Genomic DNA, 72089 nt, shown 5'->3' on the forward strand with positions numbered 1-72089 from the left:
TATTTTTGCTAGAGAGCAAACTTTGTATAAAACATGCATGTGATAATTTTTGTATAGTGATTGTATGCTATGAAGATCATAGGAAAAATACTAACTCTATTGTTTGACACTTTTCACAGTACAAAGTATTTTCATGTTCATAATCATGCCATAGCTTGTTATTTTTGTGTAGGCTAATCCACTCATTCAAATACCACGAAAATCTGATAGTAGACTACTTAGGGTAGCACTGTGCTATGGTAATTTTCTAAGATTTTTCTAAGCAATAAAAATAGATGTTACTATTCAAACCTATTATTAATTAGGGTTTAATTAAGTGTGGCTTTATGTGTGATTAAGAAATTAGTGAAGCTTTGGTGTATCTTTGAAGCATTTAATAAGATGTGTTGACTTAGCATATTAGTAGTAGAAGAGAATGCAGTAGATGACATGTGCTTGTAGTATGTTCTTGGATGATGTTGACTACCTTGCATTCAAACATATCAATTGTATTCATCTCATTCGATGCACCGATTGCATAAGCACTTACGCACATTGCATCATACAGGATCGCAAACCGAGAACCCAGTCGTCATACCCGAGGAGCCCGAGGAGCAGCTCGAGGTGCAGCCACAGGAAGTGCCCGAAGCCGACGAGGAGGACGTTGAGGAACTTCCGGAGTGCCCCGATCACCGCCCGAGCTCCTTCGAGAGAGGCAAGCCCCAGAGCATTTTCTCCCGGTTTATAATTATTAATTAAATGCTTACTTTAATTGATGCATTACGTTCAGGAGTTGTTTGCAACCGTTGCTGCATTATACCTTGTCTACCTTTGTTATACTATATCCTTGTTACCCTTGTATCCACAGTCGAGTCAATGCTTAGCTGGCTTAGACTGGTAGAAGTCGGGTGATTTCCTGTCACCTATGAGTTATAGGTGGTTTCCTGGATCTGCTTGGATAACTATGTAGTCATGGTATAACTAAGTGTTAAATGAAGTTGAGACCGGATGGAGACTTATAGAGTTTTGAACTGTAGTGTTTTCCGTCTGTGTCGATTAAGGACCGACCGTTGTTGGGCCTCGAGTCATGTTGAACGCATGCCTTACATTTAGCTGGCCGGATAAAGTACCTTCCGACCGCGAAGCTGGGAGATTATTCGGGCCGAGTAGATTGCCCGCAGCGCACTGTGCCGGAGCAGGTGTGATAGGACATGGGGGCGAGATGATAAGACTAAAGTGCAGTCGGTCGGCCCCCGGGTACATGTGGTTCCTAGCAAAACTCGAGATACCTGGATAGTTGACTCGGTGAGCAATACCTCACTTTAGCGGGTGAGTGAGGTTTGTGTAAGGAATAAATCACCAGCTGGTTAGGAATCGATTCGAATCGCCATCGCTCCTGGATAGTGAGCACTTGACTTGAGTGACTTCATCGTAGTAATGTTGATGGAACACTTGGACAGTTATAATGAATATGACATTATGGAAGTTGTTTAATGATCATTGGTTATCATTATCTGCTTAATCATATGCTTGATCTAGTATAGGTGCAAATCTAGTCGACAGGTTAATAATAATTAACTTGATAATAATGCTTTTGGAAAGGTTCTTGAAATGCTAAAAATGCTTCTTTTTGCAAATGAGTCAGCTACCCTACTATAAAGCCCTTCATAATTCTTGGTGTCATTTATTTTTGGTTATGTCGGGTAAGTCTAGCTGAATACCTTCTCGTACTTAGGGTTTTATTCCCACTTGTTGCAGATGGGCAGATGTATTACGGCTACTGTATCAACTGCCTTTATCCTGCGATGGGTGATGCTTAGGACCATGGGCATGGTCATTCCTTATGTCTCGTCTGATGCTTTTGTTGGAGATGATCATTAGCTGGCACTGTATTTGAACTCCGTGTGAGTGTGTGTGGTTTTGAACAAATGGCTTCCGCTACTTTTATTCGAACTCGTTTTGTAATAACTATGTTTAAACTCTGATGTATCTGAGATGCGAACTTTTATGTAATATGTGATGGTGACCGCTAAACTTATTACGATCTTGGCTGGAATGGAAGTTGGTTTGAAATCCTTCGTGATTTCACGGACTACCGGGTTATACGGGCTTAAGTTTGCTAAATCGTCTGCTCTGGCGGATGATTTTCTTACTTAATTTCGTATAATTGGTCGGTTCTGTTACAGCTGGCATCAGAGCATGGTTTAGCGTGTTACTGTTCACAAGTGTATTTAAAACAAAAAGACATTTGAAAAACGTGATTTCCAAACTAAAAAGTGTGCCAGTGGTCATATCCTTTATGCCTAGTTAAGGACTTTAGGTGGCTTAATTAAGTACTGACTTGGGGTTCTTGCATCATATTTCTCTTTCGTCGCTCATACGGCGTGCTATTGTATGAGTGCCACTTGTTTAAGTGATAATATATGGATCAATTACCTCTACGCCTCGGTAAGTGTGAGTTGTGAGAGCATGGAAAGGTGACCCTATAGACCTCGATCCACGTCACTATTGACTTCGTATTCGGCTACGCCAAGGCTGTCTTCCAGGGATGCTGGCTTCTTGTCCATAACAACTCCGGCACTGACGCTCACAACGTGATCACCGCCCAAGGGTGCACCAACCCAGCGAACAAACTCGGGCTTCTCGTTCCAGAACTGCTCCGTTACTGCCGACGAGGGCGCCAACCTGACGGTGATAGAGACGTTCCTCAGCCACCCTTGAAAGTCGTGCACTCGCATGTGGTCTTCGTGGAGAGCCTCCTCGACTCCATCTCGTCAACTGCAAAAGGGATTGTTTGGAGTGGAACCGGAGCCACGGGCACATGCGGAACACCGTGGTGCAGTGGTGAAGCCAAGGGGCGCCCGGCAGCGGCCATGCCACCCCACCCCACACACACCCATACCACAACAAATTTTTTACTAGTATAATTTTATAATCTTTATTTATATTAAAAGGAAGTATTAAAAATTTATTGTCATATATACCTATTAATATCTTATTTTCCTTCCATTCAGTAAAAAGTCATTCTCACTTCTCAAGAAGTTAAACGTTTTCAACTTATTTGACCACGAATATGTAAGGAACTATTAGGGTTTATAGTACATAATAAATATCATTAGATAGGTCGTTGAATATATTTTTGTAATAAACTTTGAAGATATAAATGTTACCAACATTTTTTTTACAAACCTAGTCAAATTATGATAGTTTGACCAGCATAAATCTCATAGCGACACTTTTCACGAGACAAGGGAGTAGATAATAAAATCATACAAAGCACAACTAGATAATAAAATCGTCCCTATGAACACCTCCGAAAGACTAAACCACTAGATCTCAATATTTATAGAGTTACCACACAACCTGGCATTCAACGGGCATGCCTCCTACCACTGAAAGAATAGCGCCTTAGATCTTAGAATACATATAAGAAAATACGAGCAACCGTGTCAAGTCTATGAATTAACTTAGACGATCATCATGAGAAACCTAACTAGTTGAGCTGCCCTCAGTTTTTCCAGGTTGACTCTTTTCGCTCAGCCCTGCTATGTATAATTCCTAGCTTCACGTTATACTCCGCCTCGCCACAGCTGTGGCCCGCTGCCATGTATTAGGCTAGTGTTTGGTTCATACGCAATCTTAGACGGCCACAGCACCAGCACACTTGTTTGTCGCCACATGGTGTGGCGTTAAATTTTGCCGCCACACTTAGGGTGCCACCACAACTCGTCGCAGCTGGACGTGGCAAAACTTGACATGGAACCAAACAGCACCTTAGTCCTAGCTCCTCGTCGGTCCAACCACCAGTAGTTGCCGAGCACCCTCAAGACTATGGGGAAGTCGTACCGCTTGCAGGATGCCTACAGTGTTGTAGCGTTGCTCCCTGCCGACGAGGACTTTCATGGGAGTATGATCTAGAGGACCAAAGTACCAAACAAGCTAGGTTCAGCACAAGGACCAACCCGCGTCAAAAGAACATTTTGGATGGCGATGGCTCTCAACGACAACAATGCAAATGTTGCTTTTTTTTTTTGCACAAGAATGCAATGCTAATTCTGAAGACCTCCGCCATGTATTTTCCAAATGCACCCTCAGCAATGCTGTGTGCCTGTGTCGGGGCGACTTGGGATGCAGTCCCTTGGTGCGATGGCCGATGAGGAGATTTGGGTCTGCTCCTGCACCTTCTCAGCTCAACCAGGGCATGTGGTCGTCGGTTCCCATTACCATACTCTGGCGGCTTTGCCCTTTTGGTGTGCGCAATGACACAACCTTTCGCATTCGCAATGAACAACCCTCAGCCCGTGGGGTGGTGAAATCACTCTTTGACGACTTTGTCAGCTGGAGCAAATGTTTTTCTCCCTATATAAGCCTCACTAGTAGAGAAACAAGCTGTACTCCCGGTTCTCAACCCCCTTCAGTCCCGGTTTTGGAACCGGGAGCACGAATCCGGGACTAAAGGTCCCTCCTTTAGTCCCGGTTTCGCGCCCGGGACTAAAGGTGATGATTAGTTAATTTTATCTCAAACGATGCAGAAGTACTTGCCGTGAACTGCCGCGAACAAGCAAGTATTCGATGAATAACTGCTGCCACAGCTCAAGTATGCTCGTGATATCAACCAAGAGTAAGTTATGCACGATCATACAAAGCTAGGAAGCGATTGTCGAGATATATTAAAAAGTGAATCATATATCACTTGTTCTGCGAGGAAAAAAAACACAAACACACCAATCCACAAGAGTATAAGACAAAAAATAAAGGGAGCTCACAACACGACAGTCTTCTTCAGTTCATATGGTAGGACACGGAGCTTGTAGTATGACTTGATAGCCTCTGCTAGGCACTGCTTCTCAAGGTTCTCAGACTTGACAACAAAACTCCGTAACGTGTCTCGGTGAGAAACTCGTTCAACCTGCAGCATAGGAAAAAAAACAAGAGAGAAAAACTAAATCTCCAACCGCCAACTAGAAATAGGCAAGATTAAAAGCATCATGTTTTAGTATAACTTCACATCTTTTGGTATTACCAGCCGGAACGGCGTCGGTGTCGGTGACGGAGGCGACGGATGCGGCGGATGGGGTCGGCGGCGAAGGTTCTTGGCAGCCGGACGGGGCTGGGCGACACGCGCGCGTGAGGAAGACGAAGCGGAGGAGGCTAGAGAGGTGTTTCGGGAGGAGGAGGCGGACCGCCGAAGAGCACCAACGCGGCGTCGAAGAGGCGCATGGAGCCATCCCCGGGCGACGGTGACGAGGGCGGCGGCGGCAATGGCGATGGGCGACGAAGACGAAGAGTGAGGAGGAAGAAAAAACAACCGCCTTATATAGGGGAGGGATCTTTAGTCCCGGCTCCTATAAACGCCCGGGACTAAAAGACATTTAGTCCCGTCTGGTAATACCAGCCGAGACTAAAGATATTACCTTTAGTCCCAGCTCGTAATACCGGCCGTGACTAAAGGAATACGAGCCGGGACTAAAGTACCAAACAAGCTAGGTTCAGCACAAGGACCAACCTGCGTCAAAAGAACATTTTGGATGGCGATGGCTGTAAACGACTACAATGTAAATGTTGCTTTTTTTTGCTCAAGAATGCAATGCTAATTCTGAAGAACGCCGCCATGTATTTTCCAAATGCACCCTCAGCAATGTTGTGTGCCTGTGTCGGGGCGACTTGGGATGCAGTCCCTTGGTGCGATGGCCGATGAGGAGATTTGGGTCTGCTCCTGCACCTTCTCAGCTCAACCAGGGCATGTGGTCGTCGGTTCCCATTACCATACTCTGGCGGCTTTGCCCTTTTGGTGTGCGCAATGACACAACCTTTCGCATTCGCAATGAACAACCCTCAGCCCGTGGGGTGGTGAAATCACTCTTTGACGACTTTGTCAGCTGGAGCAAACGTTTTTCTCCCTATATAAGCCTCACTAGTAGATAAACGAGCTGTAATCCCGGTTCTCAACCCCCTTCAGTCCCGGTTTTAGAACCGGGAGCACGAATCCGGGACTAAAGGTCCCTCCTTTAGTCCCGGTTTCGCGCCCGGGACTAAAGGTGATGATTAGTTAATTTTATCTCAAACGATGCAGAAGTACTTGCCGTGAACTGCCGCGAACAAGCAAGTATTCGATGAATAACTGCTGCCACAGCTCAAGTATGCTCGTGATATCAACCAAGAGTAAATTATGCACGATCATACAAAGCTAGGAAGCGATTGTCGAGATATATTAAAAAGTGAATCATCTATCACTTGTTCTGCGAGGAAAAAAAACACAAACACACCAATCCACAAGAGTATAAGACAAAAAATAAAGGGAGCTCACAACACGACAGTCTTCTTCAGTTCATATGGTAGGACAGGGAGCTCGTAGTATGACTTGATAGCCTCTGCTAGGCACTGCTTCTCAAGGTTCTCAGACTTGACAACAAAACTCCATAACGTGTCTCGGTGAGAAACTCGTTCAACCAGCAGCACAGGAAAAAAAACAAGAGAGAAAAACTAAATCTCCAACCGCCAACTAGAAATAGGCAAGATTAAAAGCATCATGTTTTAGTATAACTTCACATCTTTTGGTATTACTAGCCGGAACGGCGTCGGTGTCGGCGACGGAGGCGACGGATGCGGCGGATGGGGTCGGCGGCAAAGGTTCTTGGCAGCCGGACGGGGCTGGGCGACACGCGCGCGTGAGGAAGACGAAGCGGAGGAGGCTAGCGAGGTGTTTCGGGAGGAGGAGGCGGACCGCCGAAACGCGGCGTCAAAGAGGCGCATGGAGCCGTCCTCGGACGACGGTGACGAGGGCGGCGGCGGCAATGGCGATGGGCGACGAAGACGAAGAGTGAGGAGGAAGAAAAAACGACCGCCTTATATAGGGAGGGATCTTTAGTCCCGGCTCCTGTAAACGCCCGGGACTAAAAGACATTTAGTCCCGTCTGGTAATACCAGCCGAGACTAAAGATATTACCTTTAGTCCCAGCTCGTAATACCGGCCAGGACTAAAGGAATACGAGCCGGGACTAAAGTACCAAACAAGCTAGGTTCAGCACAAGGACCAACCCGCGTCAAAAGAACATTTTGGATGGCGATGGCTGTCAACGACAACAATGTAAATGTTGCTTTTTTTTGCTCAAGAATGCAATGCTAATTCTGAAGAACGCCGCCATGTATTTTCCAAATGCACCCTCAGCAATGTTGTGTGCCTGTGTCGGGGCGACTTGGGATGCAGTCCCTTGGTGCGATGGCCGATGAGGAGATTTGGGTCTGCTCCTGCACCTTCTCAGCTCAACCAGGGCATGTGGTCGTCGGTTCCCATTACCATACTCTAGCGGCTTTGCCCTTTTGGTGTGCGCAATGACACAACCTTTCGCATTCGCAATGAACAACCCTCAGCCCGTGGGGTGGTGAAATCACTCTTTGACGACTTTGTCAGCTGGAGCAAACGTTTTTCTCCCTATATAAGCCTCACTAGTAGAGAAACGAGCTGTAATCCCGGTTCTCAACCCCCTTCAGTCCCGATTTTAGAACCGGGAGCACGAATCCGGGACTAAAGGAGGGTCCTTTAGTCCCGGTTTCGCGCCCGGGACTAAAGGTGATGATTAGTTAATTTTATCTCAAACAATGCAGAAGTACTTGCCGTGAACTGCCGCGAACAAGCAAGTATTCGATGAATAACTGCTGCCACAGCTCAAGTATGCTCGTGATATCAACCAAGAGTAAATTATGCACGATCATACAAAGCTAGGAAGCGATTGTCGAGATATATTAAAAAGTGAATCATCTATCACTTGTTCTGCGAGGAAAAAAAAACACAAACACACCAATCCACAAGAGTATAAGACAAAAAATAAAGGGAGCTCACAACACGACAGTCTTCTTCAGTTCATATGGTAGGACACGGAGCTTGTAGTATGATTTGATAGCCTCTGCTAGGCACTGCTTCTCCAGGTTCTCAGACTTGACAACAAAACTCCGTAACGTGTCTCGGTGAGAAACTCGTTCAACCTGCAGCACAGGAAAAAAAACAAGAGAGAAAAACTAAATCTCCAACCGCCAACTAGAAATAGGCAAGATTAAAAGCATCATGTTTTAGTATAACTTCACATCTTTTGGTATTACCAGCCGGAACGGCGTCGGTGTCGGCGACGGAGGCGACGGATGCGGCGGATGGGGTCGGCGGCGAAGGTTCTTGGCAGCCGGACGGGGCTGGGCGACACGCGCGCGTGAGGAAGACGAAGCGGAGGAGGCTAGCGAGGTGTTTCGGGAGGAGGAGGCGGACCGCCGAAGAGCACCAACACGGCGTCGAAGTGGCGCATGGAGCCGTCCCCGGGCGACGGTGACGAGGGCGGCGGCGGCAATGGCGATGGGCGACGAAGACGAAGAGTGAGGAGGAAGAAAAAACGACCGCCTTATATAGGGGAGGGATCTTTAGTCCCGGCTCCTATAAACGCCCGGGACTAAAAGACATTTAGTCCCGTCTGGTAATACCAGCCGAGACTAAAGATATTACCTTTAGTCCCAGCTCGTAATACCGGACAGGACTAAAGGAATACGAGCCGGGACTAAAGTACCAAACAAGCTAGGTTCAGCACAAGGACCAACCCGTGTCAAAAGAACATTTTGGATGGCGATGGCTCTCAACGACAACAATGTAAATGTTGCTTTTTTTTTGCTCAAGAATGCAATGCTAATTCTGAAGAACGCCGCCATGTATTTTCCAAATGCACCCTCAGCAATGCTGTGTGCCTGTGTCGGGGCGACTTGGGATGCAGTCCCTTGGTGCGATGGCCAATGAGGAGATTTGGGTCTGCTCCTGCACCTTCTCAGCTCAACCAGGGCATGTGGTCGTCGGTTCCCATTACCATACTCTGGCGGCTTTGCCCTTTTGGTGTGCGCAATGACACAACCTTTCGCATTCGCAATGAACAACCCTCAGCCCGTGGGGTGGTGAAATCACTCTTTGACGACTTTGTCAGCTGGAGCAAACGTTTTTCTCCCTATATAAGCCGGCCTCGACGTTGTTGGGTGTTTAGCGTATAAAATCAGAATAGTAACTCTATGTCCCCCCCCCCAGGTGACGGGGGTAGGAACTGTGTGTAGTAGCGAACCTCTTTTGTTTGCATCAAAATAATTATATCTTCAGTTTAACTTTTCTTTTTTATTTACAGTACTGTTTATTACGTATAGTATTTTTAGAAGAACTACGGAGAGGGGAGCGCTTCCCCGCCTGAATAATATTAAGAAACACAACGCAGAGTATCTTTCGTCTAGACTTGCTATGTATCTGTTGCTTCAAGTATTATTTACATGGTTATGTTCCGATTAACACGAGTGTTCTTGCTTGTATGCTTAGTTTATAGAACATTTATTATTGTGTATATGTAGACACATTCCCTGGGGGCAGGCTTTGCTCTCAGGGAGCGTCCGCGTGAGCTCCCCCCTCCGCTCCGTTCCTGAGCCCCCTCCTCCTCCGCCGGTGGCCACTCCGGCCCCGGCGCCCACCAGCCAAACCCGTCGACTGCTACTCCGGCACCGGCGTCCACCTCCCTCTGCCTGGCCACCATGGCAGATTCCGACCGGGAGTCCTCTGGTGCTGCGTCTTCTGAGGAAAACCCCCTTCCGCTTCCTCCCCTGGCGACCGCCGCTCTTGCCCGGGCTGCCTCGTCGAGCCCGGCTTGGGCGCACCCGGCACCAGGGGCGGATCTAGCGCGGGGGGAGGGGGGGGGGCTGGGGGGCTCTAGCCCCCCCCCCTACCACTGCAGATCCCCTTGAGCCCCCATGGAGTCCCTGCAAAAAAATTCCACCATGGCTGTTGAGTAGGAGGGGCTAAAGACGTCGAACTCTTCAGTCTGGAGGTTGAAGACGACATTGCTTTTCTTGGGCCAGTGAGATAGCAGGCCTTTTTCATTAATTCCCACCTGGATGGCCTCGGTTACAGCCCAAGAAGGCCCAGGCGACGACCCTCCAATTCAGTCGATTGAAGGCCTAGGCAAGATAACACCCAGGCAGGCCTCTAGCCAGCACGGTGCCGAACTGCCAATCAAGAAGGCCCATCTCCCTGTATATTTGCTTATTGCTTTTACCTTATTTGATGTTGTGGCATTCTTTTACCTTATCCATTTTACCAATTTTGTTTTTTACAACATTTTACCAATTTTGTTAAAATTTGTGATTCGAATTGCTGAAGGAATATGGACTAAAAATTATGTACAACCAATAATAGACCTTTTGCTATAGCGATATTTCTTCAGCCCCCCCTATAAGTATTTCCTAGATCTGCCACTGCCCGGCACCCTCATCGCCGGTCATCATGCTGGGCTCTCCGTCCAACCCTGCGCCAGAGATGCTGTCCTTCTCCGATTCTGACTCTAACTACTCCTCCGCAAGTTCAGTCGAGTCACCACGGCCCATCGTCTCGGACAAGGAGGTCGCCCCACCTTCGAGGCGTCGCCGCCGCCGTGCGCGTCCTCCTGCGCTGGGTGCCTTCATGGCAGATGCACGTCGCCACCAACCTCCGCATGACCAGGAGCGTCGTCCTCGTCCTCACCCTCGCCCTACGGCCACGCAGCCTCTGCGGGCCACCTCCTCGGTGGATGTACACCAGCGCCACCCCGCCCACGGCGCCTCTGGTCTGGACCACCGTGCTCCCGGGGTGGACGCGCGTCATCTAGTCGCTGCTACGGGTATGCTGAGTCCCGACCGCCGCCCTCGCCTCCATTCTGTTGTCGCGCACCCTCCACGGCTCGGGTCGGCGGTGGACGAGGAGCGCTTCCACATCGTCGAGAGCGAGCGTCGCTGGCGCCATCATCCTCGTCCCACGCCTACCGGCCCTCGTCTAGTACCGGCCGCGCTCGTTGGGCTCTGCTTCAACTTCCTGGCCATCAACCATGTCGCCGCTCGTTGCAGGCTACCATCGCGCTGTCTCGTCTGCAAGGGCACGGGTCACCGGGCCAAGGACTGCAAGCGGCCTCGTTCGCCGGACAGGGCAACTCGCCCCCCTGCCGCCACGCTCTGGCCGTCCTGTTCGCCCGCGCACCAATGAGGATCGGCCGCGCTCCTCGTCGTCCGACGCCGACACCGTCTCCGGCCATGAAACCTCCGTGCCACCAGCTTGTACGGGGTCACCGCGTGGGCCTGCACCGCCGTTGATGCCACCTCCATCGCCTCCACCTTCGCCACCGCTTGGCGCGACACTGAGGCGGAGATCAATGCTGCGGAGGACGCCCTATCGCTTGCCCTTATGGCCACCATCGGGGGTGTCCGTCCTGCAGTTTCGTTGCGAGACGTGCACCAGCAGCTAGAGTCCGCGTACCATTTCGCGCCGGAGGAATTCGTCTTTCATCGCCACGCTCCGGAGGACTTCATCGTCCGTTTCCGCACCCTGGACGCGCTGCTTGATGTCCTGCACGCACCTACTCCGATCAGCACACCATTCTCTCTTTTCTAAAACAGATTCTTTAACTTTGGGCCCTTTATTGTCCGGAAATCATAGGCTTTCCCGTAAACCCATGTCGACTGTGTGTTCTCTGAACACACTGGGTGGTAAACCTTTTGTACGCGGATCCGCAAACACTTGCTTGTTACTTATATGTTCAATACTTTTAGTATGATTCTGGACTTTCTCCTTTACAACGTATAACTTAATGCCAATGTATTTGGCAGCACACTTGACCCGTTGTCATAGGAGCAAACTACTTAAATGGTTATTGCTGCTGTATACCATTATCAATTCTGGGTGTAAGTTCTCTCAACCATTTCGCCTGTCCTTTAAGCCTCATGACAAGCTATACTATGGGTATGCATCATTGATGACACCACAACTGTTTCTTTGGAGCTTTTCCATAATAAAACTCCAACTGTGAGTGTTAGCTACTATGTGGGTTTCACTAAACATCTCGTCAAACCTTAACATTTGTACCCACAGCTATTTGAGAGTACTTATTCTTTCTTACTCACCATGAGGCCTATGAATCTTTGCACAATTGCAAGACATTCTCAACTCCATTCCAGTGATCTATATCTAGAATGGACTTCTGCCAAAACATCCCAGATACATAAACTATGTCAGGGTAAGTTCTTACTCAAGCACTCATTAAGCTTCCAACTGCTGAAGCATATAGGACGTCCATTTGATCGATCTCATATTTGTTCTTGGAACACTGAAAGTTCTCAAAACTATTACCCTTGACTATAGGAACAGGCGCAGGTTTACTCATATATATACTTTATTTCTTTATAATCTTCTCTAAGTATACATTTGAGATAATTCTAATACCCCTTTTCACTTTTGTCTCGGTAAGTTCCAATTCCTAGAACGAATGACGCTTTACCGAGATCATTCTCATTGAAACTTGAGGACAAGAATTGCTTCTTCTCCAATAGTAGATTAACACCACTACTAGTGAGCAAGGTGCTACCCACATGCAGGATTAGGAAAATGAATTTTCCATGTTTAAACTTTGCACAAATGCAATTGTCCTCTACATTCTCTTTAAAACCCAAACTTTCTAATTGATTCTTTAAACTTTAAATACTACTGTCTAGAGCCTTGCTATAATCCATAAAAGGTTTCTTCAGGCGACATCCCTTAAGTTCTTTTCCTTCCACGACAAAACCTTTTGGGTTGTGCCATGTAAACTTTTTCATACAAATCCCCGTTGAGGAACGTGTCTTTACATCTTTCTGATGTAACTCTAAATCGTAATGTGCCACTAACACCATTATGATTCTAAAAGAATACTTGCATGCTCATTATAATCTATTCCTACTTTTTGTGTAAATCCTTTCGCCACAAGTGGTGCTTTATAGCTTTCCATATTCCTTCATTGATATCTTTCTATATTCCCTTTGGAGTTACCTTTGTCTTGTAGACCCATTACAGCATACTGTTTTGGCTCCATTAGGAATTTCTTCTAAGTCTCAAAACATCGTTGGTATTTATCAATTTCATTTCATCTTCCTTTGCTTCTTGCCATTTAGACGAGTGAAACGCCTCTCATGGCTTCTTCAAATGAGGTGGAATCATCCTCTGTTTGAACTTCTTTCTTAACATTGACTTCATAGTCACCAGAAATAACTGATTTTCTTATTCTTTGAGACCTATTAGGGCCTCATAGCACTTCTTTCATATGGGGCTATTGTTGCTCTTCATTGCCAAAAGACAATTGTTCTATAGGCTCCTGTATTACAAGATCCTTATTTATTTATTCATCTGCTTAGCTAACAACAAGTGTTGTATATGTCATACAACACCAACAGGTATTAAGCAATTTGTTGCTCTAAAAATACTGTAGTGGGCATGTAATCCCACTTCTATTCAAGCCTTAGATCTCTGCATACCATGCTCTCCCAGATTACTCCATCTTCTAAAGATAGTGTATCTTCAAATTTCTTATTTGGGTTTAATTTGTCAAAACTCGAATGGTGCTTTAAGCACCGCCTTAATAACTTTGAGACTCGTCCAGTATGCTAATTCTCTACTTAGGGATATCGTTATTATGACCGTTGTACTCCCTCAATGATCACATTCATCTTTTATAGATCACTTTTGCCCTCAATGCACACTATACATTAGGGGAATGGGAGTTTCTTTCAATTATCTTTCTTAATTTATCTCATAATTCTCCCCCTCGAAATGTGGCATAAACTTTACTGCCATAATTTCGAAAATTATTCAAAACTCTTGTGAACGAGGAGACATTGATTACTTGGTTCACATGATTATGTCATGCAAACAAAGTTATTTCTTAAATCGTATGGGAGTACATTTTCCTCATTCCACTTCATGAACTCAACAGAATCCTTCAGTACTTCTGCAAGTCACACTTGCATATTATTCTTATCTTTTGGTTCATATGCAACTTTCTTTTGTTCTTAAACTCATTGAGTACTTAATGATCATGACACAATCAAAATGTACGGTCAATACTAGGATAGCATAAGAGCTATCCCAAACTTCTCTCCATGTGCGGGATACACTAAGAGCACATGAGTCATCACATCCTTCTCCCGCCATGCAGGATAAGTACTATGCCAAAACTTCTCCCGCCATGCGGGATAATTCCCTATAAGGGATATAAATGCCAGAATTGGCTCTCAACTTATTCAATCATCAAATTCAGAAATAAATCTAAATATTCTTTTAACACACATGTTTAATCCAACGTTGGTTAAATTAAACATGTATATGACTTTTACAACTCTTATCAGTGAAACTGAAAATAAATTCTTCTTCATACAGAGTACACAAAAGACATTTCTCTATCTCTTTTCTTGGATAAATATCCTAGAATTCTTTTCCTTTTGAAGCCATTCTTTAAAGAGAACAATCCCTTATGCAATGGCCTTCTTTCTTTATCATCTTCTGAGTCACAAGTACCCAGCTTATTTTTCTTACTGCCTTCAAGAATGAAAGCATGAAGATCTCTGTCTGAAAAATATTCAACAATAATGAACATGAAAATAACCCTACGTTGGTCTGGTTAAAACATGCGCATCAAACTTTAAAATATTTTATTTCTATTATATATCACCATTGGGCAGAAATAGAATAAAACATCATTCTTCTACATTAATTCCATATCACCATTGGGTAGAAATAGAATTAATGCATAAAACTCAGAAATTCTTCTACATTAATTCTATATCACCGTTGAGCAGAAATAGAATTAATGCATGAAACAACTCATAATTAAATTATGATATTGCTATTACCAACTTTGGTCAGGAAATTAGCAACCTCATAGATACAACATTCTTCTACATTAATTCTACATCACCGTTAGCTAGAAATAGAATTAATGCATGGAAAAACTTATGAATAAAATTACAATATTGTTATCATCAACGTTGGTCAGAAAACAATAATATCATAATTAACTAAACAAATTTGGCTACTCCTCCAATTAAAAGTTTCCCGTTGGTTCCAAAAATAATCAGAGGATAAACTTATCTTTGCAGCGAAAATATTAACTTAATTGAGTGAATTTTACCCACAGGAAATTTCTCTTTTCTAATTTTCTTTGAGCCATTATTCATTTTTCATGAAATAACATTTTACTAGAAAAAGAAAAAAGAAAAATTGGACTCAATTCAGTACTGCTCCTTCGGTCCAAACGGCAAAACCGGCCCGGCCTGCTACGCGTGCAGCGCCGCGGCGCTCTCCCAGGCCGTAACCTGGGCCTAGGCTGGCAAAACGGCCCGGTGCTCGTGCTCGCCTGTGCTCAATCTCGGTCCGTTTCCTCTGCGCCGTTGATGCATATCGGACGGCTGAGCGCGCGCTTCGGAGGATCAAAACGGTGATGGCGCCGGCTCCCCCCGGAAACCCTAGCCATTTGCTCTCTCCCCCTCTCTCTCTCAGCGGCAGCCACCGAGCGAGTGAGCGTAGAGAGCCACCGGAGCGAGACCACGACGGAGGGATGGCGTGGCGCCGTCGCCGGCCCCCTCGCCGGTGCGCGCCCTCCCTAGCGGGTGAGCGCGCCACCGTCGAGCGGCTTAGCGGCGGCGCCCTAGCAGGCGCATCCTAAGCCCGAGCCAGCGGGCTCGGCTTTCTTCTTGCGCTCCGGCGAGGCGGCAGCGCGGTGATCTTCCTGCGCTCCGGCGGTGGCGACAGCGGCGAGGAAAGCCCAAATAAGCTCCTCCCTCTTTCTGTCTTCTCTGCTAGGGTTAGATCTTAGAGTTAGGGTTAGGGTTCGGGTTGCTGTTCATCTTCCCCGACGGGTTAGGGTTAGGGTTTGAGTACTTTTTGAAACCAAGACCCCTTCTTTCCCCTTTTCTTCACCCGATTAGGGTTTAGGGTTCAATGAACCCTCTGTATCTCTTTTCTTTTGATCCAAACCGGATCTAGCTCATCTCCTTCTACACTGCTACCCCTGACACAATCTACATACTAGATCGATGGCTTTGATACCATTGTTAGATTCTTTGGATCATCCATGGTGTAGATCAGTGGGTAATTTCTATTCTTTTCGGGATAAATAAGTGGATGAACTTGGGACACGAACTAGAAAGGGAGACTAGAGGAAGAGAGAGAGAGAGGTGCAGAGGTATCTGACCGTTAGTCTTGGAGGAGCCCACCGTGGTTCCCGTCGTGGTGCCGGTGGTGAGGTCGTCGACGTCCAGTGGTGGTGAAGAGGTAGCAGTGATGTCCCGGCGACGGCGTGAACGTTGGGGTGGTGCAGGGGCGACGGTGAAGATGCTGGCGGCGCTTCTCGTCGCTGGCGGCGCCTCCCTCTAGCTCGGATTAGGGTTAGGACAGTGGGGTTGTTACTATGGCAGTGAACCTCGTAACCTTTTACCAGTGGCCTCCACCTCCTCTTTATATGGCACTGTGCGACGGGGGCTCACCAACCCTATTGGGTTGGACGCCCCCGATCAGGACGTGGATCAAAGGCCCAAGTTGGCCGGCGGAGATCAACCTAACAGAAAGTCCTACTTAGCAAGTGGAAGACGCGCAACCAGGACCCAAGCCTCAACTCGCATGATGCGTCGATTGCGGATAGGTTCCACAAGACGTTCGCAGATCCGCTATCAGCATCCAAGCAGGCAGCAATGCTTGAGCTCTTTCCGATGAAGAGCGCGCGCAAGGGCCGAGCGACACAGGGGTCGGATTGAGCACTATCGGCTCAACGTCGCTTCGTTGTTGTCTCCGAGCAGGCAGCACAGAGCAAGTCCTTAGGTCGCACATTTAGTTTCTTAGTTAGTCACAACAACTTGCGTCCCACCGCCTAGCGGTGGCTTTTGTACGTGTTCAACCCCATCACTCATGGCAATCTTGCCGTGATGTGATGTCGGTCGTGTAAACTTTCTAACTTCTTCTTAATGAAACACGTGCTATGCACGTTCTTGGAAAAAAAAAAGAAGTGTATATGTAGACAGGGGCGGGCTCAGCTATATTCAAGGGTATTCAGTTGAATACCCAAATTTTTTGGCAAGAAAATTTAATGTGTATATGCATTGGAAAGAAGAAAACGATGAAGATAAATAAACATCCGGTGAAGAATAACTGTATAAGCTTTCTTATTCCTCTATATGATTATATATTTGATGTATGTTGTCGCCTTGTTATGTGGAACTGTTGGTACCTTTCATTAATTAATTTTAAATTATGCTCAAATTCTAAAAATATATGGAAACTTGCTTAATTATGTGTTATATATTATGCAATTACATATACGGTATCCTTGCATAAAAATTATATATACGATATTATCAATTATGATGCTAAATATGGAGTAATAAGCTTTGGTTGTCAAAAAAAATTAACATCCTTTACATTTTGAATACCCGGCCTCAAAATCCTGGGCCCGATACTGTATGTAGACACAATATTCCTTAAAAAAAATCTGGTAAAATAGCGTGCATATTTTCAACAATCGTCACATGCCGACAGGAAGAGGCTAATTGATTACTAGATCAACTTGAGCATGAGCCGGACCAGCCATGCCCATGCGCACACAAGTGGAGGCAGATGCGCCGCACATCCCCATTCTGAGAGGCTGAGACCATCCAGCACCCGAAACTGCCGCGCTCCTCCGCCCGGCCCGCCTGGCGACCGTACCGGTCATCGGTCAAGTCAATGCAACCATTCAATTAGAGCCGCCTCGACGCTCGTCAAACGAGGATCCGCCCGCTGAGGCCGCTCCTTGCCCGCCGCTCACCGTGTCCACTCCTTCCCGCGGTGGCCCGCCGAATCCGCCCGCCGTGGCCCCTCGCCTGCTCTGCACCACGCCCGCTACGGCTCCCCACAGCTGCCCATCGCCTGCTTTGCACAGCTGCCCGTCGCCTGCTCTACACCGCACCCTGAGCGACCGAACCCCCGGCTACGCGTGCGCCGCTGCCAGGAGGAGCAGAGCCGCTGCCGCCGCCGCCCAAAATGACCGCGAAAAGGATAAGAGTGAAAATTTTTCCCTCCCTCAGGCAGCAAACAACCCTGAAGGACTCATTTTTAACGATGTACATCAATGCCCGTAGGTAGATAAGGCTGTCCTGATTGTACAGAGGGGTAAATTTGAAAAAAATAAAAAACCCACCGATAAAAAGAAGTGTATATGTAGACACAATATTCCTTCAAAAAAATCTGGTAAAATAGCGTGCATATTTAACTAGACAAGCCGGACATGCTCCTCTGACAGAACCACCGTCCACGTCGTCCCGAAATTTTGTGGACGTCCGATCTGCCGATCAACGGTCCAAAACGCTCGAAGCGGATTCCGTCGGAAGCAGCTTCTCCTGCTTTATCCGGCTTCTCAGCTGCTTCGTCTCGGCTTCCCTGGCTTCTCATCCGAATCCGGCCTGGCAAATATATACTTGGCCTTCCACTTCTCGTTCCAGAGTTTTCTCCCAACTTCCTCTCTCCCTCACCCGTCGGTCTCTCCCTCTCCCTCTTCCTCTCAATCTCCACGCGGACAGGGGCGGCGACGGCGCGGGCGGGCACGGCGGCTGCGGCCGGCCTCCTCCTCCTCCTCCTCCTCCTCCTCCTCCTCCTCCTCTCCCCCTCCTCCTCTTCCCCTGGCCTCGCGCCGTGCCGGCCGTGCCCGCACCGCCCGCTCACGGCGCGAGGCGCTGCTAGGGCGTGGGGCTGCGGTGCCCGTCCCCGACCACGGCGCGGCGCAAGCGGGCGAGCTGGTGGCCGCAGGCGTGCCTGCCCCTCGGTGGTGCCTCCTCCCTCTGCTCTGTGTGTGCTCGTGTGCTACAGGAAACCCTAGCTATCCGTGCTGGAGGTCGCGGGCGCCCAGCGCCGACCCCACCCCTGGCGGTGGTGCCCTGCTTCCGCATGGAGACGCTCGCCAACGACAGCAGCGGCGGCTGCGTGGACGACGAGGTAAGCTCCCAGCTCTCCTCTCTCTTGCCCTCACTTTCTCTATCTTGATGAAGCTCACATCTCGCAGCATAGACCTTGTTTGTGCAAATATGGCTCCAAACTGGCCCAGGGAAAAAAGTTCTGGGAGTTTGGCTCTGTTTAGCACGAGCTAATGCAGCTGTTTTCAGTGCCTGATCTACGTGATTGTTTTCAATGTGTGCACAGATTGTGCTAAATCTCCTTTCTTTGGTGTGCAGTTGTATGAACTATGAAATACATGGCTCCTCGCTTATTGATATGTTGAGTCTCAGTTTTCCAATGAAATCATTAGTTGGCGCTATTTGTATGTTGTCTTCTAAGCACCTTACTTTCAGAGCTAAACTAACTGGTTCTGGTCTTGTCTTCTCTCAGGACTACACTAAAGATTATACTTCCTGTATTAATAATTACATGCTTTAGTTTCCTTTCTCAGTTTTATCCTTTATGTTAGAAATGTGTTTGTTGATTTTCATGTCACTTACAGGTGTAATAGTTTATCTGTCATTCTACTCTACTGCTCCAGGCTTCTACAGGCAGATCTTGAGAAGTTATGGAAGAGCTCTTTTTTTTGGCAACTAACTTCTCCCGTGCATGTGTCTTAGGCTTTCTTCAGCTGATAGCAGATGCCGCTTGGTAACCGGCTGTCCAAAGATTAATTTTCTTTACTATTTTTTTATTTACTTCAGTATATGTGTCTTTGGTTGCAAATTTGGAGGTCTTTAATTTACTTGCTTACCCCATAATTCTGATTGCTATTTCTGGTTCCTCTCCAAAAATGATGTAGATCAAGGAATTTAGGGGTAAATGATCCAGAGCTGAATTTAACAGTTCCATAACAAGGCCATTTGTTCTCTCAATTGGAGCTCAGCCCCACTTTTTTTCCAGATGCAGCTAGGCGCACACACTGAGGGCTTTAGTTTTTTACCTACACAAGCCGGACATGCTCCTACGAAGGAACCACCGTCCACGTCGTCCCGAAATTTTGTGGCCGTCCGATCTGCCGATCAACGGTCCAAAACGCTCGAAGCGGATTCCATCGGAAGCAGCTTCTCCTGCTTTATCCGGCTTCTCAGCTGCTTCGTCTCGGCTTCCCTGGCTTCTCATCCAAATCTGGCCTGGCAAATATATACTTGGGCTTCCGCTTCTCGTTCCAGAGTCTTCTCCCAACTTCCTCTCTCCCTCACCCGTCGGTCTCTCCCTCTCCCTCTTCCTCTCAATCTCCACGCGGACAGGGGCGGCGACGGCGCGGGCGGGCACAGCGGCTATGGCTGGCCTCCTCCTCTCCCCCTCCTCCTCTTCCCCTGGCCTCGCGCCGTGCCGGCCGTGCCTGCACCGCCCGCTCACAGCGCGAGGCGCTGCCAGGGCGCGGGGCTGCGGTGCCCGTCCCCGGCCACGGCGCGGCGCAAGCGGGCGAGCCGGTGGCCGCAGGCGTGGCTGCCCCTCGGTGGTGCCTCCTCCCTCTGCTCTGTGTGTGCTCGTGTGCTACAGGAAACCCTAGTTGTCCGTGCTGGAGGTCGCGGGCGCCCAGCGCCGACCCCACCCCTGGCGGTGGTGCCCTGCTTCCGCGTGGAGACGCTCGCCAACGACAGTAGCGGCGGCTACGTGGACGACGAGGTAAGCTCCCAGCTCTCCTCTCTCTTGCCCTCACTTTCTCTATCTTGATGAAGCTCACATCTCGCAGCATAGACCTTGTTTGTGCAAATATGGCTCCAAACTGGCCCAGGGAAAAAAGTTCTGGGAGTTTGGCTCTGTTTAGCACGAGCTAATGTAGTTGTTTTCAGTGCCTGATCTACGTGATTGTTTTCAATGTGTGCACAGATTATGCTAAATCTCCTTTCTTTGGTGTGCAGTTGTATGAACTATGAAATACCTGGCTCCTCGCTTATTGATATGTTGAGTCTCAGTTTTCCAATGAAATCATTAGTTGGCGCTATTTGTATGTTGTCTTCTAAGCACCTTACTTTCAGAGCTAAACTAACTGGTTATGGTCTTGCCTTCTCCCAGGACTACACTGAAGATTATACTTCCTGTATTAACAATTACATGCTTTAGTTTCCTTTCTCAGTTTTATCCTTTCTGTTAGAAATGTGTTTGTTGATTTTTATGTCACTTACAGGTGTAATAGTTTATCTGTCATTCTACTCTACTGCTCTAGGCTTCTACAGGCAGATCTTGTGAAGTTATGGAAGAGCTCTTTTTTGGCAACTAACTTCTCCCGTGCATGTCTTAGGCTTTCTTCAGCTGATAGCAGATGCCGCTTGGTAACCGGCTGTCCAAAGATTAATTTTCTTTACTGTTTTTTTTATTTACTTCAGTATATGTGTCTTTGGTTGTAAATTTGGAGGTCTTTAATTTACTTGCTTACCTCATAATTCTGGTTGCTATTTCTGGTTCCTCTCCAAAAATGATGTAGATCAAGGAATTTAGGGGTAAATGATCCAGAGCTGAATTTAACAGTTCCATAACAAGGCCATTTGTTCTCTCAATTGGAGCTCAGCCCCACATTTTTTTTCCAGATGCAGCTAGGCGCACACACTGAGGGCTTTAGTTGTATACCCACCTTTTATTTACTTCAATTTCTCCTCAGTTGCAGCTTCAAATAGCTTGGAACAAATTAACAATGCCCAAGTTTTTGTGAATTTGGGAACAGCACTTTAGCTCCATAGGTCACTATCTTATTTATTTTTTAAAGATTCACACTGAGGGCTTTAGTTGTATACCCACCTTTTGTTTACTTCTGTTTCTTCTCTATTGCAGCTTCAAAAAACTTGGAACAAATTAACGGTGCCCAAGTTTTTGTGAATTTAGGAACAACACTTTAGCTACATAGGTTACTATCTTTTTTTTTAAGATTTTGTTTAGGGTCTCTTTAGTTATATACCCACGGTTTACTAACTTCTGTTTCTTCTGAACTGCTGCTTGAAACTACCTGGAAATCATTGAATATGCCCAAGTTATGGTGAATTCGGGATCAAAACTTTTACTACGTAAGTTACTATCTTTTTTCTTTCTTTTTTCCAGATTTCCTTTTCGTTCTCTTTCTGGAGTAACGCACAAAAGCCTTTAATCTTCAGTGCTTGAAATGCAAGGGTGATTTTGCGAATGTAAGGTCCGATAAAACATTTCGATCATTATGGAGTAGTCATTCAGTTGTGTAGGTTGTTCCTATATGAGCTTGTACAGGTTTTCAAATTCCTAACCCATGCATCTAAGGTCTCATGATCCATGCAGTTCATACCAGCTTCTATATGACCTTCTGTGGGCATTTAGTTAGTGTTGTTTCATGCTTTAATCCTGACTGAACTGGTGTCGTTTTCCTGATCTTATCCTCAGTTCCTCTAAGCTCCCTTCGCTCATCGAACTTTTTTCACCTATTCTTAGAATTTGAGTTCTGTTTCAAGCAAGAGATTAAATATTAGTTTACTATGCCTTTGCAGGAGTATTGATTTTTTGGTGCTATGGACAGTCCTAAAAGACATGGATGTTCAGTACACCAAATTGCACAGTTTCTTCGCCAGATAAAACTATTTTCCATTACATTTTACAGCAAGTAATGCGCCTGAACCATCTTCGCAGTGGCCCGTTTGTTTTAGCTTTTGGTTGTATTAGTCAGTCTTCATGTGTAACAAACTTAATAGTTATCTTCCCCTGCGCTGCATCCTTCCGCCAATCCACGGGCGCTCGACGGAACCCTAGCTGCCTCTTCTTCCTCGCCGGCGGCGGCGACGAAACCCTACCTGCATCTTCTTCCTTGCCGGCCGTGGTGCTAGCCCTCAGCGCCCTCCTCCTCGATGCCCTTTCCCCCGCGCCGCAGGGGCGGAGCGACGCCGCCCCCCGCCGTGTGCTGCGCCGGTGGCACTGGTCGCCTCCCGCCGCAAGGGCCCCAAAGGCCGTCGTCCTCGGGCACGACGCAGCAGATGAGCCCCGCCGGTTGTTTACGGCACGGCTGCTCCCTTCCATAGGTATGTATGACACTGTGATTTGTTGTCCCCACATCTTCTTCTTGGGATGGTTCATTAACATGTTTTGATTTGGCTTGCGTACCACAATTCTAGGTTCTCAACTATTTCGATTTTGTACTTATGATTTTGTCGATGCCTATGTGATTTCTACTTCATGAAATAGCCTCAAATGATTGTGGAATTTACATCCTTGGTCGTCTCTTCATTATGTCATTTGTGCTTTCCAAACATATCTAATTTACATTCCTTGACGCTTCTTCTCATATGTCCTGTGTGGTCGATTTCCAAACATGAATGCTTTTAGTCAACAAATATATTAAGTATAAACGACAGTGCGGTGGACTAGGAATAGCCAAGGTTTCTTGAATTTTTTTTTATTACATATGTCCTCTGTTCTCTGTTCCCAGTCATGAATACTAACAAGATTATGAAAATGGATATTAGCTATAAATGTTAATGCAGTGCATTTGGATTTACCAAGGTGTCTTGAATTCTTTTTTGGGTGATACAATTACATAATACATTTTCCAAATGCTACTGCATTATACTTATTATTTGGGAGTCCAAAGCATTTAAGCGTGTACCATAGGTTCATTAAAATTTTAAGAATCATATAGATATAGATTAGAAATGGGCACTGAAATTTTATAGCCACAGCTTATTTATTCAGAATCATATTCTGGTACTAAGCCTGTATATATTTCTTCTTGTTGTCATGTGTTTTTCCACTAATGCAAATGAACACATGGCCCATTCCCAAAGATGACGTTGTCAGGCTTTTGGTTCTCCTTATTCTTTGAGTTTTCCCTGCAATTATGTGCATTGTTGTTCTTTCAAATCCATTGGAGTCCCTGGCCTGCTTGTTAGACTTAGAGGTATTACTGTATGAGACCAAGGGAAGCAACTTTCCAAGTTTATTTGGGTCTTTCGACACACATATTTATCAGGTGCATGATCATAGTGTGCTTGCCAAAAAAAAAACTCCCATTTCAATACCAAAGGTTAGCTTCAATAAGGCAATGACATGAACGTTTCAGGTTTCGCGATTCGATAGCTGTAGATACCTAGGAGTTCCCTAATTTGTCTGCTAGATTTTATTCGTGGTTCGATACCTGTACATACCTACGAGTTCCCTAATTAGTTTGCTGGATTTTCTCGGTCAGGTAATCTCTAGATTCATTCAAAAATAGTTTGTGCATGTGAGAATGTCTCTATGACTACATACATTGTTGGTAGACAAATGGATTCCTATCAGAAAATTGAGAGAAGACTGAAAAAATACCTACCTCCATGTTATATGAACATCCATCGTAAAACCTACAACATCATGGATATTCATTTTAGATAGAACAACTAAATTTAATTGTAGGGGTGATCTGTCTGCACCCCTAATTCTATACCCAGCAGTGGCATTTTTTTAACATCCCTTACAAGACAAAAAAATAATATAAGAGGCAGTCATCATCCTAGCTACCATGTTTCATTTTTGATACAGCTGTCGCATAAATGTGTACATGGCTATTGTAAGGTATTTACGTCTCGTTATATGAAATTTACTTTTACAGATGGGCAGTTGGTTCATGACATATTAATATTTTAAGCAAGGTTCTTGCTTCTTTATGCTATTCCCAGGTTGGATCTTGTTGGTTGTGATCTGACTGACCGCCTGATGAAGATCCTCAGAGAAAAAAAGCTGGCCTTCATTGCTCTACATTACGAGCAGGAGCTCGCGACTGCTTACAACATAGGTCTTTCTTTTCTTGCTTTGGAAGTTTATCTAATCTTAAGTTTATTTTCAATTTGGTCTAACAAATAGTAGACTGGCTGCAGCAACTCAAGCATTATGATTGACAGTTTTTAATGCAACCTGTAAGGATATGTCTTCGTAGGAGTTTTGCATAGGCAATGGTGTCTCAATGTGCCCATATCGAGTGAGACTGCAGCCTGCACACCAGATAGCTTAGTCATTGCCACACATCATCTGCAATATGTTACATGTGTGAAATACGACCTACTTATATTATTCTTCTCTGGTCTCTATAAGCAAGGTTCTTGCTTCTTCATGCTATTCCTAGGTTGGATCTTATTGGTTGTGATCTGACTGACCGCCTGATGAACATCCTTAGACAAAAAAGTTGGCCTTCGTTGCCCTACATTACGAGCAGGATCTCGAGACTGCTTACAACAAATGTCTTTCTTTTCTTGCTTTGGGAGTTTATCTAATCTTAGGTTTATTTCCATAGGTTTCGCGGTTCGATAGCTGTAGATACCTAGGAGTTCCCTAATTTCTCTGCTAGATTTTATTCGTGGTTCAATACCTGTACATACCTACGAGTTCCCTAATTAGTTTGCTCGATTTTCTCGGTCAGGTAATCTCTAGATTTATTCAAAAATAGTTTGTGCATGTGAGAATGTCTCTATGACTACATACATTGTTGGTACACAAATGGATTCCTATCAAAAAATTGAGAGAAGACTGAAAAAATACCTACCTCCATGTTATATGAACATCCATCGTAAAACCTACAACATCACGGATATTCATTTTAGATAGAACAACTAAATTTAATTGTAGGGGTGATCTGTCTGCACCCCTAATTCTATACCCAGCAGTGGCATTTTTTTAACATCCATTACAAGACAAAAAAATAATATAAGAAGCAGTCATCATCCTAGCTACCATGTTTCATTTTTTATACAGCTGTCGCATAAATGTGTACAAGCAGGTGTAGAGTCTGAATTTACAACTCTACAAGGTTCTACAGATGAAGATGCCCTCCTTCCATACAATCTTGATGCAATCTTGAACCCGTACAGCGCTAAAGCCATTTTCACTCCTACCAGCGCCCCTAGCCTGTGGTGCTGCTAAGGGCCCTACTCAAGTCATTGTAGCCTTTGATTTCATCAGAGGTGCCTCTAAGTCTTGATGTGTTATCTTCTCCTGATTGTTGCTTTGGTTTTCTTCTTCCCCCAAATTATTGTCTGCCTACACTGTGATTTGATACTGCTGCTTCCTAGCCATGTGAACTCCTGCCTGTGATCATATATCTGTATGCACCATGTAATATTTCCTACCTTGCAAATATGCACCCTAGGCTACATTCAGGATTACAACACTCATATTCTCTCTTTTAATTGCAGTCTGGTAATTACCTTGAACTAAGCTCTGATGAACTTATTTTTCAGCAAAGAAGCTACTGAGGGGACCTCCAACCCATCTTCCACATCAACAGCAAAGGGCAAAGCCAGGAGAATGGGGTTTCAGCTTCAGCGCAGAGCTTTCATGGTTGGTAAATAAAACACTAATATTCTGAAACGTTTTACTGAATCTTGCTCACTTTGGCTCAGACACCTCACCTGAATTACCACCTGAAAACAGGTCAGTTACAAGAAGACCACACGAATATGGAGTTCTGATAGTCAGCATAGACCAACAACCAACCGAGACAGCAATCTTTACATAGCAAAATCTCCATATTTAGAATCATGTATCGTTGCACGGGCGCGCGCGCCCTCATACTAGTTTTCAACAATCGTCACATGCCGACAGGAAGAGGCTAATTGATTACTAGATCAACTTGAGCATGAGCCGGACCAGCCATGCCCATGCGCACACAAGTGGAGGCAGATGCACCGCACATCCCCATTCTGATTGGCTAACGCTGACCATCCAGCACCCGAAACTGCCGCGCTCCTCAGCCCGCCCGCCTGGCGACCGTACCGGTCATCGGTCAAGTCAATGCAACCATCCAATTAGAGCCGCCTCGACGATCGTCAAACGAGGATCCGCACGCCCAGGCCGCTCCTTGCCCGCCGCTCGCCGTGGCTACTCCTTCCCGCGGCGGCCCTCCGAATCCACCCGCCGCAGCCCCCCGCCGCGGCCCCTCGCCTGCTCTGCACCGGCTACGGCTCCCCGCCTGCTTTGCACAGCTGCCCGTCGCCTGCTCTGCACCGCGCCCTGAGCGACCGAATCCCCGGCTACCCGCGCGCCGCTGCCAGGAGGAGCAGACCCGCCGCCGCCGCTGCCCAAAATGACCGCGAAAAGGATAAGAGTGAATTTTTTTTCCTCCCTCAGGCAACAAACAACCCTGAAGGACTCATTTTTAACAATGTACATCAATGCCCGTAGGTAGATAAGGCTGTCCTGATTGTACAGAGGGTAACTTTGGAAAAAATAAAAAACCCACCGGTAAAAAGAAGTGTATATGTAGACACAATATTGGTTCAAAAAAATCTGGTAAAATAGCGTGCATATTTTCAACAATCGTCACATGCCGACAGGAAGAGGCTAATTGATTACTAGATCAACTTGAGCATGAGCCGGACCAGCCATGCCCATGCGCACACAAGTGGAGGCAGCTGCGCCGCACATCCCCATTCTGAGAGGCTGACGCTGACCATCCAGCACCCGAAACTGCCGCGCTCCTCCGCCCGGCCCGCCTGGCGACCGTACCGGTCATCGGTCAAGTCAATGCAACCATCCAATTAGAGCCACCTCGACGCCTCGTCAAACGAGGATCCGCCCGCTGAGGCCGCTCCTTGCCCGCCGCTCGCCGGGGCCACTCCTTCCCGCGGCGGCCCTCCGAATCCGCCCGCCGCAGCCGCCTGCCGCGGCCCCTCGCCTGCTCTGCACCGCGCCCGCTACGGCTCCCCGCCTGCTTTGCACAGCTGCCGGTCGCCTGCTCTGCACCGCGCCCTAAGCAACCGAACCCCCGGCTACGCGCGCGCCGCTGCCAGGAGGAGCAGAGCCGCCGGTGCACCTCCCAAAATGACCGCGAAAAGGATAAGAGTGAAATTTTTCCCTTCCTCAGGCAGCAAACAACCCTGAAGGACTCATTTTTAACGGTGTACATCAATGCCCGTAGGTAGATAAGGTTTTTCTGATGGTACAGAGGGGTAACTTTGGAAAAAATAAAAAACCCACCGGTTCGCAAGGAACCGCCCGGTTCACTGGTTCGACAAAAAACCGGCCGGTTCAACCGGTTTATAGCGGTTCGTTTGCATATACGGCCTTTGGAGTGAACCGGACCCGTGTAGGCTCTGTCTTTTACCGGTCCGACCACCGGTCCGGTCCGATCCTAATAACTGTGTTTCCCACTACGACACATGCTGACATGCAGATGCTTCCTCTTTCTGCTTTCTCTTGTTTCTACTTGAAGCTACGGAGTAGTATATAATCTCGCACACGGACGGTACTACGTACATACAAGCCCGGCTGTCTGTCAGATACCACGAGTCACAAATCACAAATGGCAACCACTCTACGCAGCTTGCAGGCCATTGCTGCACTGGCCGTGCTGCTGGCGCGTCTGGCACCGGCGTTAGCTCAGCGGCAGCCACCGCCACCGTCGTCAGCGCCACTGCCACCGGGGGTCGCGCGGCCGGGCTGCCGCGACAGGTGCGGCAACATTACCGTCCCCTACCCATTCGGCATCGGCGCCGGGTGCTACCGCGACGACGGCACCGAAGGCTTCCAGCTCCTCTGCGACGACTCCCGCTCCTCGCCCCGCCTCACCGTCTACGGCTACAACCACCAGCTCGCCGGCCTGTCCCTCGTCGACTGTGAGGCTCGGGCGTACCTCAACGCGACGCGCGAATGCTTCAATGCCACGGGGGGCTACGTCGGCGGGCGGCCGGGTGCCTACATGTCCCTCGGCGGCATCCCCGGCGCCAGCCCCTTCTTCTTCTCCCCTGCCAAGAACCGCCTCGTCGCGATCGGCTGTCCCAACCTTGGCTACTTCGTCGACAGCGCAGGCTACTACGTCAGCGGCTGCATGTCCGTGTGCCGGCCGTCGCAGTACACCATTCCAGGCCAGGGGTCGTGCACCGGCGTGGGTTGCTGCCAGAGCGCCATACCGCCCGGCGTCTACTTCTACGAGCCGCACCAGATCAACTTCCAGCAGGGGCAGGGGGACCCGGCCTTCTCCAGCAATGTCACGACGTGCCACTACGTGTTCCTCGTCGAGACCGAGTGGTTCAGTTACAGCGACCGCGTGTTCCTCAACCGGACGGACGACTTCGACGTGCCCGTCGTGCTCGACTGGGCCGTCCGGAACGCCGGCAACTGCAGCGCCGCCCAGAAGAACATGACGGACTACGCGTGCCGGAGCGGGAACAGTGAGTGCGTCCCCTCCACCAACGGCGCCGGCTATCGGTGCAACTGCAAGCAGGGCTACGAGGGGAACCCCTACCTCGATGGCGGATGCAGAGGTAAACATGCATCTCCATGACCATATCATATACGAATACGAGCGAATCACTGCCTCTTTTTTTTTTTTCATATCCCATTGCTGCCTGCCTGTTTGTCTTACCCAATGATGAAACCAAATTGCATTTGCAAACGGATCAGACATCGATGAGTGCCGTCGCCCAGACAAGTATCCATGCTACGGAGACTGCACAAATCTGCCGGGAAACTACACTTGCAATTGCCGTCCGGGAACCGATGGGGATCCCTACCAGCAGAACGGTTGCCGGCCCAAGGACAAGTTCACGCTAGCCCTCAAAGTGGTTACAGGTACACAAACACATCATCCTGTGACTGACCCGGCCCTAAATTACCATGCTTGAAAATTTCGTCAATTCTTACGGGGATACTGATAAGCGCTAATGTTCAGGGGTCAGCGTCGGAGTGTTCTCGTCAGTGTTCATGTGTTTCTGGCTCTACCTGGGGCTCCAGAAGAGGAAGCTCATCAGAACGAAGCAAAGGTTCTTCGAGCAGAACGGGGGCGTCATCCTGCAGCAGCAGATGCGCTCCTACAGCAGTGCCGGCGCCGGAGCGGGTGGGTTCAAGATATTCTCCGAGGAGGAGCTGGAGAAGGCGACCAACAGCTTCGCCGCCGACCGTGTCCTCGGCCGCGGCGGGCACGGCGTCGTCTACAGGGGTGTCCTCGAGGACAAGACGGTGGTGGCCATCAAGAGGTCCAAGATGATGGAGGAAGCCCAGACCAAGGAGTTCGCGAGGGAGATGCTCATCCTCTCCCAGATCAACCACAGGAACGTCGTCAAGTTGCTTGGCTGCTGCCTTGAAGTAGAAGTGCCCATGCTGGTCTACGAGTTCGTCTCCAACGGCACTCTCTACCACTACATCCACGATAAGGATCTCAAGGCTGATATAACCCTTGACACCCGTCTCCGGATCGCGGCGGAGTCCGCGGAGGCGCTTGGGTACATGCACTCCTCTGCCTCGCCGCCGATCCTCCATGGAGACGTCAAGACGGCCAACATTCTGCTCGACGACAAGCTCACCGCCAAAGTTTCGGATTTCGGGGCGTCAAAATTGGCGCCCGCTGATGAGGCCGAGATTGCGACATTGGTGCAGGGGACTTGTGGGTACCTTGACCCTGAGTACCTTATGACATGCCAGCTAACCGATAAGAGCGACGTGTATAGCTTTGGTGTCGTCCTGCTGGAGCTTCTGACCAGAAAGAAGGCACTCTACTTCGACGGGCCAGAGGAAGACAGGAGCCTAGTGTCATGCTTCATGACGGCAATGAAGGCTGGCCGGCATGAAGAGCTTCTTGACAGCCAAGTGAGGAACGAGATGAGAGCCGAGGTGCTTGAAGAAATTGCTCACCTCCTGATGCGATGCCTGAGTATGAGTGGAGAGGAACGGCCAACGATGAAGGCGGCGGCTGAGAGGCTGGAGAGGCTGAGGAGATACCAGCAGCACCCGTGGGCTCAGGCTGATGGCAATCTGGAAGAGAGGCAGACCTTGCTTCCCATGGAACAACGGGATCTTCCTTCCATGTTCGGACAGCAAGATGTCCTGGATCTTGAAGAGGGCAGCACATATACTTACAGCTTGTAGATAATATTATTTGTGCCATAACTTTAGCAAATTGATTCAAGTATGGATTCTTTTGGATGCAACAGTGAAAGGCTGCACACGTGATGAAGAGCCAAGAACTAGGAACTGAATATTGTTCACCCTTGAAAAAAAAAACAAAGGGACAGCAAAAGCTTTGCCGTATTTTTATTAGAAGGGACGGCAAATATTGTTCACCCTTTCTAAAATCGATCACTAGTTGCTCTGTTTGTTTGTTCAGAATGATGAGTATATGCGTCAAGTCCACTGACACTGTTCATGTTTGTTCCTCAAGAAAATGCACACTCACTGCCACAGTAAATTGGAGAATACTGTGAAATCCAGAGCAGCTCTACATACCATTTGTTTATTCACTGACCTTTAGCTTGATTAAATATTCATCTAAGAAATTAAATGTTAATCTAATTATATGCAAAAAAAAATGGTGCCTCATGTGCTTCTCTAGCAGATGCCCAGTTCACAGCTTCCTTATAGAGGAATAAGCCTCCCAATGAAGGTTATAGCACTTCACGTCCCATGACGAACCCCTAGCCATCCCATCCTTAATCTGCCGATCCCAATGTGAAGGGTCATTGTTCTGCACATTGGGAAGTAAATTATGTTAAATTCAAGAAGCAACTAACTTCAGAAAATAAGATAGTTTCACGCAATCAGCTTCCAGGGCCTTCTGATTGCAACTTTGACCTATGCTGATGTTCAGAACATTATTTGATCTATTAAGAGATAATTGATTGAGCATAAAACAGCCCTTGACAAGATAGCTATTCTCCCTTGAGATTGCAAACTTACGAAATCATCAAGTGCTTGAGAAAGAGACAGATCTCCATAGGTTGAGATGATGTACTGAGACATTGCTGTATTTGGGTAGTCATGCCCCTCCGACTCCCTGGTTACAAGTACATACAAATGGAAATCATAAGCTATAACATATACATAACATAACCGTCAATCAACTGATGCAAATGCTACTTTGGTCCATACTCAAGCTTCTGTCAATCACAGAGTTTCGACTCACTTTGGACACAAAAAGAAAACATTTCATCTAAATCATATCAAACTGATGGATTGCCAAGTAAGCGTTTTTTGGTATTTACCTTGATTCATCGCTGGGAAAGTTTATCTGTACTGGCACAGATCCATACTTTATTGCCTTCATCTGCACAAAAGGAGACTTAACATTACTAAGAGACGCAGCATTGGGGTGGAAAATAATCACAACAGGCTTTGTATTTTGTGTGTCCTGAAATATATTAACTCAGTGATTTGTGGTGTTTGCTAAATTGACAAAACCTATACAAACAAATGTAGCAGCAAGATCCATTTGAAACACTTATATACACAGCAGCATGCAGAATAAAATCACTGTATGCAAATGAAACTTGTTGATCCTTTATTTCAAAGGGCAAGGACAAGGATATGTGCACTAAAAATATTGTTTTACTTTTTTTTGTAAAAAAATGCACATGCATGTTAGGGTGGGAGGTGTGGTCATGCATCCCAACAATAGGTTTGAATTCTCTTCTACTCAAATTTGGGTGCTTATTTTCTTCCTAAAGAAAAACCGTCTAAATCCTCCTAGGTTGGTCCCATTTTTTACATACAGCTCTTAGTTTAATAATTCTATTGAAATAATTCAGGCAAAAAGAAGGCTGGTTTCACATACCGCTGTTTGCAGCGATGGATCTTGAAAGGAAGAGCAAAGAATGATATCAGATCCTGCATATATTAAATGTGCTAGGGCTTCATCGTATGCCTCAACGAATGCTATTTTGTCTCCCTGTTTGATAAACCGAACAAATGATAAACAAATGAAATTGCATTAAACACATGATGTTCCATGATTGTAGAAAGCCTAAACAAGTTAGACACGGAATAGCGATACCATTATCTCTCCCTTTAATGCTCGCAAAGTTGAGTTCACGACAGACCCTAACTTTTCCATGATGATGACCTGTACAGTATAAACTCTTTGCAACTGGGCTAGTAGAGAAATAAACTGTTTAAGTCCCAAGGAAGGTATCTAACAAAGTAGTATACCACACACCTGAGTATTCCTGCGCAGAGCAACATGAACTGCTTCTTTAAGACTATGGATATCTGAATTATCATCACAGATACATCCTACCTGACAAATGGCGCTTACCTGATGTTACACTCAATGTAGTAACTAGACAAACAGAAGTATGTATGCGCAGAACAACAATGTACATACTATAATGGATGAATCACTGTTGAACCGAAGTCGTCTCCTAAGTGCTTGTCTGCAAATGGACTTCTCCTCGATATCATTGGCAGAATACCTTCGAGGAAGGAAAATGTCTTTGGATGGATCCCAAAGTTCACCATCCAATCCATAAGAAACAACCGATATCTTCTCCCTAGAAAGGATTTAAAGCATCTCAGAAAATCTCAGCAAATCAAGCGCCACTTGCGACAAGCAATTTTTTAGGCCCAATGGGAGAAAAATTATGGATAGATAAACAAAGAATAAGCTAATTTACTTATGTGTGGTTAATGTTGATTGCAGCCCTTGTCTTGAACCCTGAATAAGAGCATCTTTTGAATGCGTTGAGGACATCAAAACGACTTTATTTGAATAAACAATGCCCCCCTGCATATACATAAGTTAATAGAAAGATATGATACATAAGTTAATAAAAAGATATGTTTAAATGGATACATCAAAGGCATTTGAAACGATTAACTTCCATCTGGCATTTTAAACTTGTATTCAATGAAAATCTAAACATGTTTGAACAGTATGTTTCCCAGAAAGAAACAGAATTGCCCTCGGTGCTAAATGTTTATGTTGGCAGAGATAACAACAATTCAGGTACACATCTTCAATATCTAACATATATTAAAGCGTATAAAACCTCCAATTTTAATATGATTTACCTTAAGAATATTAACAAGATCTGTCTTATTTGTATCCTGCAGACGATCATGGCGGTGAAGCTTATGAGGATCAAGTCCACACATCTCCAATTTATTTGGCTCCTCTAGGCACTAGAAGCAATTGCATGAAATGTACAGTAATTAAAAAAACAAGAAACCACTTCTTGTAGTCTAGTAGATGCAGGTACATATAGTCATATACTACTGAGCCCTAAAAAATGGTTTCAAATATATGCAAAATATATTGCAATGATTAGAAACAGTGATGGATGGTAGTCATAGTGCATGTAACAACTAACAACTGGAAAAATCATACTGAATATTTACTTCTGAATTCAAGTCTTGGCACGTCAGTAATATCCGAGTGTTCCCAAGTCCCTGAATGTATAACAAAATTACAAGTCAAAACTTCACATCAGGACTTCAATAACGAAATACTAAAGTACAAGAGTAAGACTCAATATTGATTTCAGCATATACATTTGTAATGTTTTTTATTTTATACAACTGTAAACTTACAATTTGGAATCTAAGTGGGAATGCAAAAGTCAGGGCTATCCTAACACCCAATTTACTTTATCATTTAGGTCATTGATCCAGTCTCCTCTGCACACCTCTGAACATTACTTTTCAATAAGTATTAAAATAAATGTACCGTGGAAAGGGGGGGTGACTGGGGCCAAGCAGAAGTGCCCAAACAAGGTTAAGTTGGCTAAAATGGATTCAAGTTTGCTCATAATAGGCTGGAGGCCTTTTATCTATTTTAGAAAAGGGGACTAATCCCATTTGTGAACATGCTTAACAAATCAGAAGAAAATTTCAGAACTTGCAGGAGGAAAAACAGAAGATCTAAAAAATAACAGAAAAAACAGTAATCATGTCTGGAATAGATTTAAAAAGTTCTACAGGCGTGTCAGGCGCAGAATGGTAAAATGCAAGACATGTGCCAGATTAAACTCCCTGAAAATGAAAGAAATTAATCTTGTGGCAGTTCATGTGGGAAAAAATACATTGAGTTTATTTGAAGAGGTGATGTGACCAGGTCTAGAGAAATGAGCATATATGGATGAAGTGAGAATAGTGGATCATATACTGTAATGAATCTGGGAAGTGATCCTTCAATCTAATAGAGCACTTCAATTTATTTGTATTCAAAAGGGAAAACACGATGCACATATTTCCTCTTCTGTTTTCAGAATGAGATATTATTCATTGGTGATACTAGGACAAAATCCTGTCAGAAGGTATTATCATCCATTTAACATGGAGAATAAATATAAGACTATTTTACAAACCATTATCATACCACTGAATAGCATAGTAAATTTGAGAAAGCATTGTGTATACTTTAGTAAAACTGACCTGGTGAGCAAATATATCCCAGAAAAGTGGTGCCACTATAGCAGTTTCCCAGTTATGTATGTGTATAATGTCTGGCCGCTTTCCAGATTTTACAATATAATCCAGGGATGCACGGGAAAAATAGGAAAATCTAAAAAAGATGTAGTAAGAACAAATAATCTGTATGTCATGCGCTTGCAGCGCTTCCAACAAAAAGCTACATATAATATTCTAAAATGCTACCACTATTAACAGTTACTATAAACTATAGTCAGTTCAACATCAGTTTCTTCTGCATGTTATATTCATAAAAGCCTGTCATGTCACTACCCAAATCTGATGCTCCTACATACCGCTCAAAGTCATCAGGGTAGCCATGTAACATATCACGACTGAAATAGGAGAGCTGAGATGGTTCTATAAGTACAAGACCAACACCACTTGATGTACTGCATAAAAGAAGCAAAATTAGGAGTAAAATGCCTCTAGAACTACACAAATACAGAAGCATCAGCTAAAATAAGAGAAGAGCGAGATAATAGGGCCTGTTACATCTCTTTGCACACTAGGAGTGTATCTTTACCCAGTCCATATTTTGTTTTTATGCCAAAGACCACCAAAATAAGATTCATACTCTGCCTCAGCTCTCCTTAGACCATGAATTCCATCCACGTTTATGCTGGTGTACCTATTTTGTGTCATACCAATGCGATGAGCATAATAGCTTTGTGTGCAATAAGCAAGATGTAAATGTGGCAAAAGCCAAAATAATCCATATTACTAAGGATAACAATGAATTTCAAATGTAACACCTACGAATAAGAACGAGAAGAGAAGAAAATTGAGGACTATATACCAATATGACAATACTGCAAAACATAACTTATTTCAAAACAGTTTGCAAATTGACTCAAATCATTTGGGACGAGCTGTCTTGATTTTTTTTTTCTCGACATGCTATCTTAATGGAATAAACAACATAGTTAAGAACTATAGATTGTCATCAAAACTAAAAGTTGACAATCAAATTCAGGATATTGTCTCGTCTGGATATTGTCATCAAAACACAGTTCAGAAGAATGTCCAGTTTAGAGCATCCATCTAGAATGAGCAAAAAATTGTCTCGTCTGGATATTGATATTTAAACTTCAGGATTTTACTCTTACATAGTAATAGCTAAAAGGAAGCCTAGAAGCGTGTTATATACTTATATTGTTGAACATTTTTTACATTAAATCAACTCAAAAGAAACTTCCCTATTCATACGACTAATCAGACCACAACAACAACAACAACAACAACAACAAAGCCTTTAAGTCCCAAACAAGTTGGGGTAGGCTAGAGTTGAAACCCATCAGAAGCAATCAAGGTTCAGGCACGTGAATAGCTGTCTTCCAAGCACTCCTATCTAAGGCTAAGTCTTTGGGTATATTCCATCCTTTCAAGTCTCCTTTTATTGCCTCTACCCAAGTCAACTTCGGTCTTCCTCTGCCTCTCTTCATGTTACTGTCCTGGCTTAGGATTCCGCTACGCACCGGTGCATCTGGAGGTCTCCGTTGTACATGTCCAAACCATCTCAACCGGTGTTGGACAAGCTTTTCTTCAATTGGCGCTACCCCTAATCTCTCACGTATATCATCATTCCGAACTCGATCCTTTCTTGTATGACCGCAAATCCAACGCAACATACGCATTTCCGCGACACTTAGCTGTTGAACATGTCGTCTTTTCGTAGGCCAACATTCTGCACCATACAACATAGCAGGTCTAATCGCCGTCCTATAAAACGTGCCTTTTAGCTTCTGTGGTACCCTTTTGTCGCATAGGACACCAGACGCTTGCCGCCACTTCATCCACCCTGCTTTGATTCTATGGCTAACATCTTCATCAATATCCCCGTCCCTCTGTAGCATTGATCCTAAATATCGAAAGGTATCCTTCCTAGGCACTACAACATAAAAGCCTAAGGTGTCCAGACAGTCTATCAAGCATTATATACCAAAGATTTGGTTAGTGAAGAGAGGTTGCATACTTGGGTAGTATCACCTCCACCAAGTTACCCTTTTTATGAATCTCACAAGATAAACTGGCAACATAGGTTGATAATGATCCGCATGATACTATTGGGTACATTTCACTGCAGATGTGCACAATATGAAGAGGTTTCCTGCATTGAACATAGGCTCAAATATAGCATCAACACGTATAATAGCAAAAGACTCAAATTAAATATGTCGCAGTTATACTGGGTGAAACATCAGTGGGAAGCATATACAAGTTGCCATGTTGGTGAGCATCTTTAAGCTCACTCAGGTGGATATAGAAGGTGCCCAAGATAGGCAGGAATAGTGTTACCAGGACACAAGTGTGGGAACCAGAATCCGACACAGTTGCAGGTGTTTGGCTCAGCAAGTTCAGAAAATCAGGATTCAGGAATTCTTCTAATATATTTATAAAAAATAGAATAGCATTTTAGCTCTTCAAATATTAAGTACAATCTAAGATTAATCCCTCTTCTTAATGAAATAACACGCAGCTCTCATGCGTCGCTCGAGGAAAAAAAAATCTAAGATTAATCCTATTTCCTATAAAACAAACTAGAAGGACACTAAAGATTTCATTGTGTGCTTTACCAAGCACAAAGGAAAAGGCCTGGGATTTACAGCAAAAGCTCCAGATTAGCTACAGTTTGTGCATAGAACAACCGTCAAAACCAGCATTTAAAGTGATTATCTCTCTATGGCTACATGCCTATCCTTGTCTTCTGCCATTTTTCCCCTCTCATGGATAGCACACATGAGCTTCCTCTTGCCCTCTGCAGCAAGATTCTTTCTTTCTTTTTTTGAAAAATTGGCAGGAGCTCTGCCTTTCAATTAAGAGGGGAAAAAGAGTTGATTATGTACAAGCAAAACCAGGGTTAACACGCCCTGGGTAGCAGGAAAAGGATAGGCTCTCTCCAAACACTAAACCCCCTCTGGCTGAATGCTCTCCTTTGCTCAATGTTGTCTTTGATCCTTGCTGCTACTTGCATCGCTGATTCAGAGTTGTTGTTGAATATGCGCCTGCTTCTCTCTTTCCAGAGGTTCCAAAAGGTGTATACGACCATGCCGTTGAAGCGTCTCTGCTCTGTTAGGGGCACTACGGTAACAGCCTTGTCCCACCAGGACATGATCTGTAAGGGATCCCCCTGCTGCTGTCCTAGAGTAGTATCGAAGTGTTCCCATGCAAGAATTTGCCTCCAAACCGCCTTGGCATAGGGACAGCAAAGACAGCAAGATTTTTTCTCAATGTATCAGATATGAACCAGGCCATGTCAGGTGCCAATAGACAATTCGATGTGTCAAGTTGTCATTGCAGCAAAAAAAAAAGGACATGGGTATCCAGTAACACTGCAGAAAATTTGAGTAAAAGGCGGTAACACTGGAGGAAAGTAAGGTAAGTGGTATCATACTCTATTGGTTTACGCAGAAAGAGTCGCAGATCGGACAGCAATTCAGTATTTGGTTTATGATGAATATCAGAAAAGGCGCTTTGTATTATGCTTCTATTAGTGACAACTTTCTCTCTTAAATCAGATGCTTCTGCCATGCTGATCATTCCAGAAATGACCATTGTATCTATCCGCAGGAGTAACTCGCTGAAACTTGACGATTGTGCTGCTTCTAGGGGAATACCTGAAAGGAGTCCCATGAGAAAATGGAATATGTAAAATTATAGTGAAAGGTATATGACAACATTTCTAATATTTGATGCGTGCAGTTTACCTCTATAGACTATAGTTAAAAATGAGAAATGGAATGTAAAACAATAATATCAACGATCAGCATGTATTGGATTGCTGAAGATGAAATTTCACATTATCGTCCATATAGTTCCTAAGCCTGAAAATGTTGGTAACCGAGACCGCACCTTGCGTTTCTGTTTCTAGTACTTGTATTTCCTCGAGAAGCAAATTATTTTCATCCTGAAGTTTCTTCAGCTCCTCCATGGCCATAAGCCGCTGCTTGTTAATGTACAGGATATCTGTAACAGACAAATGTTAAGACTTATTTATCAGCAAGGAACGGAGCAATGTGAAAGAGTGGTTCCAATGGTAAAATGTGTGCTACATTATGATGAAAACTAACAGTTGTAGTACTGAGTGTGGTCTGATACAGAACATTAACATAAGGTAAAGCAAGGGAAGAGTAATTACTCCGTTGAGCCAGTCTGAAGAGCTCCCCAACATCACCCTCATCAGCCAAACTTGGTACCTGGAAACAGCAATTACCCTAAACTCATAAGCCTCTTAAATCAGCAAAGCAGAACAACAGAAGATAAGTGGAATTATCTGTGGCGATCTCATCCATGCCTGATCACTATCTGCGTCGACGTCCAACCTACAAAATTCCCAGCACCATATAGAAACATCATCCGCAATTCGAGCGCTAAAAAAATCGAGATATAGCGAGAACCCACCGGACGGTACTGGAGCTCTCGCGGTGGGGCTTACCGCGAGAATCACCGTTCCCCTCCCTGAGACACGAATTGGAGGACCGAATCAGCTGAGAAACGGGCACGCATACAGAGTACAGTTACACGCACGCACGCGCGCGCGCAGCAATTATGCGAGCACGGCCGCACGGAATGGTGCTGGGTGTGGGATTTGCACGCACCTGGAGGAGTAGGAGCACCGGGTTAGAAGCACCGGCCGAGTGGCGCGGGCGAAGGGGAAGCAATGCGCCCCGCCGCGCGGACTCGGGAGGCGCCGCCGCCGGAACCGAGGAGTTGGTGGTGGGGCCCGCGACGCCGCCGCGGCTACGAGGCGCGGCGTCTCCATGGCTGCCTGCTACGGGCGCCGCACGGCCCGAACTCGACTCACGTCGCGCCGCCCGTTCGCCTGCTGGTCCTTGCTATGCGCGCCGCACCTCCTGCGGATTGTGGGTGAGTGAGGCTGAGGCAACACCGTGTGCTTCAATGTTCCGAGGCGAGGCTGGCAGGCTGCTGGCGAGCACTGATCGGAGCGAGAAGCGGAAGGCGTGCGGGGGAAGGAGGAGCGCGCGTGTCAGCGTCACCAAGGAAGACAACCAGGAGGGCGACCCAGCACCTGAACGCGTCACGGGCTCGGTGAACCAGGCTGAACCGGAACCAAGGAAGGGAAGTCGCGTCCGACGCACCAACGTGCGGCTTGGAGGAGCAGAGTGGGCGTGAGTCATAGAACACGCACAGCTGCGTCTATGCGACTCACGCGGTCACGCCGATGGCCAAAGGCCAGTATAGATAGAAGCAGAGAGAGACCGAGGGGATAAAGAAAAACATATGACATGAACTGAATACTAAGCTACTCTTCTGTCGTCTGCTGTTCTTTCGATTCCCTCCCCCCTTCCTTTCCAATTTCCTTCCCCTGGGTTGATAACAATTGGTATTCAGAGCCTTCCGATTCTCCTTCGCGTGCCCTTCTCTCCTCTGATTCGCTCTTGCCGTGGTTGGTAGATTTGGTCGCGCCGCCGCTAGCTGTGGTTGCGCGATTCATTTCCTGTAAATCCCCGGATCCGCGAATCGGGGCGGGAACACGCGACCTGGATTCCTCACCGCCACCACCACCACCACCAAGGCCTCCAATCCATTTCCACTATACGCGTTCCGCCAAACGTCGCGGCGCCATGAATCCGGATATCCAGCTCCTGTTGGCTCGCCTCCGCACAAGTCGTTACCCAGAAGAAAATCGACGAGCAGACGGATCTCCTCGAGAGGCAATTCACCGAAGCGGATGAAGTCCTGGACAAGCGCTTCAGGGAGGCCGACGCGGCGGTCGAGCAGCGGATCATCGGCTCTGAACTTCGCCAGGACGCACGCCTCAGCTCCATTGAGAAGTCCGCTTCAGATCTCACCTCTTGGCGCCACGAACACGAAGGCATCGTCGACGACCTCCGTCTTCGCATCGGCAAGCTGGACAAGTACTGGAACCGCTCCGTGATTGAGTCTGCCGCCGCTCACCTCGAGCCGGCTATCTTCACCGACCCACCAGTCAAGTCGGAGCAGCACGCCGCATTTGCATCTGCTGGCTACAAGGCTGCTCGGCCCAACGGGCACGGCGTCGATCCTCACCACCGGGAGAATGAGTTTGGGGTTGTCACAACCTATACTCATTCCCCGGTCACGGGTATGGACAACTCCTCTGCAAATCCTCATAAGTTTCATGGCACTGCATATGACTTAGTGTTATCCCGCAATCGCCCACCTAAAAACCACCGTAACCCCACCGGCAAGCTTCCCAAAATGTCCTTCCCAACTTTTGATGGCACTGACCTTAAACTATGGATTACTTGCGCTGAAGATTACTTTGACATGTATTCTGTTGATCCCTCAGTCTGGATTCAGTGCTCACGCATGCAATTCCTTGGCCCTGCCAAACGTTGGATCCAATCAGTCACTGACAAACTGAAAACCATGACCTGGTCTGAATTTTGTCAAGCCTTGCATACCCGTTTTGATCGCGATCAACATGAATACCTTCTTCGCAAGATGAACCGCATTCGCCAAACTTCTTCTATGCAAGATTATGTTGATCGTTTTTCTGAACTTGTTGACTAGCTCACAGCCTATGATTCCTCCACAAATGCTCTGCATTACATCACTCGTTTTCTAGATGGCTTACATTCAGACATTCGTACTGTCATTCTTGTTCAGCGCCCCGATTCCCTGGATACTGCGTATACTTTGGCATTGTTGCAGGAAGAGGCCGCGGAGTCATCACGACGACGTGAGTTCAAGCCATGGCACCAGAAGGCCGGCTATTCCCCTCCTTCACGCCAAGACAGTTTGCACGTCAGTCCAGTGGACAAACCCTTGCTGAATCACAAACCACTGGACAAGAAGCTCGCTGATCTCAAGGCTTACCAGCGTGCCCGTGGTTTGTGTGATCACTGCGGAGAAAAGTGGAATCGTGACCACAAGTGTGCGCAACAAGTTGGCCTCCATGTTTTGGACGAGCTCTATGCTCTTTTCTCTGAAGACTTAGTTGAAGCTCAGTCACAAGATAGCACTGAAGATCCAGAGCCCGAACAAACCTGTTACTGCTTATCGTCTGATGCTACAGCGCAACCGGGGGTTAAAACCTTACAATTCCAAGGCATGTTTCAGCAGCGACCAGTCTTGATTCTCCTGGATTCAGGTAGCTCCACCTCATTTATCAGCCAGCACCTACTATCTCAACTGTCCGTTATCCCAGTTCAGTGTCCTTCATTCACTGTCAAGGTAGCCAATGGTCAGTGCCTGCAGTGTTCTGCACAATTGCCAGCAGCCGTATGGACTATTCAACACCATCAGTTTACCCATGATCTCAAGGTCTTGCCCATACCACACTATGACATGATCCTTGGCATGGATTGGCTTCAACGCTTAGTCCAATGAAGGTGGACTGGGTGCATCGCTGGTTGGTTATTCCTTATAAAGGTACTACAGTCCGGTTACAAGGCACTACATTATTAGAGGATTTTGGGAATGACGAGTTGTTGGTGCACATATGCAATATCACTTCCCAACCTCCTGCCACCGAGAGTCAGTTACCTCCAGCCATCGGTGCTTTACTGACTGAGTTTCCTTCTATAATTTGTCCACCTGACCAACTACTACCTAAGAGGGACTGTGATCATGAGATACCATTGATTGAAGGGGCTCGGCCGGTCACAGTACGACCATACCGTTATCCACCAGCTCTCAAGGATGAAATTGAATCTCAGGTTGATTCTATGCTGCAACAGGGTATAATCCAACCGAGTACTTCGCCATTCAACTCGCCTATCTTGCTGGTCCGTAAAAAGGATGGTTCCTGGAGATTTTGTGTCGACTATCGCTACCTCAATGCCCTTACTGTCAAGACCGCCTTTCCTATTCCAGTCTTTGACCAACTCATGGATGAGCTAGCTGGTGCTCGGTATTTTTCAACCCTGGACCTATTGTCGGGATATCACCAGATCCGATTAAAGGAAGGTGAAGAGCACAAAATGGCGTTCTTAACCCATGTGGGCCACTTGAATTCAAGGTCGTCGCCTTTGGACTTTCTGGTGCACCTGGTACTTTCCAAGGAGCCATGAACAACACTCTCAAGCCTTGCCTCTGCCGGTGTGCTATTATTTTCTTTGATGACATCCTTATTTACAGCAAGTCGTTTGAAGAGCATCTTGATCATCTCCGTCAGGTTTTGTCCTTGCTAGCCCAAGATCAGTGGCACATCAAGCTCTCCAAGTGCAAGTTCGCGCAAACTGAGATTTCTTATTTGGGCCATGTCATCAGTGCTCAAGGGGTGGCGATAGACCCATCTAAGATTGAGGCAGTAGTTTCCTGGCCAACACCGACTACAATCAAGGAACTTCGGAGTTTTCTTGGGTTTGCCGGCTTCTACTGCCGCTTCGTTCGCCATTATGCAGTCATCTCAAAGCCGCTGACAGCATTGTTGAAGAAGCACTCACTGTTCGTGTGGTCTACTAAACATGAATCAGCATTCCAGACTCTAAAGAAATGCTTGAGTTCTGCTCCAGTGCTTGCCCTTCCTGATTTCGCAAAACAATTCTGTATTGAAACTGATGCTTCTCACTATGGAGTTGGTGCCGTGCTCCTTCAGGAGGGTCATCCACTTGCCTTCCTGAGTCGCGCTCTCGGGCCCAAGAATCAGGGGTTGTCAGCATACGAGAAAGAATACATGGCTATCATTATTGCTGTTGATCAGTGGCGCTCCTATTTGCAGCTCGGAGAGTTTGTCATTTTTATCGATCACAAGAGCCTCATACATTTGACTGATCAGCGACTTCACACTGCATGGCAGCAGAAGGTATTCACCAAATTGCTGGGTTTGCAATACAAGATAGTGTATAAGCTGGGTACTGACAATCGAGTTGTGGATGCTTTGTCTCGGATGGGCCATCCAGAGGAACTGTCTTCCATTTCAGCCACAGTGCCTTCCTGGCTCGATGCCATCATCCACAGCTATGCCTCGGATGCTCGAGCTCAGGAACTCATGGCCAAGCTAGCTATCTCTGCTGACTCTGAGCCTAATTTCTCCATGCACCATGGGCTGCTTCGGTACAAGGGCCGTATTTGGGTGGGACCTGATGTGCCTCTACACCACAAGATTATCGCAGCCTTTCATTCTTCTCCAGTGGGTGGTAATTCTGGTTGTCCTGACACCTACCGGCGCGTCAAGCTTCTTTTTGCCTAGACCGGTCTGAAATCATCCGTTCAATAGTTTGTGACTGCATGTCCTATCTGTCAGCAAGCCAAACCCGATCGCGCCAAATACCCCGGTCTACTCCAACCTTTACCGGTTCTCAGCATGGCATGGCAGAGCATCTTGATGGACTTTGTGGAGGGTCTTCCACCGTCTGGGGGCAAGAATTGTATCCTGGTGATTGTCGATCGCTTTTCCAAGTATGCACACTTCATCCCCATGGCTCATCCATTCACTGCTTTCACAGTGGCCAAAACCTTCATCACAAATGTATATCGTCTGCATGGTCTGCCACTGTCAATCATCTCAGACCGTGACAAGGTTTTCACCAGTCAGCTGTGGTAAGAGCTTTTCCGTTTGGCCGACGTCACTCTTCGGATGTCTTCAGCTTACCATCCTCAAACCGACGGCCAAACGGAGCGTGTGAACCAGTGCATGGAAACTTTTTTGCGCTGTTTTGTCAGTTCCTGTCCCGCTAAGTGGCTTGATTGGATCTTCTTGGCTGAGTATTGGTACAACACTACATGACATTCTTCATTGAACTATTCGCCATTCTTTGTCCTCTATGGTCATCACCCCCACCACTTTAGACTCTCTGAAGACTGTTATGTTTCCTCAGTTTCCCTAGCTGATTGGATGAAGGAAAAATCAATGATGACCACTCTCATCCAGCAGCACTTAGCCCGAGCTCAGCAGCGCATGAAGACACAAGCTGACAAATCTCGTTCCGAGCGCCAATTTGCAGTGGGCGACTGGGTGTACCTCAAGTTGCAGCCTTATGTGCAAACATCTTTGGCTGCGCGCGCTAACCAAAAGCTCGCTTTCAAATTCTTTGGCCCCTTTCAGGTCATCGGTCGAGTGGGAGCAGTCGCCTACAAGCTTCAGCTTCCGGAGAATTCAACCATTCATCCCGTCTTCCATGTGTCCCAGCTCAAGACGGCGATCCCCACATCTCATTCAGTGGCTGATCTTCCCCACAATCTAGACGGGTTGCAGATACCACTCAAGATTCTCCAGAGGCGCATCCACACAACCGACCACAACGTCGTTCCCCAAGTGCTAGTGCAATGGTCCAATTTGCCGGCATCTCTTGCTACCTGGGAAGACACTGAAGCTCTCCGGCAACGGTTTCCGCGCGCTCCTGCTTGGGGACAAGCAGGTCTTCGTCGAGGAGGGGATGTCAGCGTCACCAAGGAAGCCAACCAGGAGGGCGACCCAGCACCTGAACGTGTCACGGGCTCGGTGAACCAGGCTGAACCGAAACCAAGGAAGGGAAGTCGCGTCTGACGCACCAACGTGCGGCTTGGAGGAGCAGAGTGGGCGTGAGTCATAGGACACGCACAGCTGCGTCTGTGCGACTCACGCAGATGGCCAAAGGCTAGTATAGATAGGAGCAGAGAGAGAGACCGAGGGGATAGAGAAAAACATATGACATGAACTGAATACTAAGCTACTCTTCTGTCGTCTGCTCTTCCGATTCCCCCCCCCCCCCTTCCTTTCCAATTTCCTTCCCCTGGGTTGCTAACAGCGTGCCGTTTGCCGTGCGTGCTCGCGGAGGCGGGACGAGGCGAGCGAGTGAGCGGTGGTGCGGGCCGCGCGGGTTTATCGGGGAGGGGGTGTTGGGGGATCTGGCGGAGAAAACCGAGCGGCGGCGAATTTTTTTTATTTTTAACATTTTTTTAAAACTAGTTTTAAATCTAACATTATTTATTTATTTTTCAAACCTAACACTTTTGGCCGTGACTATTTATATGGCGCGGCGAATTCAAGCTACCGCGCCATGCATAGAAGCGCGGCAGGGCGATGACGTGGCAGCTGCAACTGTGACTAAATATATATTAAAAAATATTAATATTTATGATACATAATTAGTATCATTGATAGATATTTGAATCTAGTTTTTTAATAAATTTATTTAAAGATAAAAATATTGTACGTATTTTTTTATAAATCGAATAAGTTATCGACACGTAAATCGTAGCGATAAACACGAAGAGACGTAGGAGTACTTGTCATCCTAACACATCACACGGCACATGACATGCCTGAGCAAGCCTCTCCGCTGCAGCCGCCGACGCCAGCCATGCACTGATGCACTCCACGCTCTCTCCCTACGCCCTAGCTATCCATTATTCCCACGACAGCGGCTGGCGGGGTAGCTGCTGTAAACTTTGCTGGCTCGGGCTGGCTTCGCCTCGCTGCCAATAAAAGGGGTGTCGCGCCATGCTGTAAACCTACCCCTGCGCAAAAAGCAGCATGGGCAAGCTATGTGTCCGTCTCTCCGTGTCAAAGGGTGCCGCGCCATGTGCCGTTGCGCGTCGGTGCCGCGCCCAGATCCACGGCGCGGCAGCTCCGGCCACGTCAGCGTTCAGCGGCTCTGGTCGCTGCCACGTCATCGCCCTGGCGCGCCCCCATGCATGGCACGGCATTCACGCCATGTGAATAGGCGCGGCAAAAAATGTTAGTTTTGAAAAAAAAAATAAACAGTGTTAGATTTAAAAATAGTTTTAAAAAAGTGTTAAAAATAAAAAAAATCGTGGCGGCGGGGGGTTTATTAAAGGTGACATTTTTTTTAATTTAGAAACACTAACGGTGACATATTTGAGCGTTTGGCGGAGGCGTTCCGGATAGAGCAGCCCAGCATGGCCTGCCCGTGGGCTTGGCTTTGACAGCCCAAGGAATCAGGACGGGAGAGGCTTTTGCGACGTAGCGAGGCACAGCTGCCGGCCCAGTTCCACTCAAAAAACTGCCGGCCCAATTCTGTTGCTGAAATTTGGCCCGGCTGAATTGAGCTGCTGCTGCAGTGGATTCCCAATATAATTTCTGTGCTGGCTTTTTGCCCATGTTGACCACCAGGTCGTCTCTCTATATGGCCATAGGCTAGTGGATTCTGTGTGCTCTGCTAGCAAATTAGGTGTAAATTGTTTACGCTTTTACAGTATTTGCCGATGCAGGGACGATCCTCTTCCTCATATTCTTTTCAAGTACGCACACGCTACATATTCCTTGATGATAGTGTTGTCAACTTCAGAAGTCTGCCAAAACTTCCTATTGTCGTCACTCATCACCTACACTTAGACAAATTTTCAATGAAACTCTTTGATACCCTTTCTGTATAAGAATATACTCTCCCTTTTCTATAGTAGAGCAGAGTTCATGAACTGCGACTACCCCAGTAGTTTGAATTTGGGTACAGGACTACAGGAGTACAGGTGCTTGCTGCAGAGAACAACGGCCAGCATGAGCAGTGCATCTCGGCGGGAGGACGCTTTGCTAGAGCCGTGAACGAGATGAGTTGAAGTTTACACCTACTGGTTTCCTGTTAGCACCCTTTTTTTGTGATGGCTGCGTGCCCGGGTGTTGGTTTTTATTTGCTAGAATAATTTTGGTGGATCGGAGCGGCTGGATGAAGTTATACGTGTGTTCTGAAACATGATAAGAAGTGTTTGGTTAGTCTTGCTCTTGCCCATTAGAATGTGGTTGTGGCCAGTAAGCTGTGGCACTCTAATGTTCTTTCCTTCCTGATCCCTCTTTCTTAAATGTGGCCAAAATTGTCTATTGTCGTTAGTAAGATATGTTTCCAAACATCGTATGGCTAAGCCTCCGGTGGTGGCTGCCGTGGACTGAGCGCATAGGACTGGGACGTGTGGATCCTCTCCATTCAAGTTGATCGTGGGAAGACAACCTGCCTCGGATTCAATGGTCCTTGAGGCAGGGCTGCTTAGCGGTCATCGTGACGCAACGGAGCAACCTAGAACATCGCCACCTATGTTCGCAGACTGCTGGGTACCACCCAAATTTGAGCAAGACTCAACCTCCCTTGGTGAGGCGATCGCTGGAGGGCAGCCGGCCTCAGATCAGATAGTTCTGGAGGCAAGGCTGCTTAGCGGTCCCCGCGGCGCAACAACCCCTCCCTCCGACGTCCCAGGCAACGCCAAGGACGGTCGTCTGTCCCTGACGCATGAGGCGACCAGTGATGCAGCGCCAACCACGGCGGGACAGGCTGATCATGTCGGCGCATCTGGCGACCAGGAGGGGACGGAGGTCCCACCATCCTCACCACCGAAGGCACACACCACGGCTGTGCTTTCGGCCCAGTGCATGGATGCCGAACCGCAAGCTGAGGCGGCCAATGGCACGGCAACGGGCGCCGTTCAGGCAACCGACGAGCTGACCGTTGAGGGCACGCCCACACCGAGGGAGGCCGCCAAGCGACTGTTCAGGTTCATTGAGGAGGTCCAGGTAATGAGACACCCACCTCTCATCAGCTCCCTGCCTAAGCAGAAGCCAGCACCAAAGCGGACTACTCTGCCCATTAGGAGCAGACGGATTGCTGCTCAACAGATGGACCACATCCCGGCGTCCAAACGTGGTGAAGTGCTGCTCATGAAGAAGATGGAGATCCTGGCACCTTCAGCACCGATTTTGTCTACAGCTAAGCGTTCGTACGATTCGTACTTCCAGGGCACCCTATCGAAAGCAAACGTCGAGGCGCTTCATGTGCTGTTCCCAGCATACAGGGCGATGGCTGGTGGAGCAGCGCGGTCTGGTACTTTAGCTAGATCGTAGTCTAGGTTGATCCTAATGGATCCCAAGCTTGTCATAGTTAAAATGTAGTCCCTTTGAAGTAACCGCCGGGCTGGGAATGGTCTCTATTGTATTTCAAACTTCTACCTTCTTAATACAATGATACGCAATGCTCTTGCGTATTCGAGAAAAAACATAAACGGAAGCCGGAAACGAGCGCCCCATCATCCGCGGAGACGAAGAGATGGGGTTCGTTGGTCCACCTCTATAAATTTACCCCGTCCAATACGTTGAACAACTACACCATGTGTATGAACGCACTTCGCCTATATTTTAGATGTCTGAATTTTAAGATGATTTTAGACAACGCTCTTGTATCACTCACTAGTATAAGTAAATTGTTCTTTTTGTGATTTGTTATTTCTCTCTGTTTCATAACATATTAAATTTTTGTCCATATCTGCCTATAGAAATAATTGTAAATTGTTAATTGTCTTTTTGCCAACACAAATTAGATTTTACCAGATTTGTGGTTTTGTCTAACGTTTTTTTTATTATTTTTAGTACCGACAATTGCAGATTGCGCCTACAGACATTAGGATAAACGAAATCTATAATTTTAATATAAAATATATGCAATAACTATCGTTTAAAAAAAACTAAAATTTAGGCACCTAAATTTTAACAGTATATAAACGACGACAGAGGAGGAGGACAGTGGCACGACTACCTACTTGTACCAGAGAGGAGGCAATAATGCAAGCAAGGAACTATATATGTGTATTGTACCTAAATAGTATAATAAGAAGGAAGAGCAAAGATCGATCAATCAAACTAAAGTAATAAACTGGTCATCATATGTATCCAATAGATGCTGATCTGCCTGATAATCTAGAAAAGCATGCATGCGGTTACGCGTCACCCATGACATGTGTACTCACACATACATATAACAAAACAACACTGCTCGTCCAATCCAGCGTACGTACGTGCCCATCCCTAGCGCCCTCGTGCTCTCACAGATCAGCATTGGCATGCCCCATGACTCGTTCGCTCTAGCGCGCGTAAAAATGGATTATACACGTTGTCACCAGCTACTTACATTTACCGCCCAAAAAGTATATATAGACGACATCGTTATCTGACCAGACTAATTACAACCAAGTGGCTGAGAAAGACACAGGTTAAATATTAGCTAGAGAGAAGCATTGGGCGTTCCTGGCTTGTGGAGATCGATCGATGGGTCGTCATCGTCACTGACTTGTTTGTTTGTTGAATGATGATGATATTTCACATGTACAGCGCGCGGTGTACGTGTCGTCATCGCTGTTCCTGCTCTCCCCGAAGTCTACGGACGGATAGAGATATCGCGATATATACGTATTTGTTTGCTCCAAGAAAATAAAACTATATATTGTTTGTGTCAGCAGCAGGTAGCCGGCGTCGATTCTTTCGAACACACCTATAGATGGCCAACGGGCCGCACCGACACGGCACGGCACGGGCCCGTGAAAGCACAGTCCGATGGGGTCGGGCCAGCACGGCACGCGAGGCCTCCTGGGCCGTGCCTCTTAGGGCCACGGGCCTGGCCTTCGGCCCAGGTACGGCACTATGGGCCATTTTTCGTGCCGTGCCGGCCCGCTAAGCACGACCAAAATTACGGGCCGTGCCAGCCCATAGCCCGTTACCCTTGCATTCATAAAATCAAACAGAATCAAAGTCCAATACATTCACAGTTTCATACTTTCATTTCATTTACAGAATCATACAGATACAGAATCAAAGTCCAATGCATTCACAGTCCAACAGAGATCACACGCACACTCACTGTCTCAGTCCCACACACTCACATACACTCACTCTTTCATAGTCACAGTCTCACAGATCACACTCACACTCTCAAGAGTCAAGTCTCAACCTCACTATGTACCAGGAGCACCACCACCAGCTTCATCTTCATTAAGATACGAGTTGAATGAGTCTTCCAGCTCTTGGTTGTCAACATCATGTTGTTTTCTTTTTCTTCTAACTCCTAGTCCTTTATGCAGGTCAGCATCTCCACTGTCTCTGGTGACAAGTGTCGCCACCGTTCCTCAATTATTCTGCCTGTCAAACTAAAACAAGACATCGAAGAGACAGTAGATACAGGAACTGATATGATATCTCTAGCCATTATAGATAGGATTAGAAATGTTAGCTTGTGGCCACACCACCACAGAAATATGTCAAAATCATTCTCATAAGAAGTGACATTGTCACTGTCTAAGTAAGCTGAGAGCTCACAAACAGCAGAAGTAGATGAAGATGAAGTGGCAGGGAGAGGGAAAGGACCAACAACACCTGATCCATGGCCAAATATTCTTTCTCATGCCTGCTTTTCCTTACCTGTATGATTTTATGGTTGTGCAACCCTTTGAGACCTATTTGCACTAAACTTGCTCTCATATTTGTTAAATAGTTTATACAATTCAGTTTTGACATCAGCATAGTATGAACTGTACTCAGAACCAGTGTATTCACCAAGTAATTACAGCACATTAAAGAAACCTCTCATCTTAGCTCTAGGATTAAGAATGAATGCATATGAATATAACAGAGGTATGTCTTACCAATATTTAAGGAATTTAAGCTTCATAGGATATATAATAGCTCTCAGATTTTGATCTTTTTCACATACATGTAAATGAGAAGCAATCTCTAGGATATGGTGCAGAACAAGTGGACTTGTAGGATAATAAACACCTGACAGAACAACAGTGGAGTCAAAAAAGAGTTCCAGAAACTCTAACTTCATAGCAACATACCAATGATTTATAGTCAACAATTGTGAACCATAATAGAAATTAGAAGAATTTTGCTGTGGGACATTGAAGAAACAGGAAATTGACCAGGGAACACCGCCAATGTCGAAATTTGTCAGTGGACATTACAAATTTGTTATTCTTGGCCGAGAGACACCGCGTTGATTATTTTATTCATTTTTCAGTTTCGAGGAGAGAGAAGGTAGAAGAAATGTCTAAACTGCCCTCATCTTCAACCTCTAGTTTTCACCGGCTATTCGAACGCAGGCAGCTTCGGTTCCCACCTCGTCCATCTTGACCACCGCCGTGTGCGCAACCTTGGACAGGAACGTCGGCCCTCGTGCAGCGCCGGTGACTACTTGGTCTCCATTGTCCCCCTTGCACATGCTACTCAGGTCGGCAGCCTCCGGCGAGAACGGCAGCGAGAGGCCCAGCCGACTGAGGTCGCCCTTGAGGTCACCCCAGCTGAAGGTGATTGCGAACTTGGGCAGCTTGATGCTGGCAGGCCTCTCCTTCATCTCGGCCAATATGCCGTACAGGTACGCTGGCGACGAGGTGACCATGTCCACCATGGTCGAGAGGCCGTCACGCGTGTCCGGGAGGAAGAAGAACATGGAGTACTGCTGCGTGTCCCATTGGCCTCCGTCGGGGGCGTGGCCTTGGACTCTGCGGCTACCTGCCCACGGCGGCGCTTCAGCTGGCCACCACGAGCAGGCCGCGTGGCCGCGCCTGCCAGCTCTAGCCCCGGCCGCGCGGGCAGCGGGAGAGGCCGCCATGGCCGCGCACCTGCAGGCTCCGACGCCCAGCTAGCTCGCCGCCCAGCTCCGGAGAGGCCACGCCCACCCGGCTCCGGCGAGGCAGCAAGGCCGCTCGCGCCCGCCGTGCCTGTCCTCCGGCCTCGGCCTCGCGCAGGAGTCCAGCCGATGCCACACGGGAGGAGCCAGCTCCGCCGCCGTTCTCGCCACTGCCGCCAACTCTAGCGATCGTGAGGTCCCAGCCATAGCCGAGCCAAGCGCGAGCGCCCGTGCGCCCTCCCCGCGCACAAACGGGCAGGCATGCTGCCGTGCTGTGCCAAATCGAGCTGCGTGAGGTCCGCCTCGGACTACGCTGCTAGGGCGGCGAAGGCACGCACAACCGTTAGATGCAGCGCCGGCGATCGAAGGACATGGACGGACATCTCATCGGGTGGAGTCTGGAGGAGGAAGATGACCATGGGGGCAATATGGTCTTTTCACTGCCCTTTCTCACTCCCAAATTGTGAAAATTAATATTTTAATTGCTGCGGTGTCTGGTGGCAAAGAAACGCGATTTTATAATGGTACTGGACATATTTCTGAGTTGGCGGTGTCTTCCAGTAAATACCACGTTTGTCTAATGTCCCACGACAAAATTCCCCTAGAAATTAATGAACACAGAAAAGATATTCTTGCATGGAAGCAAGTGTTTAAGCATCAGGTAAGTAGAATTTTATCTGACATCCATATACAAGCTAAACTTTCTAGGTCTAACACCCTTAGCATTACAGTATTCCTTGAACAATGCAATTATTTGATTAGAGGAATTTAAGAAGTTAATTGCAGTTCTAAAATCTTCTATGTAAGGTTTCAACCTCTTTAATTTAGATTTTACAATGAGATTAATGATATAACAAGCACAACGATGATGTACAAGACTGTACTTACGGTTACTAGGATCCAAAGGATTAGGTGAAGGATCAAGACCCAAGTAACTAGCAAATAGAGGTGTCAAAGTGTTCATAGCCTTAGCATTAGAAGAAGCATTGTTTAGAGTGACAGAGAAAATTTTGTCAATCAGACAATACTCCTCAACCACAACAGCAATTCTTTCAACAATGTTTTCACCAGAATGTTTAACCTTAATCAGCCTAAAACCAATAACCCTTTTCTGTAACTCCCAATCAGCATTCACATAGTGAGCAACAACACTAATATAGTCTTCCTTAGCATTATCAGACCAAATGTCTGAAGTCAAAGCAACAAAAGAAGCAGCAGGCAACACAAAATTCTTAAGCATATCACGGCGTTCAGTAAATAACTTACCAAGATCTCTAGTGGTGGTCTGTCTAGAAACCTTGGCAAACCTAGGGTTATAAGCAAGAACAATGTAATCCTCCCAGGCCTGTGTCTCACCTATACCTAATAGAAGGTCAAGCCTAGCAATCAACGGACACAACTCAGATCGAGCAATAGTAGAATTGTAGTCCCAGTTATGCACAGATCCATCAGGATTGAAAGAAAGCCTAGACTGAACCCTAGCAGCGTGATCAACCTTTTTCCTACAAGATTTCTGGTGCCTAATCAAATGGCCAGTGCCAACAGAAGATCTAGCAGATAATTTACTCTTATACATTTTATAGATAGCAGCAGTTCAAATCTGTGAACCATTCACAGTCTCATAGATCTCATCAAAATCAACCCAGACACCAGATTTACGCTTACCAAGTAATATATGAGATACCATCTATGCTGTTGGAGCTGACCGGCATCCCTGTCACCGTCGCTGACGGCGCCAGCGCCGCCCCTCCACCACCGTCACCGCTATCTAGATCGATTGGAGCAGAGCCTCTACCGACATCGATACCCAACAACATAGCAACGCCGTCATGGATGTCGTCGTCGTCAGGGACCAGCCTTGTCGTGATCAGGTCATCATTGCCGATGAGTGGATAGACGACATCGTCGTCATCCGCCATGGCGACCTTGACCGTGGATAGCTATTCTCCAGCAACATTCCTCAACGGTGCGCGCGGCCGCTGTGCCCGGTCTATGCCATAGGAAAAGGACAAGGCATCGGCAACCGACCTACGCGGAGGAGAAAAACAGAGAGATAGAGATCTAGGTCTAGGGTCAGTCACTCAGTCTTAGAGACACAAGAAGACAGATCTAGGGTTAGGGTTAGGGTTAGGGTTCGTGGACTACCAGCGCAACTGGAGCCCAGTGCTGGAGATGACGAGAGCCACCTAGAGGAGAGACATCGATTAGAAATGACGGTGAACGGCGGAGGAGGGACGGACGGGAACATGATCATGAACTCACATAGTTCACCAAGAGCGAGAGGTCGAGAGGAGAGAGGGAGAAGGGAGGAGAGTGGAGACAGGGTCAGACAGGCGGATCGAGGTCACCGGAGTCGGGGACGATGGACGAGAGAGAGCTCAGATTCGCCAGATCATGGATGCGGCCGATGCGGGCGAGAGAGCAGAGATTGCGCCACGACGAGCAAGAGAGATGAGAGAGTGTGGATTAGGGTTAAGATTGGGAGCGAGTGAGTGGCTCAGCTGACGCTCCCCGCTTATGTACTCGAGCGGGGGCGTGGGGAGGGGGGCGGCAGCGGACCTACCATTGAGGAGTGGGCCATGCCGTGCTGGCCCACGTGCCTGGGCCGGGCCGTGCTTGGGTCGGGCCAAAAAAATGGGCCTTGGGCCAGGCCGACGAGCTCGGGCTGCATGGCCATATATAAACACACCGATTCTAACACGCCCAGTGAGGCAAGGCCAAGGTGCCTGCTTGCCTCAGCGGCCGAAACACACCAGCTGACAGCGAGCTAGGCCTACAAACCCAAACATCCCACAAATTGGAGTTTGCTTCCATCATATATATGTAGGATATGATGCCAACATTTCTTTCGCCAATCCACCAATAACAGCCAAAATCTAGTTAGTCACCTCCCATTAGTGGCCTAGAAACCAAATTAAAAGTCCTCTTCTGGTGCGTGGTCTCTATCACCCATTGTTTTCCCCAGGAGGCATCTGTATCGCATACATATACACTACTCCATTTGTTCTAAATTATTTTTCACCTTTGTTTTGTTTTGTTTTAAGCCAAACTTCTTTAATTTTTAATTAAGTTTTTAGACAAACAAATTGATATTTATGAGTTCAACTAAATACACTATAGACGTATATCTTACTGAGAATATGTAAGAAAATGAGTTTGATGTTGCGGGTGTTGGTTTATCTTTACTCTTTCTAGGAACTCAAGTAAAAAAATCAAAGGACAAAGCTAGAAAGAACAATAATTTTATGCGCAAAAAAAGAAAGAACAATAATTTGAAGGACAGTGTATATATATTGTATCTAATTAAAACAAATTAAAGTATATATCCAATGAATAAAAATGGCATGGAGGACCCATGGTTTGCGTCATGGTAGACTTGTTGTTTAGAGTGGAGAGATTCTCCGTCTGGATTTCGTTGTATTTCAAAGGTGGTGTCCGTTACATAGAGATATAGATTATGTTAGGAATTTAGGCAATTTCATTATCAGTTTAATCCAGAAAAATAACATCAGTAGGTTTGTGACGACATATATGTGCATGTGTATATTTCTTATGAACACTATAGCATGCAGAGATGACATACTGATAAATACAGTAAAAACACAAAGTATAGAAATAACAGAGATTAGACTGTACCCAGCGGAGGGTTCTATGCCGAGGGCATCGGAGGCTCCATTCGCACTAGTCGACATAGTGCATTGCTCGAAGTCGCGAACCACAGTCGATGCAGGAAGATGTTCGCAGTGCAGTCCCACAAACGGATCACCAGAAAGAAGAAGCCTTGACGTTCCACAGGCAATCACCGAGAAGAAGATGTACGTGGATGAGTAGTCGCGGATCGCTCTCTAAAAACCTAATCACCGCGCACCCCGTGCAAGGTTCTCTGGCGAACAAGGGTTTCGGAGGCACCTGCTCTCCCGCTACTCCGTGCGCGCAGAGGTACAGGATGGGGAAACCAGAAGGTTGCGGAAGTGTGGTTCTCTCAGGAGTGGTTGCGGAAGGACTTGATCTGGACTGGCGGAGGACTTGGATATATGGACAGGGAGAAGAGAGGCAACGGAGAATCCCAAGAGACGGAAGCGGAAGAGACAGTAACGGCCGCAATCAGTTCGCCTCCACTATCAAGGGAAGTAACTCCTGTTGTTATGTGGATTAAGTGGCAAAAGACTGGCCACGCCCGCTCGCTCGCCGCCTGCCCGCCCGTCCGCCCGCCCGCCCGCCCACCTGCCTGCCTGCCTCGCCACGGCCCGGCCCGGCCGCCAGCGGCGGCGGCGCGCGCACGTGTGTGGCACGCCTTTATCCTTTCCTCAGCCACTCAATTTAGATAAATAATTTCCAACCATATAAACTGAGTCAGCGTTCAGTCAAAATCTTGTATGGTATTAAATCATACAACGCTTAATGTTACGCACCATAGAGTTTTATTTGATTCATTAAATATTATATGGGCCAAGCCCATATTATATCCAACAATCCCCACCAAACTCTATGGTTTATAACAAAGTAGTCTTAGAACCATATTTCTTTTATATACCAGTGTTTTGGTGGAGACTGATAAGTTGAACATCTATCTAGAACAATAGTTTCACTCAGTCACAACTGAACAATGGACTAAGCCTTGAATTGACAATTTTGCGTGAGGTGAATGTCACTAAAGTCCTTAGCTGATACTGGGCAGCAAAAGGCATCCCCTCTATTTGAAGCATATAAGTCATACTTCAGTGCCTTTCATGAGTATTTAAAGATCACCCAAATCTCATAGACTGTGACCAGCAGTCTGACTCATATAGGTGTGTTTCTCAAAAGATGTTCTATAGGACAATATTTTTGCTTTGACAAGCCACTTGGAACAGTTAAGGCAAAAGCCATCCTGCCTTACAGAAAGGAAAGATATGCATCAGAAATGAGTCTTACTAAGGATCTTTCCTCACAATTTACTACTAGCTTGTTTCACCGTCCTACTTCATGGAATCTCCGATCACATAGAACAGGTTACCACTATAGTAAATTTTAAGTGGGTCTCAAACCCATCTCTCTCGATGCACTTTCTATCACGTTGCGTGATAGACCCTTAGTGAATAGATCTGCTAGATTGTTAGACGTGTGGACATAGTCCAACGCTATTACTCCGGAGTTTCTCAATTTTTTGTTAGATTTTAGTCATCTCTTAACATGCCTTGTGGACTTAATGTTATCCTTGGAACTGTTAACCTTTGTAATCATAGTCTGGTTATCGCAGTTCATAAAAATAGCCGGTATGGGTTTCTCAACAACCGGTAAATCCATAAGGAGATCATGAAGCCACTCAGCCTTAGATCCAGCAGTGTCTAATGCTGTGAGTTCTGCTTCCATTGTAGACTTCGTTAAGATAGTCTGCTTGCAAGACTTCCAGGAAACAACACCACCTCCAAGCGAAAACACATATCCACTTGTGGCGTAAAGCTCATCAGCATCAAAAATCCAATTGGCATCATAATAGCCTTCCAGCACTTTTGGATGTCCGGTATAACGAATACCATAGCTCATGGTTCCTTTTAGGTAGCGCATCACTCTCTCAAGAGCACACCAGTGATCATCTCCTAGGTTTGATACAAACTGGCTCAGCTTGCACATAGCAAATAAGATGTCAGGCCTTGTTGCACTAGCAAGATACTTGAGCGAACCAATGATCTAGGAATATCTCAACTGATCCCTTGCTATTCTTTGATTTTTCCTCAATAGCACACTAGGGTCATAAGGTGTAGGAGCAGGTGCACAGTCACTAAACCCAAAGCGACGCAGCACCTTTTCCACATAGTGGGTTTGTAACAGAGTTACCCCACCATCACCTTCTCTTTGAAGCTTGATATTAAGAATAACATCAGCATCTCCCAAATCTTTCATCTCAAAATTTTTAGATAGAAATTCCTTCACCTCCTCGATCACTTTGAGGCTGGATCCAAAGATCAGTATGTCATCAATATATAAGCACAAAATGACTCCTTCACCCCCACCATACCGATAGTACACACATTTGTCAGCTTCATTCACAACAAAGCCAGCAGATGTTAAGTTCTGTCGAACTTCTCCCATTGCTTAGGAGCTTGTTTTAGGCCATATAATGACTTTAATAATTTACACACCTTGCCTTATTGACAATTTGCTACAAACCCATCTGACTGATCCATATAGATCTCCTCCTCCAACTCTCCATTTAGGAAAGTTGTCTTAACGTCCATTTGATGAACGATAAGACCATAAGAGGCTGCCAGGGAAAGCAAAACTCAAATTATGGTTAATCGGGCAACCGGTGAATAAGTATCAAAGAAATCCCTACCTTCCTTTTGAGTATAGCCCTTGGCCACAAGCCTTGCCTTGTACCTCTCAATAGTACCATCAGGCCTAAGCTTTTTCTTGAACACCCATTTGCAACCTATAGGCTTGCACCCATAGGGACAATCAACTATTTCCCAAGTTCCATTAGACATAACAGAATCTATCTCACTCCGTACTGCTTCCTTCCATAAGTCAGCATCAGGAGAGGAATATGCCTCTTCAATGGTCGTTGGTGTGTCATCCACAAGGTACACAATATAGTCATCACCAAAACACTTTGCAGTCCTCTGTCTCTTACTTTTCTTGGTGACTATAGTGTCATCCTCCTCAGGATTTTGCACATAGGGTTCCTCAATTTGTTCTATCGGAGTAAAAATTTTATGCTCATGGAGAATTATAAATTTATAACCAGTTGTGCTAGGTGCATTTTTCATGGGAAACTCATTCTCAAAAAATGTAGCGTCTCTAGATTCTATAATTGTATCAACAGCCATCTCAGGAACACTAGAGTTTATAATTAAAAATCTATAACCCACGCTGTGAATAGTATAACCAAGAAAGACACCATCAATAGTATTTGGTCCAAGCTTTTGCTTTTTGTTTATTGGCACATTCACCTTTGCCAAACAACCCCACGTTCACAGGTAAGAGAGTTTTAATCTCTTCTTCTCCTATTCCTCGAATGGTGTGATTTCTTTGTTCTTTGTGGACACTCTATTTAGGACATGACATGTTGTCAATATAGCCTCACCCCACCATTCCTTAGATAGTCCCGCAGTCTACAACATGACATTAACCAAATCAGTTAGAGTGCGGTTCTTTCTCTCTGCAATCTCATTGGACTGTGGTGAGTATGATAGCGTCCTCTCATGAATAATTCCATGCACCACGCAAAACTCAGAAAATTCATTTGAGAAATATTCTCCTCCGTGATCGGACCGCAAACGTTTGATTTTCTTCTCAAGTTAATTTTCTACCTCAGCTTTATAGACCTTAAAATATTGCAACGCTTCATCTTTTGTTTTTAGCAAATACACATAGCAAAATCTAGTGCAATCGTCTATAAATGTCATGAAGTATCATCTACCGCCTTTAGTCAATTCGCCATTCATTTCGTATAAATCAGAATGAATGAGTTCTAATGGTGCCAAGTTCCTCGCCTCAGTAGCCTTGTGAGGCTTGCGCGGTTGCTTTGATTGCACACACACCTAGCACTTAGAATCTTTGACTAAGTTAAATTTTGGGATTAAATTCAGATTTGTAAACTGCGTGAGACAACCAAAATTAATATGACAAAGTCGTGAATGTCATATATTCAACTCATCCAAAACATTAACATTGTTCACCACTTTATTACACACATCATCAAGCAAAGATAAGCGGAACAAGCCTCCGCAATCATAACCTTTTCCAACAAATGTTCTATGTCTCGACACAACACATTTATTGGACTCAAGCACAATTTTAAAGCCATTGCGACACATCTAAGAAGCGCTAACAAGATTCTTCTTGATGGAGGAGACATGTTGCACGTTCTTTAATAGCACCGTCTTTCCCAAAGTAAACTTCAGAACGACCGTACCAGCACCAAGAACACGCGCATACGAACCGTTTCCCATCAATAAGGCTCCACTCCTATCAGCCTGATAGGAAATGAACAAAGAAACATCAGCACACACATGAATATTAGCACCACTGTCTATCCACCACTCTAGTAAAAGACAAACTGAAAGAACAAAAGGTAAAGAATTATCATACCCAGATGTTCCTCCTCCAGTCTCGCTAATTACCATGTTTGTTGATTTCTTTTCTTGCTTATATTTGCGGTCTAGGCACGCACTTGCCCAATGCTCATCACTCCCGTAAACAAAGCATCCTCTAGCTTTCTTGTTGTTTTTTTCTTAAACTGTGCAGTCTACTTAGGCTTTGCATTGTTGTTCTCTTGCATGTTCTTCTTCTTTTTATTACGAGATGCAAATGAGTTTATCTTCTGCACCATATTGGCAGCGGAAGACTCAACTCATTTTCCACGGTTGTCTTTTGCTCTCGCCCTCTCCTCGACATCAAGAGATCCAATAAGCTTAGCCACGCTAAACTCTTGTCTCTTGTGTTTTAGAGAAGTAGCAAAATCCCCCCAAGAAGGTGGCAGCTTAGCGATTATACCGCCGGCCATAAACTTGTCAGGTAACAGACATGGAAAATGTTCTAGTTCCTTCGCTAGCGCCTGTATCTCATGAGCCTGTTCGACCACAGAACAGTTTTAAACCATTTTATAGTCATACAGCTGCTCCATAAGGTATAGCTCACTGCCAGCATCAGAAACCCCAAACTTTGCCTCAAGAGCATCCCATAACTCTTTGCCTGATGTGCAAGATATGTAGTTTTTTCTCATACTTGGGATGAAGTGCACTAATCACGGCGCCTCAAAACAGGCTATCGGCAGCCAAGAACTTTCACTCTTCCTCAGGAGTAAAATGTTCAGGCTTCCCCTATGCGGCGTGATAGCAGTTCATCGCAGTCAACCACAATACCATCTTGGCACGCCATATCATGAAATTCTTGCCATCAAAATTATTTGGCTTCAAAGCAGCAGCAAAACCACTGACAGAAAATTGCCTAACATTAGGTTTTTGAATTGTTAGGAATTTAGGCAATTTCATTATCAGTTTAATCCAGAAAAATAACATCAACAGGTTTATGACGACATATATGTGCATGTGTATATTTCTTATGAACACTACAACATGCAGAGATGACATACTGATAAATACAATAAAAACACAAAGTACAGAAATCACAGAGATTAGACTATACCCAGCGGAGGGTCCCATGCCGAGGGCATCGGAGGCTCCATTCACACTAGTCGATATAGTGCGTTGCTCAAAGTCTCGGACCACAGTCGATGCAGAAAGATGTTCGCAGTGCAGTACCACGAACAGATCACCAGGAAGAAGAAGCCTTGATGTTCCGCTGGCAATCACCGAGAAGAAGATGTACGTGGATGAGCAGTCGCGGATCGCTCCCCAAAAACCTAATTGCCACGCACCCCGTGCAAGGTTCTCTAGCGGACGAGGGTTCCAGAGGCACCTGCTCTCCCGCTACTCCGTGTGCGCAGAGGTATGGGACGGAGAAACCAGAAGGCTACGGAAGTATGGTTCTCTCGGGAGTGGTTGCGGAAGAACTTGATCTGGACTGACGGAGGACTCGAATATATGGACAGGGAGAAGAGAGGCAGCGGAGAATCTCAGGAGATGGAGACGGAGAGACGGAAGCGCAAGAGACAATAATGGCCACAATCAGTTCACCTTCACTATCAAGGGAAGTAACTCCCGTTGTTATGTGGATGAAGTGGCAAAAGACTGGCCACGCCCGCCCGCTCGCCGCCCGCCTGCCACGGCCCGCCCGGCGACGGCGGCGCACGCGCGTGCGTGTGGCACGCCTTTATCCTTTTCCCAGCCACTAAATTTAGATGAATAATTTCCAACCATATAAGCTGAGTTAGCGTTCAGTCAAAATCCCGTATGGTATTAAACCATACAATGCTTAATGTTATGCACCATAGAGTTTTATTTAATTCATTAAATAATATATGGGCCAAACCCATATTATATCCAACAGATTATAGAAAAAAAATTATTTTCACACGACATCTTAGTGTCGCAAAGACATATAAGATCTAAGAAAAATGCGCCATTGACGTAGACCGGGGACCATGGAAGCAGCTGTGAATCTCTTCTCTCAAATCGCCAAGTCATCACAAACCCTGAGAGATAACCTGACGAGCCATGTCTCTCACTCACTTCTGAAGATCATGTTGTTCCTGGCATCCCATAAGCGCCATAAGATTGTGAGCAGGATGGACGGCCACGTTGCTGGGTCTTGTGGAAGATTTAGCGACGCAAGAGAAGGGAGATCAATGCAGCACCATAACTCTTTGCTAGGTCATGGTAGCATTTGTCGTTTAATCCTGGCGGAGAAAGGGGTATTTTCCATGTTAGCATCCAACTCGGAATAAATTTTTGCATGCCATGTTGTCAGCTCTCGCCAGCAAAGCCAAAGCCGATGCACAGTACTAGTATATACGTATATGATACATAATCAACCCTACTAATTCACCAACTTTTTCTTTGCTAAACCCATCCAAGAAAATGTCCCCCGCTGAAAAGCCCCAATCCATCCATCCAGAAAAACAACATCATTAAAATAGACTATCTAGATTTAGTCTAAATCTTCTCTCTCCATGCTCACTCGAATCAAGGGCCAAGATGGCTTGTGTCAACCTGCTCAATCTCTCGTGCCCGCGCCCGATTCACGCTAATCACCGTGCCACCTCTAATCACACGTTCCACCGCTATAATCATGCGCATCACTGCGACTCACGTGGAGACTGCCAGGCCTGATCGCCCGTCGTTCCCAGACATGGTACGCACACGCTCGCCTCTAGCGACTGCGCCGATCGCGCATTGCCACTGGTGCAGCGTTCCCATTGCGCTCGCCCTCGTCGTACCGGTAGTGGTCACCGAACCGATGCCCCCACCATCCCCGTGCGGAGCAGGTGGAGCCATGGAGGAGCCTGTTAAGGGCGTGGTGGCGGCGGTGCTCGGGGTGCCTATGTTGCTGGGCTACCAAGGCGGCCATTAAAAACTGCACTCCGTCTGCTGCTGGGCTATCAAGGCGTAGCGTCGTCGGCGTGTACGTCTGCTTGCCGCTAGGGGCAGACACAGCGGTGGGGCGGGGGGGGGGGCTCAAGCCCCCCCCTACCCGTATCGCAGCAGCGGAACCCCTATGGAGCCCCTATGAATTTTTAGGCAAAGTTCTATAGTGTAGGGGGGCTGAGACTTAAGATCGAACAGCAGTGTTGTTCAGCCCCCCTAAAATATTTTCTGGGTCCGCTGCTGCTTGCCGCTGCAACCTTCATGATTGCTTGTTGGCCGCTGCAACCTTCATGAAGAGTAGAAGTAGAACGCCCTAAATTGTTTTATACTTTGATATTTAACTAAAAACCACTACTACAGCAAGCATTTGCAGGGGGACTGACGATGGTTTATAGAGGCGGTTTTACCGGCCGCCCCTACCACACCGTCTCTACAAATCAAGGGTTTGTAGGGGCGGTTCCCAAGCCGCCCCTACAAATCGATTTGTAGAGGCGGCTTGTGTCACCAGCCGCCCTACAACTATATTTGTAGGGGCGGTTGGTAACATCAGCTACCTCTACAAAAATAATTTGTAGGGGGCGGTTGTAACACTAGCCGCCCCTATAATTCCTATTTGTAGGGGCGGTTCACTCTAGAACTGCCCCTACAATACATTTTCACATAAAAAATTGAAATTTGAAAATTTAATATGACCAAAACATATATACATATATATATATAATATATATATAATTCACAAGGACATTATATCAACAACTAATTGAAAAGAAGATATATGCATTACAAACCCATAATAATTTAAATTACTTCATTACAAACCATTCATTACAAACACATAATATTTAAATTTGTTCATTACAAACCATAATAATTTAGATCAGTTCATTGTTACAACTAACAGTAATTTAACTTCCTAGAATTTTCTAATGTCGTACCACATACTTGGAGAAGTGCAGATCATTCATTTCATATGCCAAAATATCACTGATGTAGCGCAATGTATTTACTAGTGCACTCTCCCTTAGTTCACAAGATCGTTCACAAGGTCTACTGACGACGATCAGCATTGGTCGAGAATATTTACTCCTAGTCACAAGAATTTTTTTCTGAATTCCCTTTGAAGTGAGAACAGGGCCACCGTATTCCCATTTATAACGACCCAAGTGATACATGGCCTGGTTTAAAATGGCTTCAAAGCTACAACTTGCGTATGTTACGTCGTTCTCCTGAATCTACAAGTGTTGAAAAAATATGGTTATCAGAACCATGCATATATATAGACATAACAATTAATCTGGATATAAGTTATAAGACTGACCACATCATTCATGTTGTCCTCGGCAAGCTGTGCACAAAATAGTCTAATATCGTGGTAGAGGCCCACATTCAAAGCAGCAATCCTCATGGAGGAGTATGTAGAAATATTGTACCTAATATTTTGAAGCACCCTTAAACATGCTTGCACAACATATTTTTGCGCACTAATGTCATGAGGTTGACCGCTGCTCATCCTATCGATGTGTAAAACCATGCCTTTTTGGTTACGCGCCCTAATGAGAATAGAAAAGACAATTCAACATTGTTTGAGTCGACCATCTATAGGGAATGTATCAACATCGAGAAAATCAACCCCAAAATTTAAGAGTGTCTCTCTAAATCATGGTATAGGATGAATTGTCTATATTTAAAAATTATATATATCAGAACAAAATATCTATAGAGGTGTCTTCAAAACATGTTACTTACTATACTTGAATATGGGTGGTTTGCCCTCCCCAATGCTAGTTGGAAGCCCAGATCATACACATAATTATTTGGTAGATCCGACGAAGGGTGTTCGGCCATATCTTCTCCTAAATTTATGTCAAGGAAAACAGTTATAGTAGAGGAACAGAAGAGGAGAGGAGTAGGAGAAGTGGGAGCAGAGGACAGGAGAGGAGAGGAGTAGAAGTAGTAGAACTAGGAGAGGAGGGTCTACAAAGTAGCATCAGTATTATTAATAGATAATGTTGCATTACAACCAAAATATCACTGCCAACATAAATTAGTGTTATCCAAACTAATAGACCTCAAACACCATAATTAAATCATCATACAATTGTGTTATCCAACTACATCGACCATCTAATTGTGTCATCACAGGACTAAGTATTGCAGTTACATTGGCAGCTCATGGAAAGTCTCATCTAAAGTTCAAACACCATCACCAACAGACTAATAATCACCATATTCTTGCAAAAACCACTCTTACCACTCTGAGGGGGATGCTTTCACCACAATCAGTTGGGACCAAATTAGGGGAGGTAGTTGCTGCTCCAACATAGGCATTGAAATCTCTAAGTGTATAGTCATAGTTGTTGTACTTCTTGTGTATAGCATTTTTGAACCCAAGCACATGTTCACTAGCCTCATACCAAGACATGTAAATCCCAAGTTTCTTCCCGTTGAAAACAACATAGCAAGGGTCTATTTCCTAGTGTAAGTGAAGAAAATAGCCATCAATCAAGTTCAAACTAACTCACAAAATGAGTAGTAATAGTAGTAGTAGAGGTAGAGGCCTCAGAAACATGTCAATCATCATTTGATAAAGAACTTAGAGTATAAAGGCATCATAAACGTAGTGAGCATATAGAAAAAGACAGTAGGGGCGGCTGGTAATGATGCCAAGTTCCTCACAAGTTCTTGATTATCAGCTTATATTCCATATAATGTATGGACTTGGACAATTTCAACATCGACAAAACAAAGGAGAGGAGAGGAGAGGAGAGGAGAGATTTGGCAAAAAAAAAATAACAACTGCTTAGCCAACATAGAGCAGCAGCTGATGACAAAAATAACCAAAAAACAGCAGCATTGGTTTCATTGTAATGGCTAGCTTAGTAGGATTACAATGGGGTGAAACAGTTCAGGCATGAGACCATGATCTGGTGTCACCTGCTTGAGGCACTCACCGCCGGTGATGCCTACTTGCGGCCAATGCTGCACGAAGCTCTTATTAGTGTGTATTCTAAAAGAAGATACCAAATTATCATGACTAGATATGCCATGTTCAATCCTAAATTATTTGGGTCGTAAATTGCTGATGTCGAGATCGCTGATGGTATAGCTAATTAGCTATCAGTTGAATTAGCTATATAACAGTTGTACTAAATAACCACTTTACTTTCTCCAGAACTAATACTCTTATATTTTGTATGGCAGATGTAGATCATTTCTGAAAGCATTTGAGGGACAAAAAGTAACCTCATTTCTAGAGCATCAATCCTAAATTAATTCACCACTCAATGCAGATTTCTGTTGGAAGCTAGAACATCGGCAGACCTAGGAAGTGTAATTCCAGTGGAAGCTGGAAAATGTAACAAAAAAATACGTTGGTAGTGCAGTGAGTTGCTTAGGCCACCTTTAATTCAATGATGATGAAGATCTACATTATCAGTACGTGTTTGTAGCACACAATGAATGGTTTAAATTTGAAAATTACTAGTTAGGTATTGAGTTTGGGCAGCACCCACAAAAATTGCTGACAGATCCAATATAAGTATCATCTGTTATCACACATAAAACATGTGATGTCTACCTGGATTTCCTCATATATATGTACGGTAATTTGCAAAAAAATGTTTGTTAACAAACAGGTACAACTAAAACTGACACATGATAGTTAGATACTTCATTTTCCAAATTTTAGTTATCTCAGCATTGAGATAAGAGCAGTGGTGACACTCTGTTATCAACTTTAAGCATGAATTACCCATTCTGCCCAGTTCTTTAGCCTCTTAATCTCTGAGCCATTGGTCTTAAAATTGTCTTAAACATTGCTAAATGTTACAGTAATACAACATAAGTAAATTTCAATCTTCCCCATGACATATTTCAGCTATAACCTACTCCCTGGAAAACACTACCTTTGCATTAGGTAGTGGCAAACCTAAATATTTCAAACTAAAATCTTATAGTAGCAAAATTGCAAAAATCTGTGCCCAGCAGAAGCAAGCAGCAGAGCCCAACAGAAACAGAATTAGCTTGATGTATTTTTTTAATTTTTAGGTACTACAGCACTTGCCATAGCAGTTGTCTCCACTAATGATGGTGGTTTCCAGCTAGCACAACTGTAAAAGTACCAAGAATACATGTGACAATATACAGTTCTTTTTTTAATGAAACAGTGGCACTCTACTATGTACTAATAGCTAAAGATAGTAAAATAATCTAGTATACGAACCAAAACGGCCACAACCAAATGAGCTAATAATTTCTCAGTCCCATATCCAGGACATGGTGGATGCACTTGATGCAAGAAACAAACAAATTAAGGAGTTAGAACATGACAAAAAGAATCTTGAGCAGGAGAAGCTAAAGGTGGGCAATTGCTTTCATCAGAGGCAAAATGTTTTATCAACAAGAATTATGTAATAAGTAATAACACCAATATTGCAGCAGCAAATTCATGAGATTCAGCAAATCATCATTGCACGAAAGCCCTTTGCCTCAGTTTTGAAGTCACATTATTCATCTCATGAGCAGATAGGAGAAAGAAAGAAAGAAAGAAAGAGATGAGCGAGAGGGAGAGGGAGGGAGGAAGGTTCTAGAAAAAAATTCTTAGTTGGCCCTAGGACTACGAGGTCCTTCCCCCAAACTAAAACAAATTAAAAGACAACTCATTTGCTGAACTAGAAGTAGTAGTAGAAGCAATTTTTGGGAGGTGCTCTCAAATTAGTAAAAAACATCAACGACAAAGGGCTTGTGCTCAATACAAGTACTAATAGTAGTATAAAAACATCACCGACAAAGGGCTCTGAATCAGTTTGGAGGTTTCCTCCTAAAACAATCAAATCCCACATCAGATTATTTACATACTCAAGCCAAAAGAACTAAAAAAACATAGCATTTTATGACCTAAAAAGAGAACTGCTACTTTCTAAACAGATATGGACTTGAGAATTTCATAGCAGCAAGTACATACCCAGATTAGCATACAGACCAAGTTTCATAATTTTTGAACAACTACAACAGAAGATATGAAAAAGGCAAAAGTTATAAGCCTAAACAAGTTAGCATACTTAGAGAACAGATCTGGGCCTAAGAAAAATACTACAGAATCTAGATACTCAAGATAACATACTGTAAAGTTTTTATACTTTTTGGAGCCATGAAACTTCAGTTGCTGGACAAAAAATATATAACTAGTTGGGTTGCTGGACAAGCACAAATGTTTACTGCCTTTACTTTTCATGTTCTCAAACAAGGCCATTGCAGCAAGAACAATAATACTACTGCCACCACCACACCTCACCAAATTGAGTTCACAACTAATGCAAAGTATCACATTATCAAACTGATGCAAAATAAAGATTTACAGGAGCCAATTAAATAGCTAATCAACCATATTTCTAATAAACAAAGAAAGAAATACCATAATGCCTATTGTTCAGTAGCAAAAAAGCAGCTTTGGTTCAACTAGAAAAAGAACTATAATCTTAGCAAAATTCCTGATGTTCAAATTAACTGGAACTCAAATAAGTTAATAATCAACATAGATGACCTCCATTCACAAAATTATTTCAGTTTCGCCATAAATTCACACAATTATTTCAGTTTAACTATAAAAAGAACTATAAGTGCATGCTCTGTTCTTCCTCAGTAATCCATCACTGCAGGAATTGAGGCGAAGGGGGTAAATGTAGGTGAAGGGTTTAGGGCATACCAAAAGGTATGGTGGCAGTCAAAGCTCGAGGTCGGAGAGGGGGCATAGGAGGAGGTCGAGGTCACCGAGGGAGCACCGGGAGAGGTTAGAGCATGTGGGCCGGCAACGTCGTTGGAGATAGAGGTCGGTGAGGGAGCGCCGGTGGCAGAGCCAGAGCGTACGGCCAGGCCGAGGAGCACAAACCGTAGCCCCCACGAGGTCATCAGAGCATGCGCGTGGGCCGACAAGGTCAGAGCTCTAGGTCGGAGAGGGATCCACGGTGGTGGAGGGGATGGCAGGCAGAGCGCACGACCGGGCTGGGGGAGCACAAACCCTAGCCCCTGGTGAGGTCGTCAGAGCACGTGCATAGGCCGGCGAGGTCAGAGGTCAAGGTCTGAGACCGAGTGGCGGCAGGTCGGCTGGCCGTGCGAGCTCTCGCAAACCCTAGCCGTCGTGGCGGCCTGGGGAAAGGCGACGTTTGGGGCATGGGACGGAGGCGGTTATAGGAGGAAGGTGGCGGTAGGGCACGAAGATGGTGGCGGCGGCGGGGGTGGCGGGAGAATTTTTGGCAGCTTAACGGCGTCCGCGAGGAAGATGACGCCCAAGACTTGGTGAGATTTTGACCAGGCGCGGGCTCTGGAATATATACCTAGAGTCATTTGTAAGGGCGGCTCTAAAGACTAGCCGCCCCTGCAAATGCATTTGTAGGGGCGGTTTCTGATTCAGCCGCCCCTACAAATATTTTCACGTATTTTTAAATATTACTTCTGCATATTTTTTATAAATATGTAAATGTATAGATGTAATAAAAATAATTTGCTATATTTTCTCGTGCACATAAAAAAATACTTGCTTATATCTATAGAAATAATGATACATTTTATTTTGTAAAATAAAAAAATATATTTAAAAAATTTAAAATTTGAATTTGTGAACTTTGAATTGAATTTTAAGACAAAAAATGATCTAAAATGAAAATATTGTAAACATCAAAGTTGTAGAACTCATCACGATGTACAACTTATATTTTGGTCATCTTTCTATTTGATAAAATTTGAACAGTTCAAATTTTGAATTTCAATAAATGACAACTTCAAACAAGATTTTGAAACCTTAAATGATTTCAAATAAGAAAGTCATGAACATAGAAGTTGTTGAACACATCACTATCTACAACTTTTATTTTGGTCATCTTTTTATTTGACTAAATTTGAACAGTTTAAATTTTGAATTTTAATAAATGACAACTTCAAACAAGATTTTGAATCCTTAAATGATTTCAACTAGGAAAGTCATGAACATAAAAGTTGTTGAACTCATCACTATCTATAACTTTTATTTTGATCATTTCTCTATTTAACAAAGTGTTAGTAAACATTGTTCATAAATCCACATATCACTCAGAGTTTCACAAACTATACAAGAGACATATTCATTTGTGAATAATATTTACTATCACTTTGTCAGATGAAGAAATTACCAAAATAAAAGTTATAGATCTTGATGAGTTATACAACTTTGGTATTCATCACTTTTTCAGTTGAAATCATTTGGTGTTTTAAAATCTTGTTAGAACTTGTCATTTTTTTAAATTTAAAATTTTAAATTGCTCAAACTTTGTCAAACGAAAAGAATGACCAAATCAATATAGTAACTTGATGGGGCATAATTTTAGAAAATTTTAGGAAAAATCATTATATTTGAAGTTAGTATGAGGGAGAAAGACTAGTTATAAATTTTACCCAAAGATTAAAAAATCACAACTATTTATGATGATCAATGATGAACAAGTGTAATTTCTCTTTTTAATGTGTGGCTGAAACTTGTAACTAGTTTTTCTTCCTCATACTAACTCCAAATGTGATGGGTTTTTTTCTAAAATTTTATAAAATCATGCTCTATCATTTTAGTCTGGTCATCTATCTTTGTCACTAATTTTGGACAATTTAAATTTTGAATTTTAGAAAATGATAACTTCAAACCTGATTTTCAACCATTAAATGATTTCAGCTGTAAAGGTGATGAATATAAAAGTTGTATAACTCGTTTAGATCTCCAACTTTTATTTTGGTCATTTTTTCATTTCATAAAGTGTTAAGTGCTTGTTTTAAGTGTTTCAATAGTAGTCCGAACATATTGCAGTAGTAATATGTGCCTGTTTCAAGTGTCTGCGTGTTACAGTTGTTTTAGTAGTAATAGAGTGGATGTTGCAATAAGTTCATCTGGATGTTGCAAAGGATAGTTTCACACACATGCATAAATGTAGTCTCACACACATACATAAATATAGTCTCTCACACATACATAAATATATAGTCTCACACATATGCATAAATGAAGTCTTACAAACACACACACTTACACAAACACTTCACGTTTAACAACTGGCTAGCCCGTTGTAACGACTTTTTCTTTGACACCTTTTCATTCCCATAGCAATATGTCTTTGGGCAGATTCTTTTTCACAACACTAAACTTCTTAGGAAAGTCTATGAATAGCGGCATCTCATCGTAGTTATTATAAGCTTCAACATCGTCCACGCCATCAACTCCGATAATGTGCTATTTCCCAGAAGTAACCATGTGTTGTCTTCTTCTTAGGGGGAGGTTACTTTGTGGGCCAGGCATATAGAAAACTTGTGCGACACATGAAGAAAGCACCTAAGGGTCATTTTGGTAGCCTAGATTCTTGAGGTCCAGGACTCTCAATCCAATCTTGTTCAGTTGGTGTTATTTAATCCAGCGTCATTGAAACAGGGCCACCGTTATATCCTTTCCATAGTCAAGTTCTCATATCTCTTCAATGATGCCAAAGTAATGGATCTTTTGCCCCACTCCATCAAGAGCTTCTATTCGAACGCCGTTGTTTTGGTTCACATATTTACCATCCTTTGCGTGGGTATAGTACGTGTACCCGTTGATGTCATAAGCTTTTCAAGATGTCACTTGTCTCGATGGCCCCTCAGCCAACCTACTGATGGTAATAGAGTCTATGGTTTCTCCAAGCGGTATATTTTGGTCCTTCAACCATATAGTTAGTCGTTGCTTATGCTGTTTCATGACCCAATTATCTGAACGACCATTTCTCTCCATCATAATGATAGCCAAGTGTTCATCAATATACGGTTGCATCAGTTGTGTACTCTGCAAGACACTATAATGTGCCCGACTCACTTCTTTATAATCATGGTTGATGAACACTTTTCTACCACTGGTGCTCTTCCCAGCCAGCCTACCCTTGTGACGAGAATCGGGTTTACCAATCCTTTTCTGTACTTTTAGGT

The 72089-nt window shown here is 45.4% G+C and overlaps 3 protein-coding genes, 1 long non-coding RNA gene and 1 pseudogene across 5 annotated transcripts; 2 read left to right on the top strand and 3 right to left on the bottom strand.

The window, feature by feature from the left end:
• Nucleotides 1–26235: 26235 nt before the first annotated feature.
• Nucleotides 26236–27594, bottom strand: LOC136475131 (uncharacterized). The gene is made up of 2 exons (XR_010763102.1): nt 26946–27594; nt 26236–26780 (listed from the first exon to the last, which is right to left on the bottom strand). It is a non-coding gene; the product is annotated as an uncharacterized lncRNA (long non-coding RNA).
• A 249-nt stretch (nt 27595–27843) lies between these two features.
• LOC136478305 (wall-associated receptor kinase 2-like) lies at nt 27844–30588 on the top strand. Its single transcript, XM_066476703.1, has 3 exons — nt 27844–28968; nt 29108–29275; nt 29376–30588. Exons 1-3 carry the CDS (start codon nt 28008–28010, stop codon nt 30566–30568), a joined length of 2322 nt encoding a protein of 773 aa, XP_066332800.1. The 5' UTR covers nt 27844–28007; the 3' UTR covers nt 30569–30588.
• A 187-nt stretch (nt 30589–30775) lies between these two features.
• Nucleotides 30776–39948, bottom strand: LOC136478306 (probable starch synthase 4, chloroplastic/amyloplastic). Of its 2 annotated transcripts, XM_066476704.1 has the most exons (20): nt 39481–39947; nt 39284–39340; nt 39177–39204; nt 39021–39078; nt 38735–38848; nt 38277–38499; nt 36858–36992; nt 35409–35513; nt 35179–35274; nt 34847–34976; nt 33812–33862; nt 33485–33595; nt 33088–33197; nt 32799–32964; nt 32631–32711; nt 32469–32537; nt 32250–32363; nt 31681–31742; nt 31376–31472; nt 30777–31163 (listed from the first exon to the last, which is right to left on the bottom strand). In XM_066476704.1, the coding sequence occupies exons 1-20, from the start codon at nt 39642–39644 to the stop codon at nt 31044–31046; spliced, it is 2091 nt and encodes a 696-aa protein (XP_066332801.1). In that variant the 5' UTR covers nt 39645–39947; the 3' UTR covers nt 30777–31043. The 2 variants fall into 2 exon arrangements, with proteins under 2 accessions (XP_066332802.1, XP_066332801.1); XM_066476705.1 differs by lacking the exon at nt 36858–36992 and having other exon boundaries at nt 30776–31163; nt 39481–39948.
• On the top strand, nt 39782–45317 carry LOC136470707 (uncharacterized; annotated as a pseudogene).
• A 6280-nt stretch (nt 45318–51597) lies between these two features.
• Nucleotides 51598–52134, bottom strand: LOC136470708 (putative serpin-Z5). Its single transcript, XM_066468456.1, has one exon. It carries the CDS (start codon nt 52132–52134, stop codon nt 51598–51600), a length of 537 nt encoding a protein of 178 aa, XP_066324553.1.
• Nucleotides 52135–72089: the final 19955 nt, after the last annotated feature.

Source organism: Miscanthus floridulus, chromosome 8 (assembly GCF_019320115.1).
Source record: "Miscanthus floridulus cultivar M001 chromosome 8, ASM1932011v1, whole genome shotgun sequence".
Classification (NCBI taxonomy): Eukaryota; Viridiplantae; Streptophyta; class Magnoliopsida; order Poales; family Poaceae; genus Miscanthus; species Miscanthus floridulus.

Coding starts and splice junctions, on each gene's coding strand:
- LOC136478306 (XM_066476704.1), bottom strand. CDS start 39,644: ATGGAGACGCCGCGCCTCGTAGCCGCGGCGGCGTCGCGGGCCCCACCA. Junction 38,849..39,020: donor CTTCAGACTGGCTCAACGGA/GTAATTACTCTT, acceptor TGTCTGTTACAG/ATATCCTGTACATTAACAAG. Junction 31,473..31,680: donor TTTCCCAGCGATGAATCAAG/GTAAATACCAAA, acceptor ACTTGTAACCAG/GGAGTCGGAGGGGCATGACT.
- LOC136478305 (XM_066476703.1), top strand. CDS start 28,008: ATGGCAACCACTCTACGCAGCTTGCAGGCCATTGCTGCACTGGCCGTG. Junction 28,969..29,107: donor CCTCGATGGCGGATGCAGAG/GTAAACATGCAT, acceptor CAAACGGATCAG/ACATCGATGAGTGCCGTCGC. Junction 29,276..29,375: donor AGCCCTCAAAGTGGTTACAG/GTACACAAACAC, acceptor GCTAATGTTCAG/GGGTCAGCGTCGGAGTGTTC.
- LOC136470708 (XM_066468456.1), bottom strand. CDS start 52,134: ATGGCGGCCTCTCCCGCTGCCCGCGCGGCCGGGGCTAGAGCTGGCAGG.